This window comes from Prinia subflava, chromosome 9, assembly GCF_021018805.1.
Source record: "Prinia subflava isolate CZ2003 ecotype Zambia chromosome 9, Cam_Psub_1.2, whole genome shotgun sequence".
Taxonomy (NCBI): domain Eukaryota; kingdom Metazoa; phylum Chordata; class Aves; order Passeriformes; family Cisticolidae; genus Prinia; species Prinia subflava.
In genome coordinates, this window is record NC_086255.1 from 17,985,534 (window position 1) to 18,046,481 (window position 60,948).

Genomic DNA, 60,948 nt, shown 5'->3' on the forward strand with positions numbered 1-60,948 from the left:
GTAATAGTGATGCATAAGTACATTAGAAAGATTATTTCTGAAGTAATTTATGATCTTAATATTAAAGTATTTTTTAATTTCCTCTATAAAGAGAAAGGCCTTGTCTTTAGTTTTGTATGGCAATACAAGTTTCGATTATCTCCAAATTTAAATGCATTGTGCAGGGAAATTTTAACATATATATATATATATATATATATATATATATATATGAATTTTTAACCTAGATATGTAATTTTAACATATATATTTTCAAATTATTATACTTCAACCAGTTGGCCAAATAGGAATCCAAAAGTAACAAAACCCATAATTTTTCTATTTTTTCCATGTCTGTTTAAAATTTCAATGGAATTTCTTGGAAAACCTATTTTAGATGGATAGAGCTAGAATTTTAAGTGCTCAGAACACACCTACTCACATAAATTGCTCTCATTCAGACATTCCCAGCATATCACCTGGTGTTTTATAGGCATACCCCCTAATGCCATGTACTGAGTTTTCAGTATAAACTTGCAAATGTATAAAATATTTACAATTGTTTAAAAGTCAAATAGAAAAATTTTATGAATAAAATTAATTATATCTTGAAATTAAAAACCCAGCTTTGCATGACTCTCTATTTGAGTAGCTCTAAAACACCAAGACACTAAACACAAAATTAAGCAAAGTGCCTTGTGATCTAAGCTAACTGAAATTGTCCACAAACTTCACGCAAATTATGTTGAAATGCATCTTTTTGCAGAACAAAGTATAGGTAGAGAACAGAAGGACATGTGTAGTATACATTACAGGCTACATATATATGCTGAAGATAGAAAAAATAATTTAGAAAAATCTATAAAACTTATTGCACAGGGTACAGTATTTCATATAGAATATTTTTCAAAGAATGGTAAAAAGTTGAAACAACACACTGGATAAAAAGATACTTTGTCCCAAGGGCAAGTAGTGTGGTGATCAATTACATCTTGAATTGCAGAAACAAAATTAACTAACTTGATGGAAAGCACTACATTGCAATAAAATATATTATATACAGATGAACAGGAATTGAGAATGCTATTTATTTGAAACAGCAGGTATAATATACTGTACCTCTATACCTCCTGATGGAATATTTCTAAATGGGCTACCCATATTTTGCAACATGACTGCACGTTGATTTATGGAGCCAAAATAAATGATATGCTTTGCCAATAAAAATTCCTTGCAAAGGCAGCTTTTTCCATTTCATTTTAAAGTGAATATGAAAAGAAAGACATACAGAGACTTTTTTTTTCACAAACACTGCTATGCAAAATATGTGATACAGGTATGAAAGTATGTTTGTATATGTGTACAAGAGTATTTTCTATACTGAATCAGGTTTTGATATAGAAAAGATGAGAAATCTTTGTATATATGCAGACAGCACACAGTGTACTTCCTACCTGAGGGGTGGAAATAGTCAATGAAAACAATTCACTGCTTTGCTTTACCAAGTGAATGAAATACCCTCAGCAATTCTGTGTTACTGTGTGCTAACACAGGAATTCAGTGTTGGTGTGTTAATGGAGTGCACAAGCTGTAAGATCCATGGATGTGCAAGCTGCCTGGCATGGGAGGGTGGACTGTAACCAGCTGCTGGATGTAACATACATCCATCATGTTATGCATTACATGTCATGGGAAGATGGCAACACCTGACACACTGATGGTACTGACACTGTCACCATGACAGTTTCATCATGCTCAGCTTCAATTTCACTTTCAGTGCTGCCCTGCAGCCAGTGCATAGCAAGGTGGAATGGTCACTAGCTCTAAACTAAGTTTAGGGAGCTGTAGTTTCCCATCCTTAGGGACATTGGCAGCATCTAGTTTCAGTCATCATACTTAGTTATCTGTGAATCCACCTCACATAATGCTGGACATGTAAAAGCCAGATGCCTCATCTTTCCACTGAACCGTAGCTTTAACCTGTGGGGGTCATCAGCTTCCACAGAAACCCAGATTCCACAGAAATCAGTCTTATTAAAATAATTCCTTGACATGCACAGTGCAACAATAACAATAAGAGGAATTAATGCTTACTCACGTTAGTCCTTTGTTATTAAGCACATGAAGTAAACTGCACCAATTTAATTGGCATAAATTATACTGCATGGAAAATTCTACACCAATTATAGGAAAGGAAAAGATAAAAACTTTTCATGCTACAAATAAGCAGAAGCATTAGATTAATTTAGCTCAACAAAAAACTTTACCCAGATCTAACTGAAGCTTCCACACAGATTCTGATGGAAAAACTGAAAACAATATATGGTGAAAAAGCTGGAAAGAATATACCGTGTAAAAGAAAGAAAAAAAATTGGAGAACAAGATCTCAACAGAACTTCAAATCTCTTCACTTAAAAAATTCAGGTGTTTTAATGGGTTTTCAGGACTTTCAAATCTTTTCTAGGGGAGTTGGAGGCTCAACAACAATGCCACTGTTAGCAGACAACCCTTCCAAGCTATTCATTCTCAACAGGTCTGTAATATCAGTATCATAACATTTCTTCTGCTTCACTTCTGACATCACAGAATAAACACTTTCTCAACCCTTATAGATAAAAGAAATTATTATATTCATTCTAAGCAGCTTCTCTCCCTGCATTGCATCAATGTCATATTGTATCATCCCTTTCATCATTCAATCCCCATGGCATTCTCTACCTCACTTCTTCCTGTATCCCTTATCCCAGCTCCTATTCCCTTATCCCAGCTCCTATTCCTCTTTGCTCTGAAATAAAAGAATAGGCTTCTTTCTCCTCCTCTCCATCAAGCAGAGACACCTTCCTTTGAGAAACCTGCTGCATAATTGGTCCTTCACCTTTCTTCCTAGGGCAGAATCTTTTAAAATCTTCTAGCTGGCATCCTTGACACTTTTGGTTATGTGCCTTCTCGTGACAGGTTAACTACCTTTCTAGAACCTTTGAAAGGCCACATGTCCTGTCACTAGAAGGATTTTCTATGCTCATGGCACTGTTGAACCACTTTTCACTGCAATAAAGCAGGGATTATTTAACAGTCATCTGCAGTATATTTTCACTGATAGTTATTATAACTCCTTTCTGCTGTAAGAGTTCCTGCAGCTTTGGGTAATGAAGCAGAATCACTGAACTTACCAGTTCCCTTGAGATTAGTTTTCTAGAATTCTTATTTCTTCTCTGGGACTAAGGAGAAAAGAATGAGTGGAGTTTCTTTGGCAATGATAAAAAAAAATCCATGATGAACTTGTGTTCTCTGAATCATGAGTGTGAGTGATATTAAAAGCAGACTGTTAGCAGGAAGATGAATGTAGTAACAAAACATCTTTGGGACAAGGGACCACTGACAAGCACTGGAATGCCTAGTGGTAAATATATTCATTCTGAATGCATCATCATCAGAGGATTTATTCCAGGTCTGGGTCATGTTACCATAACCCTGCAGTGGCTTTCAAGAACTTATAAAACATATGAGCAAATTAAGTGAAGGCAGTAAATAATAATAAAATACTTTCCTTCTCCAAAGCTCTTTGATCCTAAAGCTCAAAAGGAACCCAATTAAATCATATTTAGGCACAAAACAATTTTGATTAGTGCCTAGTACAATTTTCTAAAATTCCTAACATAGATACCACTTCCTTCTGAAAATGCCATTAGGTAAATATCTACATCTTAAGTTATCTGAATACATTTTTAAAGAACAATACAAGTACATAGATGCTCCACTAAATATAAATTGTCTTACAGGTTTCATTTAAATGGCATTTAAAATTCCCATATGAGATTTTTAACTGAATTACCATGCTTAGGAGCTTTTTTCATGCAGAAAGAGATTCAAACAAACATCCTTACAGAGCACTCTAACACCCACAAACATGAAAAAGTCAGTGCTGCCCCCCATCTACCCTAAGGAACTGCTTTCCATATTCTTCATCACATTTCCCATTGTCCTTGAAGTACCTGTTCCCTTGTCTAGTTCCATTGTTGAAGTCTCTGTCAGCTGTGGACAGTGCAGTGTCCTACCATGATCTCTGCAACACTGCCATCCTTGGGAGTACTGCCCATCTCAATCTAACAATAGCTGGTGATTTAGTGATTTACAGATCTCATAGCCTGCAGACAGAGCAATTTCTGCTGCCACACTAAACTCCCTTTGGACTGCAGCCTGGATCTACCTTCGTGTTCTTATAATTGAATATCCCACCACTGCCTTTTAAAACTAATAAATCATTCTCCATTCTGTCAAACTTTCAGTGTCGGCAACTAGCCATAGTTGCTTTTTTTACTGTATTCTTTTCTTTACTGCTTCTTTACTAAACTCTTCACCCTACTCTTTAATCCAGTGGTCCTTAGTTTCTATGACAGTGTCATTCAAAGCACATTTTCTAATGATCTCTCATCTGCAGTATTTATTCAAACTACCATCTTCTTTTCCTGTAGAAGTCAACCCATAGGTGTCGATTCCAGTCCAGCCAGTGTTCTGGGAGCTTTGAAGCGGAATAAAACATGTCTCAAATCAAGACTGTGTTTAACTAGAAAGAGGCTGAGATTATTAAAGTGGCTAAGAAAGACATATTAAGATAGTCTTTGTTATTTAATACTTCCTAGGGGCTCATGCTGAAGACAGCAAGGACTTGCTACTGATTGTGGAAATGAGCCATGGCATATTTTTAATGTGCTTTCTTATACTTTAATAGTAAAACCCATTACACTATAAAAATGTAACAATGCTCATAAAAGCTTGACACTCCTCACTAAAGACAGGGCTGCTGGAAGCTGCCTCTGCTCCAAAACAACCCTGCTGAGCCACTTTACTAGGTCTCTGACTCCCAGCTCTGGGACATTGTGGCACCATGGCTGCTTTCAGCTCCTATGGAAGGAGCTTGACCCACCAAAAACACAAAGTAGAAGCTTAGAGCTTTGTTTGACTACAAACTTTTACTGCCTGCTGCAGCCCTTTCCAATTTCAGAATGCATTGCTTCATTGCTTTACCTCTTTCTCTCTGAGCAGAACCACAGAGGTTAGACCTTGGTGAAGCCAGAAGCCTACTGCAGTCTTTGCCCATTTTGATACTTTATTAGCTAATGCCTGTTTCTGTAGGGGGACTTTGGGAGACACTAAGATGTTCATAATAAAGGTCTAGAATATAGCTAACCCATAAAGCATGTTATGCTGTATCACCCTAGGATTGCAATGCCATACAATGGTATACTGAGCAACAGAGTTTAGATATGTCTTCCATTTGTCTTTAAAATACTTTAAAATATTAATTTAAAAGATACATTATTTTTCTGGGTATGGAACCTTCTTATTTGTTTGAAGTTTCTATATAAAAAAAAGAGAAAAACCAACAGGTCACTACATGTGATCTTTTATTTTCACACAAGAAACGGTGCCACATCTTGAAAATGCATCTTGCAAAAGCTGATGAGGGCTTCAGTAGCCCTTCATTAAGCAGAGAGTTCCTTCTACTGTTTGAAATGGCACTGAAGGAACCTCCATCTCCTGAAATCCCCTGAAGGTGATGTGCTGCTGAACAACTGCAGCTAACACTTTATTGAACTGATTTAGAATTAACCAGGCAAATCTTACACCTGTCTGATGGGCAGGTGTGAGGAAAGGGTCCATTGGAGTGTCACTCACAATCAGAAATTACTTATATAATATTTAAACTAAGTATTTAATTTACTTCAGAACTGTTAATAAATTTAGTAGTTTTGCGATCTCTTCTTTTCATGCAAGTAATTTGTTCAGCAGAATCCTTCTGGAGAAGCTCATGATGAAAAATCAAGCCAGATGAAGATCTGAAATCAGATTTAACAACTGATCAGCAGACCTGCTGCTATCTTCCTTAAAGTGACACGTGATAACTCTGCACCAGGAGATACAGATCTTACTGAAAGTCTAGAGTTTACAAAGTACTTAAAGTGATTCTGATGGGCACAATCACACCACACATGAAGTGTCTATACTTGCTACTGCTACCATTTTATTACAGTAAGAAACGCTGAAATGGGAATTTACTTTGGAAAGTCACTTCTTTGCAAACAGCTTTGTCAAGGTTCACTACCCAAACAGGTATGTATCACCTTTTCACTTTATAAATCCAAGGCTGGATGAGACTAATTTTTTCCATTTTCAAATGATACAGAAAAAATAGGGCTCAGCAGAACACCAGGTCATCCACTCCATGTTCCTGTCCCACAGAAGGCTCAATTTTACCTACCCCTTTATCACAGAAGTTTATCTTTCATGCCCATGAAAAGCTCCAGCCTCTAAGAGCACACATCTCTTCTAGCACTTCAGGTCTTTCAGGCAAAAGGTTCCACAAACCTTCTCAGTGACAGGAAATTAGCAGATTTGACACAGCTACTCCATGCTGCTCCCGCAAACCTTGTATTTATGAAATTTCAGAGGCATTATGTTCTTATGAATGTAATAAAATTTGGAATATAGGACCAAAAAACCACACAAAAAAAAGTGCAGAACGGTATTAATGCATGAGGCATTTTCATCCTAGATTCCTCCCTCAAAAAAGTAGTAATTTCAAGTAAAATAACTTGTTCCCTGCATTTCTTATTTTTGGACACTAGAGATTAAAAAAAAAGAAAAACATATAATGGGTTTTATGCCTATACATGTTAGGAATTGAGAGGTTATGCCTTTCTGAAAATCATATTAATATGACTAATATCATATTAGCATGAGTTAAGAAAATATGCCCTACCCATCCCCACCAGGAATGCAGTACTAACTGTTAGCCTACAGAAATTTACTGGTGCTGGTATACAAAGTGGAAATGGATCTTTCATGTGGAAATCACTAGCATGTAAAGAAGCATGAATGTACAGTGCCATTATGGATGAATACATGAATTGGCATTCCCTTAGATCAGTGTCCTTTTAATCCAATACTGACTCACCCACCAATTACTGATGGCAGTATCTGTTCCCTTTTTTCCACTGATGTCCTGATAATCTAAAAAGTTACATTAAAAGAATAACTTTTCAGAGTAGAAATTTACTGAAGTCATATGCAATTATACCTCTCAGTATTAAAAAAAAAATCAGTGTTAGCATTATGATTTTTCTCTAATATTTATCTACAAGTTTTTTCCATTAATTTGCTACAAAGCAATTCCAAGTGAGTCTTATGGAATTTCTAGTATTTTTTCATTCTGTGAAAAAAAAATCTGCATAGAGTTTGGGAGGAAGAGCTGGGCAAGTGTTCTTATTATTTCCTTCCTACAGATAGGATCTCAAATGTGTGTTCAACCCAAAACATCCTATGATTCTACAATAGAGGGTTTTAGATTAATATAAGAAATCTGCCAAGAATAGGCCTTATTTTATTTATATCTATGTACATCTATGATCAATGGGAGTGAAGGGCAATGAAATTTACAACTGAGACTATCATAGATTAGATGCCACAAAATGCCAAGAACTAGTACAATAACTTACTTAAAAAGATATTCCTATTTTTCTCCACTCAGATACTTCAAATTGTTCTAAATGTCATCTTCCTACTAGTTTGAGAGTTATATAATGTTAATGAAAAGTTAGTGTGAGACTGATGAACAAAGCATCTTATTTCAAAGCTTAATTTTTCAATTTACAGGGAATGAGGATTTTGGTGGAGTTTCAGCTGATGATTTCTGTGGTTGCTAGTCTGGCATGCGCCTTTTCTAAGCAAGCTGAGATCAATCATAGCAAGAATTTAACAACTGACAGGGCCAAATTCATCTTGGGTGCAACTCCAAAGTTAATATAGTGACCTTAAATTTTGGTCTACAACTTAGTATAACAGAAAACATCTCCTTAGCATACTTTTACAACAAACAAAATACCCACGTGGACCCAAACTACACAGCAGTGATCTGTGGAGTCAGTTTCACACAGTGTGTGAAATCTGTTTACCATCAGGAATTCTGTCTATGGAACTCAGAATAAAAACCCCAATTTAAGCTCTGGCATACTTTCTGTATTGGTTGTTGGGTTTTTAAAGCATATTGAATATCATAGGGGATGATAAGCTAACTCTCAAATGAGACAGCTAATGGTGTAATTCTTAAGAAGTAGTGTTCTGCACTCATTCACTCATGCACATTTCTTCTGGAGGCTGCAGGATAAAATGGGATTTTCTCAGAAAAAGGTGAGAGGTGTTGGTCACTCCCTTCAAAAATGCTGAACATAAGAAATAAGAAAAAGGTAGATCAAGGAAGTATGAAAAAGGGGATATATCTGGAGAAATAAATTCTTCTGCTTTGTTGAATTACCTGGAGAGGAAGGTAACTGCTTACAAGGGAAACAAGGGAAGAGACTTCATGGATTCAGAAGCAAGGCAGACAGAGAAAATAGCTCTCATTACACCCACAAATATGACTGAAACTTTTTTTAAAAAACACCTTTCAGCCTGCCTATGCTAGTTATCTAATACAAAATACCACCTTCAACCTCAGATCTTGCCTTGATTCAAACCATCATGGCCACTCAGAGCAAAACCACTAAAGTATCCTGTACCCCTGTAAAAATAGTCAGATACACACACACAAAAAAAACCCAAAACCAACCCACACACCAAAAAATCTAAGGGGACTGTTGGAATCATGGTCAAAATAACATGCAGCATTTACTCTTTTGCCGGGAGCTATGTGTTTCCCACAGAAGTTTTCCATTGGTTTTTTTGCTGTTGTTGTTGTTTAGGGGGGCTTTTTTTGTTTGTTTTTTGGTTTGTTTTTTTTCCAGAAGAACACTTGGAAACCTGTCAAACCCTCTCAATCGCTTGTCATCTGTCCTGAAGAAGACATCCTCACATTCCGAACACCTGTCCAAGGAAAGAATACACCCAAGAATATGTGTCTCACAGTATTTGCAGTGTTGAGGGAAAAATTACACCATAGATCTACACAACTACAATAGCAAGAGCACACATTCTCATATGTCTGATGGTGAAACCAAGACAAGTAGAACTAGGCAAGAAAATGTTTTGGCATCTCATATAGACTAGGAAGAGTTTAAAATTCAGATTTAGTGTATCTGGGTCAAACACAGTAAGTTTAATAAGATTTTACAAGGAGGAAATAAAACAACACATCTGTCATTTTTAGTATTACATTCCTTTCTATTAGTAGAATCCTTTCTATTAATAAAACTACAGGATTTTTAGGAACTAGGGTCCTCCAGGAGATCATTTAATTCTTCATACTACCTCTGGCAGGATCAGCTCCACAAAAATATCTGCAGCATCTTCTGTCCCACAGTACTTCATACTTTCCAAATCTTAACCAACATTCAGTCACATCTGTGGAAGGGACACCACTGATCTGAGTCAGGCTTTACTACACTCGTTGCTTTTCTTCACTATTGCAATGTTGCCCCTTATGGGAAGAGAGTGTAAATTACTTATTCTTGCAAAGAAACCATACTGTGGTTCAAAGAAAAAAGGAGCTGAATTTAAAGCTGCAGGGAAACCAAACCAAACCAATTTGACATAAAAATAGCATGTAAACCTTAAATGTTAATGAAAATATAATTCTTGTGAGTTCTCGATTACTTTCAATTCAAAAAGCATGGATCCTTTCTCCAGCTGGTTTAGCTCAAGGGAGACTTGTGAGCCCCAAGGACTCGCTGGGGCAGGTTCTCCCACAAGCGCACGCTGGCAGCAGTTCAAGGCTGAGAAGGCTCTCACTGTTCAAGCTGGTCACACGGAAGCCTCCCGGCAGAGCTGCTGGCTGGGAACACGCCACCGGACCATGGGGCTGTCGCCCCAAGGGCAGGGCAGTGTCCCAGGGGCTGGCCCTGCCTTCGGGACACGCCTGTCCCCTGCTGGCCACCGTGTCCGCGACACCGCCCGGGACCCGGCTCAGCCCGACCACCGTGTGCGCGAACCCCCGGGGGAGCGGCACAGCACATCCTCCTCCCGTCTGCAGACCCAGAAAATCCTGGAAACATCCCAACTCAATCTGCAAGAAGATCTTTGCAAAACCAGCTGTGATCATCGATGGTTCCCAGCTGCTGCTGCCGTTCCCCCACCCTCTTCCACGGCCTTTAAATTCCACTTGTAAACAGCGTCTGAAGATGCAGATCACAGCTGGCCATGCCAGCACCGGTGCAGGGGATGCAAGGGTACGCTGCAGCCCCACCGAGTCTGCCTATTCCACTGCCCATTCCCACTTGTTCTCTTGACAAGCACCAGTGTTTGGAGTGGCTCATCCACTATGGATCCTGCCAGAGTGCATCAGGCAGAACTCTGAACGTGAGTTGAACACTGACCTCAGTGAGAGTCGTTGCTGCCTAGGAAACAAACTGGCTAAAAGGACTGCAAATTCAAAGCCTTAGAGGTTGCAGGCTGCAACTTAAAGACTAGAGCCCAGAGCTGCTTGAATTATTTCCTTAAAATTAGTTTTGAACATGAAAATGGATTTAAACATGACAACCACCACCCCTTTTCCCCCCCGAAGCTGTCTACTTTTGCTTCAGCCACAATCTGAATGGTCTGATTACCTTCTGCTCTCATTCTCCTGCGTGGTCTGTAGCTTCCCTCTCCCGTGGAGGAAAGGTGTCCCAGGCAGCACAATGGCCAGGCACTGGTGATGCACCCTCTCACAGTAAGGAGAGATCTCAAAGGTAACAAGAGCTACTGCAGTTCAGGTGAGCTCGAAGGCAGAATAACCAAACTGGACGAATCAGCTTTTCAACAGACATGAGTTACCACTAGAATTTCTATTGGAGAAGTTTCTTCCCTGAATGGGAAATTTTTTTTTCCTCCTAAATGACTACATGGTGCTGCACGGGCCATTGAAGAGATGAAAGTGCCTGTTGTAAAAAAAAAAAAAAAAAAAAAAAAGGCAAACGTTTTTCATTTCAGGTCAGTATCTAGTAACATCACAGAATTTCTACTTCTGCAAAGCTCATATCTTTGCACTTGGTAACTTTTGCATGGAGAAAATCCTCCCAGAGAGGCTGGTGACTTCTGGGTAGCAACAGAATGGGAAATGCTTGTCTGATAATTGTCCATTACAAGCATAAATGGTGGACCTCAAGATAGAAACATGCATCTTTGGCTCCTGAGACCTGTCAAGAAACATGTTCTGAAAAATCTTCCCAATATGGAAGAAAAAAATCTGAACTGTCAGTGAGATGAAACCAGAAAAGTGATAGACACAACATTTTCATCACTGATAAGGGATTAATACGCCAATGCTCGGTACATGCCAATTGTGTAAAGAGAAACTGAAACTAACCTCAGACTTGTAAAATGCTAATCCTGAGGATGAATAGTGCTACCATTGCCAGTGAAACTGGAACAGGAAGGTGCTCTCTACTTCACACAGCCACCCTCAGGGAGTGAAATTCATGCTCTGCACATCTAGCCAGTCGATAGAGATTTCTTGTAGCCAATGAAAAGCCACAGACACCACTAGACCACAGAGCATGTGAGCAATTTTGGACATCTACAGTAGGGTGAGACAAATTACATTTCATCTGTGCGTCCTAATTCCTTTGTTTCTGTGATGCTTATTGAGAATGTGGCAGGATGTGAATAAAGGCAATTTTTGCTTCTTAGCAAGATAGCCAAATAAACTTTTGTCACTAAGGATGAAGGATGGGGAGCCTCTCAGAGTTTATTCTTGTAACAGACTGGAATATGTGAGATCATGGATCCAGAATGGAAATTCAAGGTGAGAGGGTGTTCTTAAGCTAACGGGATGGACTGAGAAAATAAGTGCAGCTTCTTAAGAGGAAAAGCTTTCCTTGCCAACAATAGGCAAATCTTTCCCTGTCTGATATACCAAATTCTTCTCTCAACATTAAGAGCCTTCCAGAGCTCTGGATCAGCTCTCAGCATTCTGCTTCCTCTAATACCTAAACACCATTATGTCTTTGTTTTTTCTGGGGTATTAAAATAATTTCACTATTGTTTAGGAAAACTGATCTAAACACAAAGGCCCATTTTACTGACCATACATCACTGACCATATAACATAACATCATTGTCACACCATGCCATTTTGGAAGGAATGTGAAAAGGCTTTGTAGAGTTCTGCCACCAAATTCTATGAGAACCTGCAGACCACTGCATTTCCCGCAGTTAACTTCTAATTAATAAGTTATATAGTTAAGGAATGATCTTAGCTAATTGTGCAGCATTATAAATAGTGAGGTATTTTTCTGAGTGAAAAATGAATGAGCTGCCCTATAATAAGTAGTAACCAGAAATTTGGACTGAAGCCCAAATTTAATAATAATTTATGTTTCATTAACTTCCCGAGAGTTTTAAGCTTTATTATTCCTGCTACTGACTTTATTATTAAAAGAGTCAGGCAAAATTATTCTAATATACATAATCATAATCCTAGAGGGAGTTAATAATTTATTTTACCATAGAACAAAAATAATAGATACTACTCTTGATGCTCTATACCTCCTTTTGTATATTTCCTGTGTTATTTCCTACAACAAAACACAAGCACAGGTCACAATAGCTCCTTTGTACAGATATCACTAATTCCATAAGAAAATATTATTTGGTTTCTTTTTCACATATAAGCTGTTATTAAGGGTATGTAACACAATTTATATCAAAATTATTTTAGCAGGAAACTTAGATCTGCAGTTTAAAATCTTGAATGCATTGTTCTAACTATAAGGAGACTTTTTCCAAGTCCTGGCTTGCAAAGCTTTGACTTAAGCTATTTAAGAAGAAGAGAAGAAGAAAAGGAAAGAAAAGAAAAAAAAGAAAAAAAAAAAAAAGAAGAAAAAAAAAAGACTCTACTTGGCAAGAGCTTTAATTAGCAGAAATTTCCACGCTAGGAATATTATTCTGCATGAGCAGAAATTGCATAGCTCTTGCCTCTAGATGCCTTAGAGATGCCATTGATTGGCCATATTCAGAACAGGGGAATTATGTGACCCAGTGCTAATTTGAATTCCTTTACCAAACACATTTTTATTTCATCATCTCAGCTGCATAAAAGAGTCAAAGTACCAGAGCTTTAAAGACTTTGAATTCCTGCTGTTCTGCAATAAAATAAGGCAAGAAATATTAGCCATCCCTGGTTGATTCTTCAATTCTTTCCCAACAATGTCAAAGTATCAGTGTCCTACAGGTTTTAGTGCAGGTTAAAGACTGATACAAAGTGTTTGCCTGAATAGAAGTTTGGAGTGAGTTAAGGAGAGGGAGAACATTTTAATGGGACATTGGTCCAAAATAGCCCAGCTTGTTTCTACCTCCTGCTGCCTCTTCCTCCTTTTCACAGGACCTTGATTGTATAGAAACAGTACAGACAAAAACCACAAACAACAAAAGGTTTGCTCACACCCCCAGTGGAGGTCATGAGCATGCTACCATGGAGAAAAAAAAAAGCATCAAAGGGTAGTTTGGCTTACTTATAAGCAAAGATTAATTAATAGGAGATTTGATACTTTAGCAATGTACATTTGGGCAAATTTGTATTTGCAAATTGTTTGTTTCACATATTCAAAGGGCACAGAGCAATGAGGCCTGGTGCTAATGTTAAAAATGAATCAAACCTTTCTTTGCCATGATCCAAAACCTACAAACTTGTGGTTCAGAGGCTTTCAATAGTATCTGCTCAGACTTGACACTCCAAGGTTAAAAAAAAAAGCACAAAAGAGTTGTGTTATACACAGTAACAGTAGTTTATTCCAAAAATTTTTCAATTATTGCATTGTATACTGTCCAAGAAAAGTAACTGTCTTAGCTACCAGAGAAAAAGCTTTAAAAGAGGAGACAGAATTTTAAAATTCCCGTAAAATATACCCCTCTCCTTATAGGTTGTCTTTAAAACTGCTATTCATTACACCAGCATTTATACCAGCTGGATGACTATGATTCAGAACTACCTGTGTCACATGATGAATAAGTCCAACATGCACCATTCACTTTTAAATCAACCCCCTCCGACCTAAGCCATGTAAATCCTTCAGAAATTCACACCAGTATTCTCCTCCTTCAAATCACACATAGAAATAGTCCAATGACGAAAGTTTACCCATGCACAGCCCCTTTAACCCCGACCATTTAAGTAACTGCTTGGAATTATCAGTGACCCTTGTTGCACTCCTGGCTAACTCACACTGGGTCTTCTTGAGTACAGACCCACGGGGACTTCTCCTTTCTCCGGGGTCCTTGAAATAAACACTATTCATAGCGTCGCCTTTACGAGACAGCACTGTCAGTTCTGCCAGCAAAGACTAAACAGCAAAGGCTCTTCCACTTTCGGCACGTATACGCGCACCCTTCCCTTGTCAAACTGTCCCTGCCATCCATTCACCCTTTCGTCTCCTCACTGCTTGCCCCCTCTGCTTGGCATCTATTGCTTCTATCTTTCAGAAATTATTTTCAAGCCCCCCGCCTCCCGGCTGGCGCAGGCAGCCAAGGTGCCGTCCTGCCGCAGCGCTCGATGCCGCGGCGGTGACATGTGTCTCTCAGCGGCAGCTGAGCGCTAATTAATATAGATCCTTTTCCCGCTACGCTTTAGGGAGCGGGGAAACCTCACGTTGGAGAAATGCAGCGTCCCCTCCCGCAATTCCCCCCGCACCCGGACCCCTGGAGCTGCCCCCGCTCCGCCGCCCCCGGCCCGCAGCTCCTCGCCCCCGGGCCCGGGGATTGGCCCGGCGGAGGCGGCATCAGCGGCGGGGGGGGCCGCCCCCACCCTCCCTCCTCCTCCCTGGCCCCGCCACCCCCTCGCCCCGGTGCGGCAGGGCCAACCGGGAGACCCAGACGCAGGCAGCGACCCGGCCGCCGCCGCTCCGCGCCCGGCCACCCGCCCGCAGCATCCCCCGATGGCCGCCCGCCTGACCTGCTGCCTCCTGCTGTGGGCCCTGGGCCACGGGGGCTGCCGCTCGCCCGCGGGGGAGGGCGCCGGCAGCCCGCCCGCCTGCCCCGTCCGGCCGCCCGCCGACCCGGGCTCGTCCGCCCCCGGCCGCGACCCCCGCGGCGGCTCTTCGCCGCCCCCTGGGCTGGGCAGCATCGCTCAGGACATGGTAGCTGTCCACATGCTTAAGCTCTACGAGAAGTACAACCGGGAAGGGAGCCGGCCCGGCGACGGCAACACGGTCCGCAGCTTCAAAGCCAGGCCGGGTAAGACGGGCCGGGCGCGGGGGCACCGCTGGAGCCCCCTCGCTCCTCGTTCGCTTTAAGGTGACGGGTTTGTGTCGAGGTTGCCATTGACTGCAGGGGGTCACTCTGGGTGGATGCTGGGGGGTCCCTCGCTACCTACACGGACAGGGTGTCGCCCCTCGCTTTGCGGACGGCTTCCCACCTTCCCTGGCTCGCTTCCCTTCCCGGAGAGTACCTCTCTTGGGAAAGCCTCCGTTGCTGTGGATGCAAACCAGCGGCAAAAAGAAGCGCCGTTCCCAGCGCACATCGCACTGGGTCAAAAGATCTTTTCAGAAATACTTGGAGCAGAAACCGAGTAGCGAGTGCTCCAGGCACTGGTCTCTCCCCGGCTCTTCTGGCAGCCTCAGAAGTTCGTGCTAGGAAGAGTGCCGCCTACAGGACCGCCTAAAACTGCTCGGCATCTTAAATTCCTTGCACTGCCCAAACATGAGAACACAGATCTCTGACCTCCCTCTCCCCAGTATTACTTGGCTTGATTATGAGGGTGGAGAAACACATGTATTATGTCAAAACTACGCTTTCTTTATCCCAATATTACGTCAAATAATAAAAAGGAGGTTTGCCTAGTTAATAGTCCATACATTTGTTATCCTTTGCCAAGGAAACGCAAATTCTCTTTTCTAGGAAACACCTTCCTTCTCTGGTTAACACTTACAGACTAACTAGGATCTTAGTTCTTAAAATAAGAACTGTATCAGTTTCCAGAATCTCGCTGTTACTATCTTGTCAGAAATATTCATTATTCTATTTAATGAATTCTATTTATTCAGTCTGATGAATTGAAACTCACAAAAGCAAATTTTGCATTAATCTATTTCTCCTCCACTTAAGTCTCATGTATAGAGTACAGTGCAGCCTACGGTGTTTTAGGGAATGCCTACTATAATATTGCACAATAATTTTTCCTATTCTCTTCTGCACTCCAACTTAATTTCTATCCTATGTCAACTGTAATATTAAAAAGAATCATATTCAAGGAAGGGGAAACTCCATGGAAGAGTAAGTGGCTAATGAAAATGTCTAAAATTCTAGGAGATATGATGTAAAGCAACTGCAGACATTTGGGAGAAAAACAAATTGTCATGCTCTAGATCACTAGCTAGCAGTTGCTGTAATAGGGGTTAGGAAGGAGCTTCCACTGTGGATGGTTTTCCATGACCTCCTGTTAACACTTATATTTTTCTGTGAACTAAGCAGGTAATACTGGCTGTCACCCAAATAAGGCCCTGGACTACAAAAGGGATTTGGGGACAAGGCAAGAATTGCACTATATTCTTTTTCTTAATTTTTCAAATAATCTGAAGCACACACTACTTGCATCAAAGTAGTCTAAGTTGTAATTCTTTTTTAAAACACTAAAATAGCAGCCCACAGGTCGACTGTGCTGACCAAATAGAAATCAGTATTATTCTGCTCATTTGCCTGATCAAGCAACCAAGACAGAGAGGCCCGAAATTAACTTGGCTTTCTCTGCAATGGAAATAAGGCATATCTATGTCCAAAACTCCTGTCTCCTGTGTCTTATCTATGTACCTTCTCTACTGGATCTCATCTTTCCCAAATGACACGGCATGAAAGCAGAAGCTCCTCTGCACTGTTCCTTTGAACGCTGTTCATCAAGCTAGTGATAAACACTCTAAAATGTACCACAGAATGATGCAAGATGAGGGAGGAGAGAAGGACCTTATCTGCCACCATGTTTACCTTCTCTGAGAAATTCTAATGTTTCCTTCTGAAAGAGGAAATTGGCACGTTTTTCTACCAAGACATGTGGAACAACCATTCTTTATAAAACAGGGATAATAATTCCAGTCCTATTGAAATAAGCAAAAAAGACTATAAACACTATAATTTTCATTATCCCAAGCAATGCACTTCTTTCATCACATACTTTTCAGAAAATCTGTAACTGTCTGTTCCTGCAGTGCTGTTTAAAGCTGTTTCTAAGGTGACACTCAAGCATCAGGGTTACTTACAGTTGTCAAGATGAGGCCTCCAGAGATACAAAATGTTGTTCCAGACATTTGTCCTTTGCCATATGCATTATTGAGTTCTCCTCAACCACCTGGTTGTATTGCCATCCTATCTGCTCCTTAGAGGGTATAGATGATGTTGACTGAGCTATGGAATGTGTAATATTTTTCCATATTCAGTGTGAGACACTTGAAATATAAATGCATGTGCTGTTTGCATGTAGCCCAAATACAACTTTTTTTGTTGCTCCTCTAGCAGTACTTGCCCCTTCAGAAAGAGTACTTCAAAAACAACTGATCATCTTCTCTCAGTTCACCTCTACGTGTGTTCACAAGGGTTCATTATGTTTTTTACAAGAAGCTGAGAGATGGTCTAAGAACTAATTTATGAGTTTTCTTATTTCTTTAGGTGCTTTCCAGTTTTCAGGGAACTTTGTAGCTTTAGAAAACAGCACCAACTGGTTGAAGTTAGTCCAGTCATAATTGGTTTGCGACAAAATGCGAAATATTAAGTTATTGTCCAACTTCACCCAAATTGCTCAGGTTGAGGGGAATTAATCTTCAGGACAGCAATTTATTGCCTAACCATGAAACTTCCCTGTAAATTGACTCTTGCAGCCCAGATTCATTCCCTAAACATGATGCATCTTCTGTGCTAAACAAAGCAAAGATATTAATGAAGAGTAGAAAATAGCAGCCATTTAATTAAGATTGTATCATAATGCATATGTGCAAGAAAACCAAATCAAAACTGACAATGTGTGGTTGACAAGTTGGTAAAGCCTGAGTGAACTTAGGCAATATGGAAATATAACTGTGCTCCATCCAAACCCCAAATCTTTTAAATTCCTACCAAGTCTATATTTCCTGGCTTCTGGCTTTTCAGTAGCTGCAGACTCATAGATTCTTATTCAGTTTTACAAATATTTTTGACTTTTGAAGGGTGTATTTTATTCTCGAGTACAGAATTATTTTAGATTAATTCAGTCTCCCTTTCTCTGATCTATCATTGCAAGTTACCTTCCCTTCTGAAACCCTGTGACACTAGTGTTTGAAATGTCTTTATTCCAGCCATGCTTGTGCTTCATAGCAGTAACTACAGAGGTGATGGTGCTTGGAGCATTCTACTACTAAAATAAAATATTTAAAAATTCAACTAGAATAGATAGACTTCTTTTTAGAAACATATGCCTTCTGAAGTGAACATGCAATAGTAAAGACTGGTGTTCTAAAGGAGGTATTATAATTACTCTCTTCCTTGGCCCAAGAAATCATCTAGTAGCTTTGTGAAATTTCTGTGCTTCAAAGACTTGAATAAAATCTAAACCCTTAAGTTTTTTCATAACATGAGCACCTATACTATGAGTAGTGTTGATTAAAAGTTTATTAATAGGAAACCTGTCCTGAACTGACAGAAACAAATAGGTTCTTATCACATCAATGCAAGCTGTTTTACTTCACTGTATCAGGAACAAAATATAGATGGAAAATGCATACTTGAATATATGTACTCTAAGACAGCCCGGGCTTGGGATTAATGATCATGCTGATCTGCTGTTCTTTTAGTCCCAATCATGGTTCTATCCAGCATTAACTGGGAGATAGCAACCCAACCACCAGTTTAGTAAGGTGTAGCACTATTCACTTCCCTCTTTCAGATGAAACTGTGTTTTAAAGGAAGAGTGTTCCAACAGGTGGCAGTTAATGGTACTGCCTTTCTGTTGTTGCCAGAATTTCTGCCAGAGATTTTTCAGGTATGTCAAACAGGGCTGCCAGAGGGTTGGTCCACTCGGGCTAAAGATGCAAATTTACCAACTGCAATCCTTTGATGCATTCTAACTAGTGGTGTGAGCTTGGGAGAAGAGGAATCACTCCCTGGTTCTACCGCCACTTTCCAATATACTGTTGAACTAGTAAAAAAGCAAAGGCAAATTTTCACAATGATAGATTATTAAGGTATTGCCTTTTTATGCTGGGATGAGATTACATTTTAACCCACTAAGAGAGGTTTTTACTGTTTAAATAAACACGGTGTAAGCAGTTATTAAAGTTGCTCGTCTTCCTCAAAAGGAGGGTAAAGATGTAAGCTGAGCACAAACGCTTCAACTAGCTAAAAATAAGCTGTTTCAAATGGAGTTTGAATTTCAAGAGTCAGCTCCTGTTCAATAGCATTTGCCACTAACTTTGTGCAGATCTAAACACAAGCCTTAGAAACCAAGTGTGTTTTACAGTGCTTTAAACAAAGTTCCTACATGATGTGTACTGGAAAGGAGGATTGCTCAGAGGAGTAATGACCCCAAAATGTGTCACACTGCCTACTGCCAGCCCCCTTGTGAAATGTCTCATATGCACTACTTGCAGATGATGAGCTGTTGTCCACAGAGGTAGCACATAGACATCTTTCAGGAATCTCATGTCAGCTTTATATTAAACAATCTTTAATATTAACTGTAAATCTGGTTTCTGCTAGTACTGGTTTCAGCAAGGTATTTCTCTGAGCTCTGCCCCTGGTAAATTTGACAGCTTCCCTGATCCTGACTTTGTTATAAATGAAATACAATCAAGGACTGCTTTTCTTGCCTGCCTAGAATGAAAGGCAGTCTGGAACTAAAAATCTCTGGAAAGAATTTTATCCCTTGTGTGTACAAAAGATGCCCAGTATGTTGGACACTCTCAATATTATTGTAATATTGCTATTAAATAGTTAAGTTTTTTCGTTGTCTTATTCACCATAGTTTTAAGCTGACGTGATAAGCTCACTATACTAAATTATTTGATGCAAATGAAAAGTAAAATTTGTTAATTCCCTTAAATGGAAATAAGATTTGACTACCATTTTTGGTCTCAGGTATATATCCATATTTTCCTTGCTCTCTTGCAGAATTCTTTGCCCAGAAGCCCTTGTACTGCTTCAATCTGACATCCATGCAGGATTCAGAAATGATCCTTGCTGCCACTTTTCACTTCTATGCTGACAAACGCCCTCGGCACCGGGAAGTGTTTTGTAAACGGTCCAAGAACTCATCCTGCCGCCTCCTTCACCTGCCTCCAGTCCTACGGCTCAACCTGGTTTTCCAAAGCATCCACCAGAATTCTGCCTATGGACTAGTGAAAGGGAACATCACCCTGCTTCTTCAAAGGCGAGGGGCTTGGCATGCAAAGGACATTTCACACATTGTAAAAGAATCAAAACGAGCTGGAGAGCTCATTCTCTGTGCCGAGCTGGATTCTGGGGAGAAACACCAGGGCTTCCCCGAACAGGCTGCTAGCCATTTACCTTATATTCTAGTTTATGCCAACGATCTTGCAATCTCTGAACCTAACAGTGTGGCAGGCACCCTACAGCGTTACGATCCATTCCCTCCCAATGACGGGGACCCAAATCTGTCCCCTAATGCTTCTACTGATACTCGAGTTAGGAGGGATACGTACCTTGCTAGCTCTATTCAGAACAACGAGCTGCCAGAAGTAAATTATAACAATAATAAATACAACAAACATGACATATGGGAGAATGCTTACAGATCCTTGAAGCCAAAAGCCTCACGCAAAGATCGAAGGAGGAAAGGGCAAGAAAATACAGAAACACTTAAAAAGTCTCAAGTGCTAAATTTTGATGAGAAAACAATGAAGAAAGCAAGGCGAAAACAATGGAACGAGCCAAGGATTTGTTCAAGAAGATACATGAAAGTTGACTTTGCTGATATTGGCTGGAATGAATGGATCATATCTCCCAAATCATTTGATGCCTACTACTGTGCAGGTGCATGTGAATTTCCAATGCCCAAGGTAGTATGCCTTTTTATTCTTGTCTTGCTTGCAAACAGCAGGCCTACTGTTCTGCTTATCCAACCACTTCTTTAGTTGGCATTTCCTTTAGATTTTTACCCTTTTCATTGTGTTTTGTTGCCTTGACCTAAAGAATTTAAACAATATTTTTTCCATCAACTTAGTCATCAGAGTGCAAAAAGATTCCCAGTTTTCTTCAAATGCAATCTGAAGAATAGGAAAAATATCTCATTTATCTTAAAATTTCCCATCTTATTCTTGAAACCATAGCATAATTACATTTTTAGCTTATGAAAAGATGGTTATACACACTAAATCATCCAAATACTCTATTGCAGTGGCAGAAGTATGAAATATTATATACTAATACTAAAACAAGCTACTCTATCAACATATTTCTGGACTCCACTTGTAATACCTTAGAAGAAAAATGAGGAGTAGTTACACTGAGGTATTTTTAACTCGAGGAAACTGCTTGTCAGTTTTGAAAACAAAAATACTGATTAAGATTTGTGTATCTAAATTCTAAATATGTTAGATAATCCTGCTGGTACAAAAAACTTGATTTACCTTATGTCTAGAAATGTCACAAAACTGGCCCTAGCACCCTAAAGTAAGCATACTGAATTCCTCCTAGAGAAGCAGTGTGAAATTTGCCAGTGGAGAGGCAAACATTTGTCTCACTCTCGCTCTGCTCTATGGCAAGAAGTAGAAAGGCTGGTAATCCTATGTTGGACAAGAATTTTTAGGATTTTATAAGGCTTTCAAGTAATGGCAGAGGGGAGGATCTGAAGCACTGAATAATCTGCATATTTAGAAACTGTAATTATTTTGCAAATCTGCCTACAAATGGCCTGATTATTTGTTCAACTGACATTTTTTGTATGTGGTCATTTGGCACATAAATAAAGGATAGTGCTTTACAGCACAGAGTTTCAAGGCTCTGAAACAGGAATCTGCCCTACTTTACATCCAGGGAGATTGATGTATGTTTGTGTTGAAACAAGTAGTGTAATTTCAGGAAGAGTAGATATGTAGGCTAGTTTTAGGTCTAGGAACAGTGGAAATCCAGACTTCATGGTAGGGTGTACAAATCAGACCACATATTCTAGTACAGCTGGTCAATGCTGAACCAGGTGTACATAAATCAATACATGCTCTGGCAAAAATTAAAGCTTGCACAGACTCACATACAACTTCCCTTTGTTGTTGTAACACAAATTGATCATGCAATATAGTCACCATTTAACTTATCCAAAACAAAACACAGCCTGGGAATATGGGTCCTTTGCCACACACTCACAGTCTAATGCACCATTCACACACAACAACATAAACAAAAAAAAAATTCCCAACCAAACAACAACTCCACCTTTCAAAAAAGATGCATTTAACACATCTGACTTTTTGTGAGCAAAACAACATGACACAAAAGCTGGTAGGGCACGAAGAGAAAGGATCCATTTCCAGCTTGAACAGTTAAATAAGCTTATATTGCTCACCTACCTAATAACTTTTCTAGAAATATAAGCAAATACTTGATATATAATAAGGATTCCCTTTCACTAGTATCTTGATAAAAAAAACAAAATAAGGAAAACAAAAACCCAACTGAAAAAAAACCCCAGAGAAACTAAATCACAGATATATAGGTTTGGGAATTCTGGGTTGGAATCACATTCATTGATTGGGTTTGCTTTGGAAGAGGTCTACTACTTGTTAGCTTTGTATTTTTGAGAGGGGAAAAAAAGAGGCAGATTCAAAGGTGTAACATTTTTAAATGACTGTTTCAAAAGAAAGAGAGGGGACACCAGGATGAATCAAGATTCAGTTCAGAGCATAAGAATTGTTAAATATTACTGAGGGAGAAAATCATTCTTTCACATATACTCTAAGTCAGGAAAGTATCAAAGGCCAGACTAAAGCTATTCGTAAAGATTTGGTCTACACAGTCAGCCTATGATGGACAACAGACACCTTATTTCCAAAGTACCCTTTTAGAACTGTAGAGATGGAATTACATACCTAACATGTTGGGTATCATCACACTGTAGGTTTATTTTCTTTCTTAAGTGTCAGTACATAATTCTGCACATCCACTTTAATAACTGCAAGTCTTGATTTAGATAGACACTGAACAGCTTAGGTACAAATCTTCTCATAATAAGTTCATTTACCCTCCTGCTGAATTTCTTATTCCCTGAACTGTTGAGGAGAAAGACTAAGTTATATGTATGGCTGGCTGCAGTGCTGCATTTGCCAAATAAATTCCAGTCCTGCATATCATAGAACCTGGTATGCTGTATATAACTTAGCAGCCAGCATTTAAAACATTAGCACTTCCTTAGTGCCATTATTACTGGGCATTCAACTAATTATTTCAAGCTTTCTACTTTAGCACATTGGGACAAAGTCGAATGTGAAGCCAAGCCCATGATCACTGAACACTGATGCCAGGTTTCCAGAAGGGCTGGAAAAAATCAGAGCCTGGCTGGACGTGGGATGGGTGTGCTGTCTGGCACTGCTGTGGATATAGGGCTCAGGCAGCCAGATTCCATACAGAGTACCGGTCTAGCATAAGCATTTTCCTTTCCAAGCACTTTTGTGCACAGTGTATCCACTTTTAGGCATTAGAAACATAATCAGTTGTTCTTGGGAGACAGCTGCTCAGTCTAGATAGACGTTGTTCACATGTCTTTGTTCCTTACAGATATTAGAGACTGCACAGTGGGAGAAGATCCTTGCAGGATCTTCTGCAGCTTCATAGCCAAGAATCCTGTAAGTCAGTAACTGGCTGTGAGGGCAATGTAGGCTATCCACTGCATGGAGTCAATAAATGTTGTTTCAGTAGCACACGGTTATCTGTGACTATTTCAAATAACACCATGAAATGCCACAGGTGCTAGGAACAGTTCAGAACATTATTCATAAAGGCTAAATTAAGAGCTTGATTCTAGAAGCTCTAATTCTTTGAATATCTATACTTTGCAGTGGCTTAAAAACACAAAAACTCCTGTCCCTCTTGCTGTCCACATATTCTGACATGACCAACATGTGCAGAAACTGGTTTTTACTTCACACAGCAGCTGAGACTACCTCACTGCTGCTTGTCTGTGGGCAGTTTTGAAATCCAAACATGAACGAGGGCAAGAAAGCACAAGCTGTTGCTAATTATGCCAACATATGCTTAATACAGAAAGGCACTGTGCAGGATTTGCCACTTGTTGGGACTTGGCTATAGGGATGATGTCTTGAAGGGTCAAGGACAGATTTCACAGTTACTCCTTATAATGGCTTAGTTAAGGAAGACCTGAAAGCCATAATGGCAGTTAAGGTTTGAATCTGATTTGTTGATGTGTTACACTTAATGCAAATGTTTCAAAACTACATTATCCTAAAAACAGCTCCTTTGTTCTATCCCTGGACTACTTTTCATATTGAGATGGAAAACCATGGGTTCTGTGGCTCAATACCCTGAACAGGTTATAGGTGTAAAGTTGCTATGAATCCTCACTTCATACTTTTCTCCAGCCTCACCTTTTTCCTTCTCCCAATTTGAGGCTAGCCCATGGGAAGGGAAAAAAAAAAAAAGGCCTGGTGATGAAGGCAGAAGGAAGCAAAGACCACAGATATGAACAATTTGTCAAACAGTTATGATCAGAAAGGCTCTGTCAGGGTGTTTGACTATTCTATACTAATTCTCTCCTGTGGACGCTACTTCTGGAGTACTCTGCTCTTTTAAAAGAGAGTGATTATTCCAGGAAAAAGTAACTAATTCCAGGTTAGCATACATGAGGAAAAACTCTATTGGAACATAGGGATACTTGTTTTGGAAATATTTGCAGTAGCAAATTTTCTAAGTCAGACAAGCGGTGAAGATAACAAAATATAGCATCTAGCAACTGAGAACTATGTATGTAGCAGGTACATTCAGGGATATTTTCCTTCAGGCCTCTGGCTGCTGGCTGTGCCACCAGTGCCCTCCTCTGGTATTTATGAAGGTAGCCTAAGGAACACAAAATATCTGTTGGATACATCCAGCTCAGGAAAGCTGGAAGTGTGAGGGACTGGTGTGCTGCATGGCCCTGGGACTCAAACAATGACATATTTGTTTTATTGTGAAATGAAAAACTGCATAATTGTTGTCATTTTCCAAGTTCACCTAGGAAAGTGACTGCTTATACCAAGCCCACCTAGGAAAGTGACTGCTCATAAATTAAGCTATAACTATTTCCTTCTCTGTTCTAGGTTGTCCGGCCATCAAATCATGCTACAATTCAGAGCATTGTAAAAGCAGTAGGAATCATTCCTGGCATCCCAGAACCCTGCTGTGTTCCTGACAAAATGAGCTCGCTCAGTGTCCTGTTCTTAGATGAGAACAAAAATGTTGTTTTAAAGGTATATCCCAATATGTCAGTTGAAACTTGTGCCTGCCGATAAGTTCATACAAACACACCTTTAACAAGGCCCACAGATCCTGCCTGACTGCTCTGGGAAGTTGTAAAGGAGAAATGAATCCACTTGTGTTGATGAAGCAATGCAAGTCTCCAATTCCTCTACAGAAAACATGAAGAGAGAATAAAACAATGCCCATGCTTGCCTCAAAGGATAGGTCGTACTGTCATCATCTGTCTTTCATATTCATCTTCCAGGAATTCAGTACTTTACAGATACCTTCCTAACCCACCTAGCCAGGACACCTGGTGTTTAGAGAGAAATTTAAGTGTAAAGTTTCCCATAATCAAAGGACTAAAATATGTTTTTATATGTTATTTTCTGACTATTTTATCTCTTGAGTTAACCAAGAAGATGGGAAGTGAACTTGCAGAGGCAGGCTTATTTTAGAATATCACTTTTGTACACAAATCAAAAATTTTTGCCTAAAACACTCATACTCTTAATATGCATATTTATACTGAAAAATGCTGTAATAAAGGGCTTAAAATGTATATTTTCTTCAGGATGCAAGTATAGTTCACTGCATAAGTTTTCATATAAACAATATGTTAATATAGTCATTTTTGGTTACCCTTCCTTAATATATAATTTGTTCTACAAAACACATGTAATATCACACATTTTTGGTTTGCTGGATAATTTCAGGTTGTTAAACATATTCTCTGAATAATACATACAATATAGTAATATGTTGAAATACTAAAAATAAAATAACCAAGATTTATATTTTTGTAAATTATGCTTTATATCCTCTAGATTGTTACATGCTTTTAACAAAAGCTAATAAATTAAAGGTACAGTAGTATCTAAAAATATTTGATTGTCATATTTCTGTAAGTGCACTCCCCTGCCTTCTGTTAATTAGATGGAAACTTGTAAATACATGTTAAGCTTGTCATAATGCGCTTCAATAGATTAAAGACAGAAGGAAATACTGTGATCATCCAGACCGACCTCCTGCATAGCAGAGATCAAAGAACCTTGCTCAGCAGTTCCTGCACCATGCATTATGGAACTTCTGTTTTAAGCTTGGGAATATCTTTGAAAAACATGCATAAATTTGGCTTTAAAGATTTCATGTGATAGACTATCTCTACTGGACTACAAGTCGTTGTTCCAAAAGTTAGTGCTCTTTGTTCATATGCAGTGGCTTAATCCTAGACTGAATTTGATGAGCTTTAGCTTCAATTCAATGGATCTTACTGTAACCTATTTCATTAGATCCCTTTTATCTATTATCCAAAATACTTTCACTGTGTATTTTTAGTATACAGAGTAGGGTCAAGTTACATTTTGGCTAAGATTTAAATAGATTGATTTCTTATTCTAAGCCTTAAATCAATTTCTCACAGCTCTCTTCTGAACTCTTTCCAGAACTTTCATTAACTTTCTTTTCAAACAATGAACATCAAAATGGGAAACATTTGGCAGTGGTTCCATTGGAAGTCTTTATAGAAATAAAGTCTCTGCATCCCTCTAACTCTTACACCATCCCCTGTTGATACATTTATGGTAGTCTTTTAACAGCAGCAGTCTTTTAAGAGCTGGTGTTCCCATCATGGTGTCTGTCAATCCTCTTAGTGTCCCCGTGTTCTAGGACACACTTGTCACATACTTCATTTTCACCCCCCTGCTGTACAATAGCATAAAGAGACCAAGAGTGGAACAAACATCTGAAGTCCGTAAAGTAGCACAGATTATAAGATACGGTGTGCTTCCTCCTCAAGAAACAATCTACTCTTAGGCACTACCTTATCCTATTAAGAGTTGCTTTGTTTAAGGGAAGGATACTACACACACTTTGTTCTTATAACAAGCAACTGGAAGGTTCCTATCCTGCTAGGGTTCTAGGCATCTTCTGCCATCCATTTTCGATGCTCAGGTGGTGCAGATTCTCAGGCAACAGAGGTGTGTAAGTGTGGTACTTCCTGCTAATGTACATAAAAGCAAGATTCAGCAAGCATGGGGAGCTTTGCAAGGTTACTCTCACAGCAGTTCTTGTTAATTCCTCCTAGAAAGCTCTGACTAAGAAGTGAATAGTTCTATGGTGCCCTGTAATGACTGCCAGCTATGCCTGACAAAAGATCACTGATCAAGTTTCCAGTTCTCCCAAAGTACCTTCATAGTTTGTAAATTACTACAGTAATTTGCACTAGAACTACTGGGGAAAACCTTTGTATAGCATTGCTTCTAGAGTTCTCCCTTAAAAATTTTACAGTCTTTTTATATTTTTATATAAAAGTCTTTTTGCATTTTTATAAATCATGAGAAACTCAACTACAATTGACAGAGTAATACTAATGTATAAAGAAAAATTTAAGTCAGAAAGTCATCATTCCTACAGAACAGTCATAAGCATGATGTTTTTCAAAGTATCTTAAATCCATGTTATTTCTGCTTCTATGCAAATCTACCTTTTCATGTAGGTCTAGTCTTGCTACTATTTATCACTAGCTCTGAACAGCCTGACATATTAACTTAGTGTGCTTATATTCTCCTCTATAGCATTTTGTTTTCCTTAAGGAATATGTGCTGTATCTTGAATTAGTCCTTGGATAAAAACATTCTTTCCAAGATGTGCTGATGTAAGCTATTATGGCAAGAGATACCACACTGTGATATAAGGACTATAGGACATAAGGAAAAATGCTACTACTACACTCATAAGGACCCCTACAAAACTCTAAGAGGTTAAGACTGTATTTAAATGTCTGTTGGCAAAACTATATATATTATACCTATAAGTGTGATCGCTCTCAAGCATACCCTTTCTACATAAGTCATATACACATCTTATTAGTAAAGCTTATTTCATTTGGAGTTAGCTGTACTGGTCAATTCTTCAACGTAAAAAAGGCTTTCAGCCACTTTTAGTGGTTTAAGTGACTCCTTTCTGGATCTTTGGAACTTGGATGTCTAATCTTCCTCTGGAAAGAGAAACTTTGCATTTGACATGGCACAAATGCAGACAGCTGCTGCCAGAGGACACTGACACTCTCACTATCTTGGTTCCAACAGATCTTTTTATTTCTTTGAACATCCTATAAAGCATTCTGCTCAATGCTTGAGTTTCTAGAGAAACTAGTGATAAACATAGGTCAAGATAATTCCACCAACTAAGCCTAAAAGAAAATGGATTCTTTTATCTATGAGTAAAGACAGATAAAACATGAAAACAGCTGATAACTGGACAGCAAAATGTTAAAACCCTTTTTTTCTAAAACAAATCCAATTTCATTCTTTCAGGTCACTGTTTAATTGCCAGAGGTAACAGTGACAGCTACAACGTACCTAGGTTTTTGTAGAGTATTCAATTCACTTGCATAAGGCTGCATAATTAAAATAAACCACTGGATAATATTAATGTGTTTGTTTATCATATTAATTAAAAACTGTCTCACTGCCAAACCTCAAAGAACAGCCTTCAAAAGGAATTTCCACTGAGTTACACTGTTCATTGTAAAGTTTCTGCAAAGCTGACACTTGGCCTGACAGTATTTGACACCTTTATGTATTAACTTAAAGTCTGTATATAGCAACCCCTACAGCATTTGCAGAAGGAGAGAGGTATTTATATAGATCGCTTGATCTAGCTGCACTTTATGTAATTAAAATTAATTTTAAAGTAGACAGATACAGAACTTCAGGTACCTAGCATAAGGAATGGAGGCTGCTCCAACCGAGTACAAGACTGCACCCTTGAAAGTCGTAGCTTAGCAAAAATTTTGTGGCTGTCACAAAATGAAATGGCTTTGTGATGCAGTTTGAGCATCCAGCATGATGCTACATAATGGCAGTGAAAATTTTGGAAAGATACACACTGGAGCAGTGAACCACATAAAGAAAGGATATTTTATTTCTGCATGTGGATTTCTGATGGACTGCCACTAGAAAACTTTGTATAGTCCTAGGGTTTACCTTTTCAAAAAGACATTCAGATTCTGAAAGAGAGACAAAAAAGAAAGAAAATGGGGAAAGCAGGGAGAGAAATAGGGAGAGAAAATGTGTTTTGTTACTTAAAAGAACAACCTCTTTATCAGAAAGAAAACTGAGAAGTAACTTGATTACACTGTGCAAGCACTTTGAGAGGGAAAAAATATCAGTGCTATGGGACTCCTTAAACTAGCCAGAAAGTTACAAGAATTCCTGCCTAGAAGGTAAAGTCAGGTAAAAGGAAATAATGAATGTGGCATGAAGAAGGTTTTAGCTGTAGGTGATAATCTTCTAGCTACAAAAATTGAAGAAATTTTTGATTCTTTGGCATGGTCAGATAAAGTCTGTTGGCACTTAAATTATGTTTAGCCAAACACAAGCAATTGGACCCTGCATGTAGGTAGAAGCACAAAGGCCCTAAGGAAACTTAAGTCTTGCTGTGCGAGAGACCAGGATCAATGCCAAGCAATCCTTTTTGACTTTATGTCATAGGAACATAATTAACCAGGATCTTGGATCCAAGCTATCACTTGAACAGACAATAAGCAAGCATTGCAGAGGTCTCGGATCACTTGAAATGCTATGTATCCACTGCTAAAAAAAACAAGAGGAATGGCCAAAAAAAGGCAAAATCTTAACCACATGTTTGCAATGAGATTTTTGTTAATGTAAAAGCTCATAATACTCTTCAGATTTTTGTCACATCTACAGTATGAATTGAGTTGTTCTTTGAAAAAATTATGCATTAATAGTACAGAAAAGGCAATTATGCATCATGAGATTAAATCATAATACATTCATTAAAATAAATAAACCCGGTTTTTCTTCTGCATCACGGGAAATTCATTTGCCTTGACCTGTTCTTCTCATGCACACAATAGCTTCAGCGATAACCTTCTGTATCTTCAAAAGGACTTTTTACTTTACATGTGGCCTTGGAAGGCCTAGTTCTGTCATCATTTTGAGGTTGCTGAAAAAATGACTGGTTGTCCTTGTACTGGATTGACCATCATGAATCTATGAAATATATTACATAAGATACTACAAAGCCTAAATTCCCATACACCAAAGGAACCAAACTGAAAATGGATAAGCATGCAAACAACATGAAGCAAACTTGACACAAAACAGATATTTCACTGTGTACAAACGATAGCCCTTGGCTGATAAATGGAAAGAAGTTTTAAAGTTGTTTGTAATGTCATGAGATCATGTCTTGCAGAATCACAGGTCTCCATCAAACTAATGGGCGTTTTCGGATTATATGTGAAGGCATTGTATAAAAGATTTGTGAGATGTTATTTGCTAACAGCTAATATAGTGTGTTTGTTCTAGATCTGTATTTTCTAGTTTTGCTGAAAACAGTGTAAACTTCTGCGTCCCTAAGAAAGCTTCTCTCTGTGTTGGCAAGGAAATGATAGAAGAATGTAATTAAGCAAAGATGACCCTAAAGTGAAATGTGAATTCTTTACAATATACAATGTCCTTCCCACCAGCCACATGTGTTTGTCAGATGTTTACAGAATCTTCATTAACTAAGAGCTTTGCTAGATAACAGAAGCTGAAGCATGGCATCAATGACTCTGATAAGGACAAGTGTATGACCAATCTGCTTGACAACTGACAAGAGGCTGGGGTTTGAAGCAGACTGCAAAAAGAACACAAGAAAGTGATTTGCAAGGGGCATTCCAGTAGTTTGCCTTACATCTTTCCTCTGTATTGAAACAAGACTGGCAATCTGCTGAAATACTGTTGTCTTCTTGTCTCTCCACCAGAAGGTAAATACAGAAAAAATGCATTGTTTTAGAGTATTAGCTGCACTGTCTGTTTTCAACATCATTGCTTGTTTGACAAGAGGCAAGCCTTTGGAAGACTGGGACAGGCTATCAGCTATGGGAAAGTCTGATGCACACTTTCATGATCCTGGGGAAGTAGAAGATGAGACCCATTTCAACTTTAAATCTTTCTTGGAGAATATGAAGACGGATTTACTAAGGAGTTTGAATTTGTCAAGAGTCCCCTCACAAGTGAAGACCAAAGAAGAACCACCACAGTTCATGCTTGATTTATACAACAGATATGCTGCAGACAAGTCCTCCATCCCTGCATCCAATATCGTAAGGAGCTTCAGTACTGAAGGTAGGAAAAGTCCCCAATATGTGGACTACAATTTTTAAAGAAGTACATGAATAGTAAATAGTCAGATTCTTTTGTAATTCAGAAGAAACTGATATACTAACTTCCACAGATTCTTGAGAAATGAAACATTAAAATTTTGGATTGTATTCTTACTCTATAGTTTCTTTCAATCTTTAAAAAATGCAGTTACCTTTAGTTTTCTTCCTTGATATTTTCACTGTCCAATATTCTCTTCTCAAATGCTTGAACTAAGATGATGCACCAAATAACAAGGTTTATGTGAAGCATGTTTCTCAATCCTAGATATTTGGAACTGAGTTTTTATGTTAGCATGCAAACTTTTGATCACCTATAGTTGAGACTTATGCTAGAGAGCTTTTCTTCCTGGTGACCTCTGTACATATTTAAAAACTACAGCAACCAACTGAGAAATTTGTCAGTGGATCCAAGCAAGGAGCACAGCTCCTCCAAAATTCTGGGTTAGACAAAGATTTATATGGAAATGGTTAGTCATGCTTATGTCAACAGAAAAAATTCAAGATCCCTGTCTATGTAACATTAAACAGACTTTTAAAAGATCCATCAGGCAGTAAAAAATTTAGAACTGCAATCCTTCTTATAAAAATGGAACAGGGAAAAATGAAGTTCCTGTTCATTTGAAAAACAGACATACACAGGTAACAGCACTACAGAGAACTCCAAATTCCCAATTAGTGCCTCTAGTCCTGAAATAGAAAGAAATCTCAACAATAGGACCTAGATTATAGTTTCCATATCTCACTCTCCCCTCTGACTACTTCAGAGGGTAAATGATCTGAAAAAATGGTAGCAACAACCAATTAAAATTGTCCTAAAACCCTGTCATGATTAAGCAGTTAGTTTACATTGAGCATTAAATAGACATCAGGAATGACTTTTAAACACTACCAATTTGATCTCCCAGCCAAATATCTGCCCCTCCCAAGGCAGAGTTGCTGATACTGCACACAGATTTGGAGGCAACAAACAAATGTGAACAAATCCACACAAACTCAGTGGAACAGTCTGGGACCTGGGCATGAAAGGCTGTTTATCACCAAGTCCCAGTTCAGATAGACACTGGAGCTTCAAGTCAGGATTTTAGAAACATTTCCATTTACCCAAACTGCAGTCTAAGCTGCTTTCAAACTCAGCCGAAGACAACAAAAAAGCCTCAGCACAGACAGTTCTTGAAGACACTTAAATATGTATATTGAGCAGTTCATCCCATGCGTGATTATAAGAGTAGGAAATCATTGGGATTTTTTATAAATTCATTGTGTAAAAATATCTTCCGCAAACTGGTAAATCTGAAAACTCTGCACATGCCTTATTTATGTACTTAATACCGCCCAGCATCATCCACAGTTTGTTCTAGGCAGCCTCTTTATGCTTCCCTCCACATACTCACCTGGCTATGCAATCACAGTAAAATACTACCAACATCAGGGACTTCCATTTCCTCTTTTCACTCTCTGCCCTTGAAACTTGGCCAGAAGACAGGAATTTTTTTTATTCTGTGTTACCATGCTTTTATTTTATCCCCAAAATATAACCTGAGTCTTGTAAAATCAAGTTATTTGAACAGTCAGAAGCACTGTAACCACGTTTTAATTTCCTATTGCAGATGTTGTTTCTTTAGATTCACCAGAAGAAAACCCATTTCAGAAACACATTCTGTTCTTCAACATCTCCATTCCACAATATGAGGAAATCACCAGAGCTGAACTGAGAATTTATATCTCCTGCCACAGGGAAGTTGGGTCTCTCTCTAGGCTGGAAGGCAAGATGGTAATTTATGATGTTCTAGATGATGGCCACTGGGAAAACCCAGAAAGTACCAAATCTTCCCTTGTCTCCCACAATATCCAGGAATGTGGTTGGAAGATGTTTGAAGTGTCTAGAGCTGTAAAAAGATGGGTCAGGGCAGACAAACTGGAGACTAAAAATAAGCTAGAGGTTGTTACAGAGACAAAAGCTCTGAGTGGTTTTTCTTGTGGGAAGCTGGATGTCAGTGTTACCCCTGACACTAAAAATCTGCCCCTGTTAATTGTCTTCTCCAACAACCGCAGCAATGGGACAAAAGAGACCAAAGTGGAGCTCCGCGAGATGATTGTTCATGAACAAGAAAGTGTGCTGAAGAAACTAGGGAAGAACAACACTTCATCTGAAGAGGAACAGCAGGGAGAGGAAAAGGCCATCTCTGGATCCCACCTGCATTCCTCCAGAAGCAAGAGAAGCGTTGGAGCCAACCACTGCAGGAGAACTTCCCTCCATGTGAACTTTAAAGAGATTGGCTGGGATTCCTGGATCCTGGCACCAAAAGATTATGAGGCTTTTGAGTGTAAAGGAGGTTGCTTCTTCCCTCTGACAGATAACGTCACCCCAACTAAACATGCTATTGTCCAAACTCTGGTGCATCTCCAAAATCCCAAAAAAGCCTCCAAGGCCTGTTGTGTTCCAACCAAACTGGATTCAATCTCCATTCTTTATAAGGATGATGCTGGTGTGACCACTTTGATATATAACTATGAAGGGATGAAAGTGGCAGAATGTGGCTGCAGGTAGTAAATAAGGCAGAATCTCAAAGAATAGGAACATCCCCTTTTCCTGTCCTGTGTAAATCTGCACAATACTGATGCAAATGAAGACCATTGCAAACAATGTTTGGAGCAGGGTGTGGGGCTGGTTGTTGCTGCTTCTTTTAAGGGAAAATTGGCATTTAAAGAATGGCAATCATTGTAAATAGCCTGCATTATATATCATGGCAAAGAGAATACTGGATTAAAATATTGTGAGATTGAATGAACTATGCATTATCTGGTGACAATGATACAATGTCAATGCCTTATTTCAAACTTTCTGTTTAATCGACTGTATTTAGGTCACAAACTAGAGGATTTTCAAGGGGGGTTTAGGATGTCCTGCAAATGTTTAACAGCTCTTGAAATCTAATTCTTTCAGTCAACTCTGACATTTTCAGCTTTGGTAAAACTCAGTAAATGGAATGTTGTCTGCATGATAAAGTCAGGAATCTAAATCCAGGAAGCCTTTTCTCATATCAGTAATCTCAGAGGCTTTTACAGGCAAATTATTTGTTCCTGTAAGTGAAGATTTGCAGTATTCAAAACAGAAGAGACTCTCACTTATTTCATTCCCAAGTTTCCTTCTGTGGGTAGCAGGTGCCTTAGTTTCAGCTTTCTTATCCTCAATGTCCCTATTTTTACCCCTTTATGGCACATACTTGAATGATAAGAAGTGCAGCCTTCCGCTTCTAAGACACTGTTTCCTAGGAGGAGCAGCAGCCCTTATCGCCGCACAAAGATAAGGAGCCATTTTGACCTACTGCATATTCTTAGTATTTCTTTGCAAGAACATGTGGTCAAATGATGTCCAGCCTTAGAAGCTGTATCCTAAGAGCAGTGGGGGTTGGCAGAGCTCAACACATTTGAAACACCCAGGCTGCTTATATAGGGGCCTAAATTTGTTGTTCACAGTCTGGAATAAGGTTCTGATTTTTTAAGAATTTCTTCTTAGGAGAAACTCTATTTTACATAAAAAAAATTCTTTCATCCCTTAGAAGTCGGGGAAAATGGAAAACTTCTGTGTCCTATTGCATTGCTGTATGAGAAATACACTATCATACTATCATTCTTCTGACTTCAGTTGTATTTTCACTAAACAAGGACCCCATCTTTCCTGCAATTAAACTTCCTTTGATGCTAATGGAGGTTGTGCCTGTACAACATCACCATAGTGCACCTCACCTCTACTCCTTCACCACCTCACACATCTACCTGAGAAACCTTTTGAACCAAATCCATAACAAAATATGCATCAGTTCAAAAAGGTGAAGAATACTGATGAGGCAAAAATCTAAACAGTACCCTAATGTATGGAAGCAACGGCATTTAAATCAATAACATATGTTTTGAATTAGGATAGCCTGTGGGCAAGACGAATTCATTTGGCATGAACAGGTCAGCTTGAAATCCAATACATGGTTTATTTACTATTGTTAACCTAATACAGAGCAAGTAGCAGGTGAGTGGGAGCAGGGCAGTTGTAATTCCATCAAGAACTGCTGGTTAGATCACAAACCCTGAGCACAAAGCACGATTCACTAGAATTCTTGAACTGATTTATAGTCTTTTCCTTTAGAACTGGTCTGCAATTGGATCAGATCTGCGATCTGGGTCCATGCAAACTCTATACATCTCTAGCTACATGCCATTAACCTCTTAAGTTTCCCACAGCAGAAATCATTTTACCACTGACTTCTGTCATCTCACAGTCATCATTGTCTTCCTCCTACCAGAGCCCCCTGTATTCTCTCCCTATTTTGTTCCTCTCTTGTAAGCTCCTGATATTTTGCAAAACTTCTCTTAAGTGACAGAAACAACCAAACATGCACTTGGTGTAATCACATTAGAAGACTTATTCACCCTCGTGTCAATGTAATTGTAGCTAAGTGCCCTCCAGTCATCTAAATACAAGGTCCTAGTTATATTTTGACTTTCACTGAATACAGGACTTTGTCCATAATTAAATGAAAAAAAATGGGGAAGGAGAAAAACCTTCACAGAGAGAAATCCTCAAGAATCAGCGGGGGGGTGGGGAGGTGTTACATTCTGAAGTCAAACATTGATCTTAATATAGCTGGGGGAAAAAAAAATGAAACCATATTTTGGCTCAAAACCTCAGCTCTTAGCTATGCTATCAGAATTCCAGAGAAGACCTACAGATCCCATCACAAATCTAGACCAGAAGTTGATTTTATATTTCAGTGAAAAAAATCAATTGAGCTTCCAGCCAGCTTTAACGATCATATACCCATTGCCTTAACATTTTGGTTGGCATGGCAGTGAAATGAAACATGAATCTTTCCACAGGGTAATGAACAAGGTCAAGAAGAAATGAGAACTCAGTAGTGACTACAGCTGCTGCTACCTTCAGCATGGCTGAAGTGCATGTCAAATTGATGCTTGGCTTTACATTTAGCAGCTTGATTTATGTTTTGCCCATTTCATTTTAAATAATTGTTTGAGATCGCTCAGGTTTCAAATGCTTTGGGATGCAAGAAGTCAGCCAGGTGGTCATGATGGTTCTACAGAGTCCACAGGCTGTGAAGAACAAGTAAGCATCTTGCCCCTGCTTCAAGCTGGGGCACACTGGACACTGAGAAACCCCTCTCTCATCACTGGATTATGAATGTTGACCAGCAGCATGCTGTTACTGAGGAGCAGGCTGGGGCTTGTGCAGCGTGTTGCAGCGTGTTCAGCAGATGCACAGTTAAAATTAAAACTTACTTGTTTAATATAAACACAAGGCTGATGTATGTTCTCCTTCTCAGGCCTGTTATCTATCCATGTAACAGCCCTGTAACATCAGACTCACCAGCTGACTCCACAGCCGATGTTAAGGCTAACCCATAGCACTTCAGTCTGAATAGATAAACATGGTGCTATTTTTACATAGCTTCCCACCTTGTCTGTGTACACAGCAGACACAATGTCCTCTGACCTCACCCACTCCTCCATGCCATGTCCCAACACAGAAGAGCAGCTGATGCAACTTAACAATACAGAACCAGCAGTCACTAAAATCAAAAATGTCTCCATCTTCACTATTCTTTTCTACAGGTGAAGAGGCAATAGCCTTATGGGAATCTGGAGGTGTTTGGCTAGTATCTGCTCAGATGCCTTTATACTGTAGAGATCTTGTCAATATAGAAACGTTAAGCTAATTTAACAATTCCAGATGCTCAGAATAAAATGTTTTAGATGGACTCTCAAGGAAACCCATCATTTCAGACACAGCTATGCTCTACATGGTTAACACTGCTCCCAGCACAGGTGATTTCAGCCTCCTCAGAGGCCTTTACCACACAGGTAATGCACACAGGTGTGTGGCCACACACCACGGAGGTGCCCATCACCACACACTGTGAACTCCCGGAAATATCAGTACCTTGCTGTCATTCCTCACAGGCAGCACTGAATCGGATTGTTACTGCAAAGAGTTGCAAGGTATAGGCAGAAACACATGCTAAACTGGCAAAGCCAACGTGGGATGTGAGCAACATCTGTGACACAAGACCCTGTCCTCGGACTGCGGGACTGCTCCGCATCCTCTCTGGCTGCTCTGAACAGCTAGCGGGACATTGCCTGTGACTGCCACGTCCCTTGTCCCCGGTTAACTTCCAGCGTACCATTTGCTGTGTGTTCAGCAGTCAGAAACAGGGCAGGTCCCTCGGCAGTCCCGAGGGCTCGGAGCTCTGCCAGGTGGGATGCTCTGCCTGCCTGAGGCGCCTGCCCCGGCCGCCCTGGCTCTCTCCGGAGCCCACCGGCGGCCGCAGAGCCATCCTTGGCCGGCCCTCGGCCATCGGTGCTTTCTGCAAGCGCTGCCTCGGAGCCCCGGCCGGGCCGGGCTGTGTGCGGGCCGTGTTCCCCCGGCCATCTCCGGGCTGCGCGGCTGCTGCGACCCCCTTCCCCACACCACTGCCGCTCCCACACATTTTCTCACTGTCCCTCCCACTGTACCTTAAAGCCTCTCAGCATACAGCTGTCACCTGCCATCTCCCTCTGGACTGCCCGCAGCTTCTTTCGCTCTCTCCGTGCCTCCAAGCTGGCCCACTGTCCTGTCGTCCCTGGCTTCTGCCACCTGGCACCCTCAGAAACACGTCGTCCTTCTAAGCTGCACCTGTTTCTTCTCTATCATCCTCCTTAAAGCTTCTGCTGGACCATCAGTCATAATTCAGCTGAAAGCCTGTCAGGAGGATCGCTTCAGGGCAGCCCTGGCACAGGGCACTGCTGTGCTCATCCCCTGCTGAGGTGTTTGAGAGAGCACTGATGGCTGAGGGCCGGCCCAGGCTGGCTCGGAGGTGTTTGGCCGGAGCCTGGCGCAGAAGCCCTCACAGGAGCCTCGACACTCCCAGCGCACCGAAGGAGCTGAGGGAGCGGCAGCCTGGCCCTCGTACCGGGCAACCAAAGCCCTTCACAGCCAAAGGGGCCATACCTCAGCAAGGCGGGCAGCAGCGCCAGGACGGCTCATCAGGGGCGTCAGCTGAACCATCCGCAGGAATCAGACCGGTTTGGTGGCAGCCATCCGTGGAGACCACTAAACAAAGCATGCTGTGGGTGACTGGACCTCTCGCTGTTTCAAATATAACCCCAGGATAGGAGGGCTTGATAGAGTATTTAATAATCAGCATTTATGATTGGCTAACTCTGCTTGGTGTACCATGCTGCACAAACATGTAAAGCTATCCAAAATGCAGGATGTAGAGAATACAGACAATGTAATGCAAACACATAATACACCAATTCTTCAGGGACTGTACATTCAAAAGTATGTTTCTGAACTAGGCCAGGTTGCATATTTGAAATGCATTTTCTTGATGACTTCCTGAATCTTTTACTTATCTAGAATATAGTAGTTCATCTGTTCAGCAGGGGCTGGTCAATGTGAGTTTATCACAGCTGTGCTCTGTAAACTGTGATGACTGTCCACCTGCTCCTGGCTGAAATTAGAGAGATTTCAAAATGGGAATACACTTTTTCTACCGTCACTCAATCTTACATCAAAAATATTAAAAATCCTCTCATTATATTTTTTTTCTTCAGCACTGTAAAAAGAGAGGGAAGGGAAGGGAAGGGAAGGGAAGGGAAGGGAAGGGAAGGGAAGGGAAGGGAAGGGAAGGGAAGGGAAGGGAAGGGAAGGGAAGGGAAGGGAAGGGAAGGGAAGGGAAGGGAAGGGAAGGGAAGGGAAGGGAAGGGAAGGGAAGGGAAGGGAAGGGAAGGGAAGGGAAGGGAAGGGAAGGGAAGGGAAGGGAAGGGAAGGGAAGGGAAGGGAAGGGAAGGGAAGGGAAGGGAAGGGAAGGGAAGGGAAGGGAAGGGAAGGGAATATTAACAGAAAATCAAAATCTAACATCAAGGATTTAAGGTTCTCTTATTACAAATGTAATCATTAAGCAACTTAGAATACTATTTCCATTTTCATAAAATGTAAATATTTCAATATTAAAATAATGTGAAAGAAAACTTACAAATTTAATTTTAATCTATACAGGTTGGTACAGCATGAGAACTGAAAAACCTTGGGACAAAAATCTAACATTACTTCTTTTGGCATGGGAATTAGAAAGGAATATAAAGGTGATATTATAAATTATTTTTATTTCTCAGGGGCCTAGAAAGCCTGCTCAGGTACAAAGGTTTCCTTTGTACCAAGTAGTACAAGAACAGAACAGAATAGACAGTCTTAGACCATATATATGCAATCCAGTCATGCCTGTCACAGACAGCTATGAAGTAGTACTGACCCAGACTTGTACATCTATAAAAGGCAGTGGAGGTTTGTCTAGAAATACTTATTGAAGTCCTGGAAGCATTAAATATTTCATTAGCATAGTCCTGTGCTTGAGCTAATAAACTCTGCCTCTTGGTACTTGGAGGCCAGCTATCACCTTTAAATTTATTCTAATTCATACATATAATTTAAAATATGTCTGTATTAGAAGGCTTTACTAAAACCAAAAGCAGTTTATTCGAACTTTCACCTTTATCCTGTTGGCATCTCTGCCAGTGAAAACGGTGCTCTTGCTGCCACCTTCAGATGAGCCTCCTGCTACTGCGGCTTGTCAGTGACCAAATATCTACACGAGTCTGATGAGGAAATGATGGGATCAGCTGCACGTGAGAACAGGGGAATATTGGAGCAGAATATAGAAAGTAAATAATGTACAGAAAAATATTTAATCTTGTGCCTGTGGAAGACTTTTAGCATGTGATCTGAGTAGTGCAGACTCTGCATGCAGACTGGTCTGGGGCAGATAAAAAAATACCTCTTCTCAGAGTATGTGGGAAGTTCATACGCACAGGAAGTCAGAAAATGAAATACTTGTGGACAGATTTTAAAGGATTATAAAGTTTTATGAGTTATAAAATCGAAAACTAGGCCTTAGCTATTTAGGTCTGCTCAAAGCTAAAATCAAAATAAGAATTTGGCATGAGTTTTACTGTAAATTAAAATAGATGGCATAGTTATATTTTGGATCTGGTTATTCAGAGTTCAGTGAACAGACTTGCATTAAACAACATGTTTGATAAAAATTTAAGCTATGTGTGCTTCAAAAGGAGTAGCTATAGTTAATAGTCATTCTCCAAATCTTAAGCAAGTCACTCCACACAGAAAGGATTTTTCCTTTCTAACGCCATCTATAAAGAATTACCAAGGTAGCAGTGAATGTTACATGTCATATTGAATTCAGAAGTACATACTGAATATTCATATTGAATTTCAATAGAAATAGATTACTGAACAGATCCAGTAACAAAAAATAGTTTTTCCACTGTCCTAGCATTTTAAATTGTGTGTGTTGGAAAAAATCATTAATTTTACATTTACATTGGTTTTGTTCCTATGTGGCAATGACATGAGAATGAATGTGCATAACTTGAGAAATAAATTGACATGTGGGGTTTTGCCTTATCTAATCACAATCCTATTTATATTTCTCAGTATCTTTGCTTCATAAGAAGCTCAGCTACAGTTTCCAGCACTTCTGATATGAAAATCTTCATAGACTGTGATAAAAGACAAAACAAATATCAGGAAATAGAGAAAAGGTTTTTTCCTAATATTATTATTAAATAACAATCACAGGCAGAAAGTGCCATTTTGTGACTTTTAGCCTCTAGATAAGGCCTCACTGAAGACGAATATTGTTCAACTGTGGAAAAACTTCATTAAATGCTATGGAAAAAAAGATGTAAAGACTTTATCAGGGATAGATAGACCTCATTTAGGTATAGAAGGCACAGCTGATATCTGGCACTCTGATTAAAAATACTCAGTTGCTGTGTTCTTATCTCCTTTCTGACTATTGTCTTCATGGCAATTGATCTATGTCTGTTACATTCTGAGTAAGATGAGGTGACTTTTAGTACCTTGTATTTAACATCTCTAACACCCTTTGCACAGTAAGCTGGAAGTTGTGAGTGGCAGGCTTCATTCAGGACACTCACACATGAACCAACAGAGTGCATCCAGACAGGCTTAGACCATCTTTAGACTCTTCCCTCCACATGGAGCAACATTTTGACAGGAGTACAAAAACATGCTCCTCCTAGATTTTAGAGTCTATTCTTGTAGCTACCTCCAGCAAACAGAGAGGCTGAGGTAGCAATTAATTTCAAACTTGAAGCCAGGAGTCTGTTCTTGTATATCTTTGGCATGTCATACTGGAGCTCAGAGTGGGTACAGCCTGCATCCCGCATATTCTGATCCTCTTTCAAACTCTTAATACAATAGGGTCTCAAATACATTGTGAGCAGAAGAAAACAACCCCCTCACATTCTATTTTGGTATGTTGAGCCTGAAGTCTATTGGCTGGGAGCTGTCATCAGACATGACCATATGTTACCCAACAGTATTACAAGTAAATCCTAATTGAGTGCAAATTGTGAAGATTAAAGTCATCTCAGATTTAGCTGTATTATGTTGAGGCAAATGGGTTTCAAAGTCCTGTTTAAAATGCTGGCAATTCTCAGCACAGAAATTAAAAGGCTGTCATTACCTTGGATTTTATGAGCTGTGCTAAACGTCTGGAGTTCCTTGTTTGGAGCCCTTAGTGATGGAATGTAAGAACAGTCCTTTGCAGCTCAGACTAAAAAACACCAAAGACAATGTATTGTCAACAACTTCTGAAAGAATATTAAATATTGATACAACTTAGTCACTTGAAGAATCTCCTCGTATAAGCACTTTATAAATATTGGTAAAAGGCAGGATGATTGCTTTTCTAACTGTGGTTAAAATCAGTACTGCATTTAAGCGACCTACTTTCAGGATAAGCCAGGACCAGTGTGCAACAGGCAATGCATTACCTTTTGGAAGCAGTTAAATGCTAGAAAGATCTTCCTTGATGGTTAAAGTTTATTACTGTTTCATAAGAGGCCTGTGAAGTAGTAAGGAGCTGAACTTCATCTATTGGTGCACTTTGGATGATGCACTCCATTTTAATGAGATTAAAGGTTTAATGCAGATAAAAGATCTGTTCAGTGCACCTGGATTCAACACAGGGATTTCAGTGCAATTCAGAGTCATTTGAGAGCTATGTTCATGATTGATAAGAGCATCTGACTTCTTTTCTATTCCATACAAAGACAAAATGATCAGGACACATTTCTTGCTGTTTTCAGCACTGATCGTGTGCAGCATATCTGCCGAGGAAATCTTTCAGCCAACTCTAGTGCTGGACATGGCTAAAGTCCTTCTGGACAATTACTGCTATCCTGAAAACCTAGTGGGAATGCAAGAAGCCATTGAACAAGCAATCAAGAGCGGAGAGATCCTGGACATCTCAGATCCAAAAATGCTGGCCAGTGTCTTGACAGCTGGAGTGCAGGGCGCTCTGAATGACCCAAGACTGGTGATTTCCTATGAGCCATTACCACCTGCAGTTCCCAAGGAAGAAGCTGAGGGTTCCCCTACCCGTGAGCAACTCCTGAGTCTTATTGAGCATGTGATCATGTATGACAAGCTGGAGGGCAATGTTGGCTACCTGAGGATTGATTATATCATAGGAGAGGAAGTTGTGCAGAAAGTTGGAGCTTTTCTGGTGGACAAGGTCTGGAAGACACTGATAGACACATCTGCCCTGGTGATAGATCTTCGTCACAGCACTGGGGGACAGATTTCTGGCCTCCCTTTTATCATCTCATACTTGCATGAACAAGACAAGAGGCTGCATGTTGAGACTGTATACAACCGTCCCTCCAACACCACCACAGAGATATGGACACTGCCAAAGGTGTTGGGACAGAGGTATGGCAAAGACAAGGATGTCATTGTTCTGATCAGTCATCACACCACAGGGGTGGCTGAAGATGTGGCTTACATCCTCAAGCACATGAACAGAGCTATCACTGTTGGAGAGAAGACAGCCGGGGGTTCACTGGACATCCAGAAGCTGCGTATTGGTCCTTCCAATTTCTATATGATGGTTCCTGTGTCACGATCTGTGAGCCCCTTGAGTGGGGGTGGACAGAGCTGGGAAGTGAGTGGGGTGATGCCATGTGTGGCTACTGAGGCAGAGCAAGCCTTGCAGAAATCCTTGGACATCCTGGCAGTGCGCAGAGCAGTGCCTGGCACCATTAGCCACCTCAAAAACATATTAAAGGACTACTACAGCTTAGTGGAAAGAGTACCTGCGCTACTGCGGCACCTTGCCACCTCTGACTTCTCTTCTGTGCAGTCATCTGAGGACTTGGCCACCAAACTCAACGCTGAGTTGCAGGCCTTATCTGAAGACCCCCGCCTGATGGTCCGAGTAATGATGCCAGGTGAAGCTGCTGATGCCCCAGCTGAGAAGCCAGTTGGAATGGCAGCTGACTTACCTGACAATGAGGAGCTGCTGCATGCCTTGGTGGATACTGTCTTCAAGGTGTCAGTGTTGCCAGGCAATGTTGGCTACATGCGCTTTGATGAGTTTGCAGATGCCTCTGTGCTTGCAAAGCTGGGGCCTTACATTGTACACAAAGTGTGGAAGCCCCTTCAAAATACAGAGAACTTGATCATGGACCTGCGTTACAACCCTGGAGGCCCTTCCTCCTCTGCTGTGCCTGTGCTACTCTCCTATTTTCAAGATCCCGCTGCTGGTCCTGTCCATCTCTTCACAACTTATGACAGATGCACCAACCATACACAGGAGCACAACAGCCAGGCAGAATTGCTGGGACAGTCCTATGGGGCTAAGCGTGGCATCTACCTGCTCACCAGCCACCACACTGCTACAGCTGCTGAGGAGTTTGCTTATCTCATGCAGTCCCTGGGCCGTGCCACACTGATCGGTGAGATCACAGCAGGAAGCCTCTCACACACCCGTACCTTCCCTCTGCTGCAGCCTGGGCCAGGAATAAGCCGTGGCCTGACTATCACGGTTCCTGTTATCACCTTCATTGACAACCACGGGGAAAGCTGGATGGGTGGAGGAGTTGTTCCTGATGCCATAGTGTTGGCTGAGGATGCAATGGAGAAGGCTGAAGAAGTGCTAGCCTTCCACAAGAACATGGGAGTACTGCTGGAGGGTACCGGGCAGCTCCTGGAGGCTCACTATGCCATCCCAGAAGTGGCTGGTAAGGCCAGTGCCATGCTCAGCTCCAAACGGGCCCAGGGAGGTTATCGATCCGCTATAGACGCTGAGACTCTGGCTTCCCAGCTCACCAGTGACCTGCAGGAGGCCTCTGGAGACCATCGGCTTCATGTCTTCCACAGCCATGTGGAACCAACGCCAGAGGAGCAGGTTCCCAATGTGATTCCCAGCCCTGAAGAGCTAAGCTACATCATTGAGGCACTCTTCAAAATTGAGGTATTGCCAGGGAACCTGGGTTACCTTCGCTTTGATATGATGGCTGAGGCAGAAACGGTGAAGGCCATTGGGCCACAGCTGTTGCAGATGGTATGGAACAAGCTGGTGGACACGGATGCCATGATTATTGACATGAGGTACAACACAGGTGGCTACTCCACTGCCATCCCAATACTTTGTTCCTACTTCTTTGAGCCTGAGCCTCGGAAACACCTCTACACTGTTTTCGATCGTAGTACCTCCCGCAGCACAGAGGTGTGGACTCTCCCCCAGCTCACTGGCAAGAGATACGGCTCCCTCAAGGACATCTACATCCTGACAAGCCATATGAGTGGCTCAGCAGCTGAAGCTTTCACTCGCTCTATGAAGGACCTACACCGGGCCACAGTTATTGGTGAGCCCACAGTCGGTGGATCCCTCTCAGTGGGCATTTATCGTGTTGGTAACAGTTCCCTCTATGCCTCCATCCCCAGCCAAGTGGTGCTCAGCCCAGTCACTGGAAAAGTATGGAGTGTGTCTGGCGTGGAGCCACACATCACCATCCAGGCCAGTGAAGCCATGGCTGTAGCTCAGCACATTGCGAACCTGCGTGCCCAGGTGCCACAGATACTGCAAACTGTAGGCAAGCTTGTGGCAGATAATTATGCCTTTGTGGACATTGGGACTGTTATAGCATCCAACCTCACAAAGAACAAAGACAATTGTAAAAGGATCCATACAGAGGAAGAACTCGCTGGGAAGGTGACTGCCATCTTACAAGCTCTTTCTGATGATGAACACCTGAAATTACTCTACATCCCTGAACATGCCAAGGACAGCATCCCAGGGATTATGCCAAAACAGGTACAGTTCTCTCATACTCAGCTATAGAGATGCCAGCTGGAATGGGAGCACTAAGTCAGATACCTTATCTTTTTTCTAGCCCATGCCATAAACCCACCCTGATTTACCCATACCTAGAGGAGAGGCCAATGCCTGAGTAGGTTTTGTGGGCTGAGCTGTCTCTGACACTAAAGGCAGTAGCTTGTGGAATTAGATGGTAATTCTGGATGCATAGAATTTGGAACCGACCTTCAGGCTGTGATCCTCAGTTGCCATATGCCAAAAGCAAAAATGCAGGGCTTCAGGGTTAGAGGGAAGATATCTCATTGTTTCTGTGATCCCTCCTCTTTCAATGCTGCAGCTTTTCCAGCTGTAATATGTTTCAAAGCCAGGTTGTAATTTGATCAAAGTTTGGTTGGACTAGAGTAAATGCATACAATTCACTAATCATGCAACCATGTGCTCTTTGATGGACTTTTCTATATAAAATTGTAGCAACTGACATATATTACACTAGAATAATCAGCAAATCCTTTGGTAGTGGCAGTGGAAAGTTGTTCTAATTGTATCTCATACTTAGTATCAGTTAGTTTCCCAGTGACCTAGAAATACTTTGGAAGAAGTATCTGGGTGGAAGTTAGGGGACCCAAGGGAGAAATTGATTTTTAATAATCTACTTTTGTCCTTGCTGTGTGGTTTGCATAACAGTCTGTGCTTTGTTCTGAGCCTGAGTGTTTATACACTGGTCTGCCTTGGCAATCTTTCTTGTTCATTGTTGTGCTGGAGAGAGCTCCCAGGAGCACTTGTTAAAATTCCATCTTTAAATTAAATAAAGGGTTAGGATAACCTGATCCCTTTCTTGGATGGGGTTAGCTGCTTTCTGGCTACTGCACTAGCTTGCCTATCAGGACGTATTTTCTCCAGGGACTCATAAAATTACTTTTTGAAGAGAATGCATTTGCTTTGCAATGAACCAGAGTAGACCAAGTGTCAGGTAACTATTAAATGTTTCCTGGGGGAGGAAATCCGTGGACTTCCACACTCTGAAATTTTGGCATGCATGATTTAAAGTGGCCATGACCTTTGTGGTATTATCACAAATAATAAGGTCAAGGACAAAGTCTAAGCATTGTCAGGGGCAGATTTTTTTTTTCAAGTCTGTTAACCAAGAGATACTGGCCCATTCTTGCATCTAAGATTAAATTAAAATAATTAATTAAAGGAGTTTTATATTCCAACACTCTCCCTCTTAACTTGGTTGAGTGTAGAAAACTTCACTCTAAAGATATTTCAAATACATTCTTTGGACAGAATTCTGTGCTCAGTTATTATCAACATACCAGTAGTGACACATCATATTTTCTCTCCATTCTACAGAATGGAAAAATCTTGTAAATTTGTCACTGTGTTCATTGAAGGCTGTTAATGAATATTGTTGGTGGGTTTTACGTGTTCAAATCTTACTTTATTCAGACCTCAAATGTCAAGAACAGAACAGAGGACAAGTATCTTATTTGTCACATGACATAAAATTCTGACCCTGATAGTGCTGGTGAAGAAATGCCATTATATTATTCAATACCTCTGTTTTACCATAGTTCTTTGTCAAGCACAATGACTGGAAAAGGTCAGGGATACATCCATAAGACGGAAATCACATCAACGTGGATGAAAATCCGGACAAATGTGAGATTTCTGCAAGGTGAAATAATGTATAAAGAGCAGAGAATCATGTCTCTTATGAGACTATTATGGTTTCCAGAGGCAGAAATATTCCCTCATATTGCTGGAGGAAATCGGGAGTCAGATAAGAGAGCATTAAGATGTTAAGGAAGACATTGAAGTAATTAAAGGATTTTCCTTGAGATGAAGGTAAAGGAAAATTCACCCATTGTGCAGAGCTCTGGGCAGCAAGAGTGCCTTCATCTGTTTTGCTTTTGCAACTATAAGATGAATGCTTTCTGTGAAACATTTCAGTATATCCTAGAGAGCAAACACCTTTAGAGTACAGTGAAGCATATATGATGGCACTAGCTGTGTTTGTAAATTAAAAAAAAATTAAAATTCAGCAGCCCGATATATGGTCATAGGGCTCTCTTGATCTATATCACATTTATTCTTTAAAAACCTAAGAGCTAGTTTTTCTCTTGTGCTACCTACCTTCCAAACCACCCTCTCCCTTGACAGTAGAATTTTACTGTTAATGACCTTGATGGTGAAGCAGATCCAACACAATTAACTGAAAGTGATGATGAATAACTACAAGTTATGGGATGGGACACAGGAGACAGACAAGTGAAATGCGTGCAGACCTTTGTATCTGCTGCACTCTGCTGCACCAGAAAAGCTGCTGAAGCATTGTACAGGGGAGTGAATGTGTCTCCTCTGAGCAGCAGCGAGGCCACTGCTGGTCAGACTTGTCAGCTGCATGAATGTCACTTTCTAAAGTCAGACTTCCTTGAGTCAAATTTTGTCTATATTTTTTGTGAACCAGAAAATAACATTTTGCTCATATGCCAGAGCTCTGTAAACTTGCTGATCTGCAGTTTAATAATCCCTGCTCACTATTCTTCTACCTCTCTCTCCCTCTCCCGTCAAACCTTCCTCTAGAAACTGAAACATTTGTGTTTGTGACTGTCCACCTATGGAAGAACGGCTGCCTGATTTGGCATAAGTGTTATGCCTATTTTAAATGATGAGGGATCTCCCTGAGTGATTATTTTGGCCCCTTCTTAATGACCAAATACTTTTAATGCAGTCTTTACACCTAAGAGAATTTTTGTAATGACGGTTTAGATAAGCAACTGAAAATAATGATCAGAATAAAAGGCAAAAACTGATCCGTTATAAAGAGAAATTGTTCCTGCTTTTCAAGTCCTTCTGTTTCCAGATGAATAATATGTATATATAGGAAAGTAATTTGCCTGCTGGAGGAGACAATCATTAGATGTTTCACCAAAAGTAAGTACAGTTTGCTTATATCCCTTCATTAATGAGTGAAATCAAAATTCTCAGCCTCAAAGTGTCAAGATACATAACCAAATTGCTACATCTATTGCTAACAGGTGGAAAAACAGTCGTTGTAGGCCCCTGTGATGTTGATTTATATCAACATAACCACTGTAAAGTCAGTGATACTACGCAAGTTTATGCAAGAGAAAAATGTCTCATGTTTAACTCTCGTTGGCTCTTCACCTTTTGCAACTTTTGCTTCTTTGTTTCTAGGGTGATAGTGTTTACTGCACAACTCTGGGAGGGAAGTAGCTTATTTAGGGGGAGTCCTGTAAAAATGTAAATGGGTTCTGCAGAGTTCATAAGCTGAGCACAAGTCAATAAGGTCAAGCTATTGCAGTAAATACTCATCATCGTCAAACTGGAATGGATAAGGAAGAATATAATCTGGAAGACATGAAATCTTCTGCTACATATAGCTCTAAAAAAAATCATCTAGAGTGTAATATGCACAGTCTTGGGCAATGGTTTTCTGCAAAGATGTAGCTCAAGTATGGAGAGAGCAGAAAAGAGGGACAGGAGCAAAGAGAACACTGAATAAAAGTAGTCTTCAAAAAGTTTAAAGTATTTGAGTTGTTTATCCCAGAGAGAAGAAAACTGAGAAGAGACATGAAAACAGTCTTCAGATACGTAAGAGACAGTTTCAAATATGAAAAGAATAATCTCTTCCCTTGCCCATAGTAAATAGGCCAAGAAGTAATGCACTTAAACAGCACAAAGTAGTGAACTTTGACTGTTTACACTGGATCTTAAAAACATCTTTCTAATAGTAAGGCTGGTGACGTACTAGCGTGGATTGCCTGGAAATCACCCAGTAAAATGTGTGTTGTTAAGAGCAAGTGAGAATGAGCTATCAGGGCTATAGCTAGTCCTGCTCAGTCCTTGAGCTGAGGGCCCTGCTAGGATGAACAGTTCCACTCCAGCCTGAGAGGATACACAAGGAACCCAAATGCTCTAAGAAAAATGCAACCCTGCCACTCAGCCCTCAAGATCTCATGGTTCTTAAACTAATCTCAGCATTTACAATGGTACTGCAAGAGTATTGGCTGATAGTATTTTAACAACCAGCAGTTGACAGCACTAGCAACCTTAATGGGAATCAGTTATCTTTCAACGGTCAGCACAAAAATAGCTATGAAAAAACAGGTTCCATCAAAACAGACAAAACAGCTTAAGGGAGAGATGAAAGGAAAGAATAAAGGTAGGAGAGGCACATTTAGAAAAGTGGTTTGCCCAAGGCTGAGGTTTGTGTCAATAACAGAATCAGGGATCAAACTCCATGCACAAGTCCCAAGGCAGCATTCTAAGGTCCTATTTTGTGTGACATCGTGTATTTTATTTAGGCCACTCACCTGTGCAAAACAGGACTGCAGACCCTATATGGTTAATGAAAAAACCTTCCTTGGCTTAAAGTGGAGTTAGCTTGGAGGTCCTTTAGTGTAGCACATTGCTTATAGTGTGCACCTGAGGGTTTATATTTAACAACAAGCCATTTGTATGTAAACATTGTCTGACTGAGCAGCAGCTCTTACTTTCAGCTGCATCCTGTCCCAGCTTGTCCTTGGCCAGCAAACAGGGCTCTGCCTTCCAAAGAACAGCGTGTGATTGCCTCCTGAAGCTTGACTTACCTCCCTAGGCACCCGCAGCACACGGCCCACGTGCCAGGGTCATGAACCTGCAGTTCTTGCAGGGCAGTAACTCTCTAATGTCAGTCACAGGCTCCTCACCTCTTTTGCTGAAAGGTTCAGACACTTTCTCTGGCACCCCAAAATTACATTCTGAGTGCTTTTCATCTGATTTCCAGTCTTAGAATTTTTAGAATAGATACATTTTCATACCTTTTCCTGCAGCCATGAAGAGCTTTCATTTATATCCTTGCACATTTATTTCATCCCATGATGTTGTTATCATAACAACACCATGAGACCTGGGGCTTTAAGAGCAACCTGCCCACCTTGAAATTTACAATGAATTTTCAAGACTTAGCACAACTGAAGTCCTCAGGGAACAAAAATGTGATGCATCACAGTAAAAGAACAAGTCGAGAAAAAATTTATCAGTTGTTATTATTCTTAGCACATTTATGGGTATGCATTTAGCAGTTATCACTGGAGACAGAGATAAGATATCTGTGTCTTCAGTTAAAATATCATTAGTAAATGGCTGAGAATAACACATCAGTTTTATTTTTAAATGTTACTAATGAGTGATGTTTTTATTTTTCTCCTGGGGGGGACCAATATCTCTGAACTAGACATAAGTTCTGTCAGAAAAATCAATCCATGCTGGATATATTTTTCAAAACTGTGATTTGTTAGTCAAAGTACAGCGGGCAGATCAAGTAGCATTGCTGTCACTGGGAAGTGGATTGGAAATGACAAACTCAGCAGTGCTGGACTGATGTGTTTACAGTCCAGATACAATGGTTGTTTTCACAAGGTATAGTGGTAAAGAAGGGTACAGAAGAGTTTGCTCTTACCATCAGGCCAACAACAACTGGCCAACAGGGCTTTTAAACTAGTGTTTGAAATTTTGGTAATTTTGGCATACATCAGGGAATGAATGATGAAGTGTCATATGGTGGGTAATTTTCCCCTGGGTAACCTTGAGCTGTGTCAAACACTGCTGCATTCACACACCTTGGAAAAAACTCTTTCTGCTGTGGCAGACCTGCTTTTGGCAGGAGCACAGCTCCAGGCCAGAGCACTACATAGAGGTCAGGAGATTACCTGACTGCTCTGTAGTTGCAGAAAGCCCAAGTGCCTGCCCAATTCTGTGGCATGTTGTAGACTGGAAGAGCACCTCTAGCCCATGGCTCACTGCTGACTCCTTGTTCTTTTGAGTGTAAAAGCATGGATTGTCCAGGGATGAGCTTTGGCAAAGGGCAACTGATTAAAAAAAGGATATCACTCCATTTTCACAGCAATCCTGAGGAGAAAAAACCAAATGGCTGAAGGTCATATAAGTCATATGTATTCTAAATTTTTATCTCAAGCTGAAAGAGACTATTCCGTTTTCAGATACTGCATATAAAATAGAAGTTTGGCAATAGGAGCTGGCTGTGTCCCAATGCATACAGGGGTTACTAGGATAACTTCATTATTTGGCCACACATTGCTACTAAAAAATCTCTGCTGTTTAATAACATAAGCTAAGCAAAATTAAATAAATCTCAACCTGACACGTGAGGCTGCAGGCACATGGCCACCATATAGGAGATTTAGCATATCTACTTCATGAGTATCCTAGCACATGCCCAACACATCAGGTTCCTCACTGTCACAGGGACTGGGTCATTAAGAGGGGCCGGGGCCACCTCTTAATGACCCACCTGCACCAGCAGCCAGCAGCTGCAGTCCAATGAGGCCAAGCAAGAGATTATGAAAGTCCCGGGTGCTGTATTTAGAAACAACCCATAAAGGCAACATGTGGGCTTGGGTGGCAGGCCTGGGATCTATGCTGCAGGCTGGGATTGGTCTTCTAGCCTCTTTGCTTCAAGGAAATTCTTGTCTTTTTGAAAAATGAACTGAGCTCTGGTGCTTGATGGGGATTCCAGCCGTGTTATTGATGCACCTTATACTGCACAAAGCACATCAGGCAATGCTAACCTCTGTTTAGTGTGAAAAATATTGTAAAATTAATTATGTTTTTCAAACTTGGTCACATTTCTCACACGTGTCCCACCTGGATTACACACGACCCACATAATTTTGTGTCAAGCTACCAGTGCCAGCAAATGATTTGTTTTGTTTTTCCATATTCTTTCAGATCCCTCCACCAGAAGTATTTGAAGATTTGATTAAATTTTCATTCCACACAAATGTATTTGAAAACAACATCGGCTATCTGAGATTTGATATGTTTGGAGACAGTGAACTTCTAACCCAGGTGTCCGACCTAATAATAGAGCATGTTTGGAAGAAAATTGTTCACACAGATGCATTAATCATAGACATGAGGTAAACCTTTGAATGGCAAATAACCAAATCTCTTTCAAAACAGCATTTTATTTGTAGCAGTGAATTAGCTTTACATGGCTTGCTGTCCTGTTTACAGGCTAACATTGCTAGGATTAATTGAGAAAAGGAAAACAACCAAGGAAAATAATAACAGTCTGAAAGTATATCTCAAGATAAATTGTATCATCACTTGAGATGTTTAGAACTAAATAGGCGAATTTAGGGAATAGTTTGCAGAATGCAATTCTGGATGTTACACATGTTTTATTTCTCAAATTTCTTCCTATTCTAACTCTCCATGTCCCACATATATATATATAAATAAATCTTTTACATCATGTAGTGGCCAAGATTCAACAGTCAAAAAGACAAACTGTGTTTAAGGCTGTGTTACAACATTTAATTTGCCATATCTGCAGTGCTAAATAATTCCGGGCAGTCAGGTCTGTACAGAATGGGCCCTGTGCACAGAGCACAGAGGTATTTAGAGGTACTGTAGCACTCTTGGGCCCTGCTGCACCAAGCTGCAGCATCACACATACACCTGCTCTCTGCTTAGAATTCTGTTGGACACTCCAGTGTGTCAACAGTGCTCCAAGTCCTATGAGCCATAAGATGTCATCCATTTATCATCAGCTATCAAAGCAGATTAATATAAAAAATGTACATTTTCTACACAATATTTAAGGAAGTAATGCCCTTGTTGTGGACCAGAGCTAATGTGTGTGATCCCAGAACATTACAAATATAAACCAAAGAAAAGAAGGACTTTTTAAGAACTTGGTTTTAATGTTAGAACCACTTGCATATCTTGTTATCATGGGGCCCTTAATATTTGCTAATCTTCTTAATATTCTTGTGGGATTTTCTGCTTAAGGAGGAAAAGCTGAGCACAGTGATGAGAGCAGAGACAGAGATCTCACTGTGTGAGCTCAGAAGAGGCAAGGCAGCGACCGACACAACACACCCATGACTGAATTTGAATTCAGCTAAAGCACCACCATCTTCCAGTAGACTTGAGATAGGATTGGGACTTCCCTCTTTCTTGCCCCAGTTTTCTCCTGAAGTAAGAACTTCAGGGCTGGGGGCACCGAAACAGAAAGGATGAAATTATCTCTCAGGTACCAAATGGTACCATTGTAGCTCTTTTCATGTGTTGTTTGGTTTTGGTTTATCCTCTTTTTTTTTTTTTTTTTTTTTTTTACATTTAATTTATTTAAAGTCTTTTCAGTGCACAACAAAGACCCAGTCTCTCAAGGCATATAAAACAGAACCCCAGACAAATCTTTTGAAATTCTCTGTTAGCCAATCTTATCATTTTAAGACTGATGATTTAAAGTTTGCATGGGATTAACTGTAATGAATAATGTTTCTCATTTTACAAGTTTTCCTCCCTGAAACAGCTGGGCCACTCATGAACTTCATATCTGGATAATTTCAATTTTGCATGGGATTAATCATAATGCATAATGTCTCCCACCTTAATAGTTCCCCTTCATAGAACAGCTGTGCTACTCATGAACTTCATATTTTTAACTCTCACAGCATTGACAGGAGACACTGATAAACCAAAAGGCCTCTCTGAGGTCACATAAGACATCTGTAAGAAGAAGTACTAGCATCCAAAAGTTAGGTTAAAACTCTGGCAACTGCTCAGTCATTATTACTGACTGAAGTTACTGCAGTTTCACTGTCTGCAAGAGAGTCCCAGGAAGAGTGTTCCAGCATTGCCCTTCCTGCCACCAACTTCAGCCGTGATGGCACCAGTGGGAACCAGGGCTGAGCTGTGCTGCAGCACCCCCTATCAGCAGCACAGCACTATCAGGGACATGTTGAAGATGGTCATTTAACTCCTAGCCACTCACAGTGTCCATGATACAGCTCCCAAAGGCTAAAGAATAAAGACAGAGCTTCACTCTTCAGAACAGAGCCCTCCGGATTGTCGGATCCTTTTCTGGAGGTGAAAAATCTTAGCTATAGACTGAACTGAATAAATTCATTTTCCAGCAGGTTTTTGCTGGAATGCCTGTGCTAGGTACTCCTAAAATCACCTCCAGAACATACTGAATCCTCACTCTTAGTAAGTAAAGTACAAACATTTCTAGAGCTGTATGTACTCCAGTATTAGTGAAAAGTGACAGCAAAAATATTTTAGCAGTTAATTGTATGTATTCATAGCAGGGGTTCTCCAATGACAGGCTCTCCAGTAAAATTAATCTTTAGAGTGCTATGAAATTAAACTGCAATCAAAGTTTTCAATTACAACTGTGCTAAATGAAGTAACTAACACAATCTTTAGGCACCAAAAAAATTACCTCATTTAAACCACTAAGTTTTCTCATTTTGTATAAAAAAAATAAGAACACAACGGTTCTACAAACATATGTTGCTTTAATTGGAATCTACTTTTATGCATTAGGGTTTACGTATTCACTTCTTTCTGGCTGTGTCAGGAACAGAATGGATTACTCAGAGGAGAGTAAGAATGTGATGTTTCTCTGCGGATTCAGTCTCTGTTTACTTTCTGATTTTTTTATAGGTAACATCAAGAAAAAAAAATACTTTTAAGTTTTGTGTTTGCTTTTGAAGTTAGTTATGGTCAAGAACAGTCCAACACTCTTAGACAGGATTTTGTTTATCTGATAGATGTGCAAGTGCTGGTAGGGGAGTATGAATGTAAAGATAACAAAACATGGAAGGAAGATTAGCTGCCTGACACAAATTTTCACTTGTTTCCTTAATATTTTTAATTTTTGAAAAGGTACAATATTGGAGGCTCCACTACACCCATAGCAATCCTATGCTCATATTTCTTTGATGAAGGACACCCAATTCTCTTGGACAAAGTTTATGACAGACCCAGTGACTCAGTAAAGGAGATATGGACCCAGCCACAGCTCAAAGGTAAATGACAATTTTTCAGAGTAGCTTTTCATTTCAGATGTCTCTCCTTGTCCTTTTAAAGTGATCCATTAAATCCTGTAACTCATTTGGTGAAAACACCTGCCATGATCATCTCAAGCTCTGTGGAGAATGTAGAAACAAAAAAAAAGTGCATTTCAGCCACATCACTCAATGCCATCTACAAATAACAGTTTATTACTCCTAGAAATGGGGTATGTTAGGCACAGAGGTCTGTAAATTGGTCCCCAGAAGTTTAGCCAACTACTGTGTTCAGTTGCTTTTAAAAACTGCCAAAATTAAAAATTAATCCAGTGTTGCCTGGACCTCTAGTGATGTCTCTTCCATACACTCCCTATAGTTTTTAGTTCCCTACGACCTACCTGTGTAATGCTCTATATCAGTAGACGAAAACTCTGTAACACTCCAGTTTGTCCAGAAAAGAGTAAGACAAACACTAAATTTTGTACATCTGGGTGAGTTTGAAGCATTTGGCAATGTCTCACACACCCCCCACATACCCTGCCCCACTTTGTGGAAGTCCAAAGGATGCTGTAACATGAAAAAACAGAGCTCTTCAGTGTTCATAAACTGCAGTTAGAGTGCTAAGAAGCCTTAAACAAGGGATTTAATTATTTTAATTAATTAATTAATTAATTAATTTCCCCTCTTAAGCTAAGACAGTAGCAAAAAAGTTAATGTTGTCTGCAGTTGTTGGCCTGGATCATGCTGAAATGGTTAAAATTTGTCCCAGTCTGCAGGGCCCATCTATTTTCCCAGGCAGTCAGAGGTGGGTGGTGTTGGGGATATGATTTCTATGGACACATTCCAGTTCCCATCAAAGAGAACAGGCAGACTCATTAACATCAAAGCAGCTGGATCTGGTCCTGTATTATATATATATCTACTGAGAAAAGTCTTCTAATGGTTATTATGTTTATAGTGAAATGAGATGACCAAAGATGGTGTGAAAATTAATTACCATGCTATTGGGCCCCTCTCTTGGAATTTAGCATGAGAATTATATGTCGTACTATTGCTTACTTATAGATTGACATTTTTAGAGCTTTAGTTTTCAAGTTATCAAGTCCTAGTTATTACCCACTGGTCACTTTTTTAAAGAAACTAAACTCTCAAACAGTATCTAGCATGTTCAGATATATTGAAAATAAGGTTCAAAGCCCTTCCTATTCCTGTCAGCTGTTTTATGTAAGAAAATGAGATATTTGGCTCAGATCCTAATAATAAAGGGGTATTTGTTGAAGGGTTTGGGACAAAGGCCATGTATAGCTTCCATTTACAAACTACAAAAAAGCTGGGGGAAACCACTATAACTGTAATTTCACAAAATAACGCCTGCACAGTTGCAGGCCAAGCTCTATGACAGCCATGTTCCTACAGCAGGGGTGAGGGTGGAACTGAAGATGCTTCTGGATGAGTTTTGACTAGTCCTCCTGCAATGGTGAAAAATGGCATTTTTCTCACCTGTCTATTCCACTATTCTGATGAGATCTGGAGCTCCCATAAAAGGCAAAGCCACAGAAGAGCTGAGAGTAGTAATCATGAGCTGGCTTCTCTCCTTATGGAGCTCATAACCAGAAACTGATGGCACAAGACCACCACACTGGGAGACAGCCTTTTGGGGTTTTTTACAGCATAAAGTCTGGGCTAGTGTTAAAAGTACTTAAGTACTATCATAGGCACAAAGTATATTTCCAAACTTCTTGGGTGGTTAGTACCAGGCAGGGAGCAAAGCCTCTATCTTGGCTTCTCTTTGCTCTATTATAAAAATAAATCTCTGAAAATGGATTCATTTCTGATGGGTTTTTTCCTACCTTACAGGGGAGAGATATGGCTCTCAGAAGGGGCTGGTGATCCTCACCAGTGCTGTGACAGCTGGGGCTGCTGAAGAGTTTGTATACATAATGAAGAGACTGGGTAGAGCTCTCATCATTGGGGAGAAGACCAGCGGTGGCTGCCATTCCCCACAGACATATCAGGTGGATGAAACCAACTTCTACATGGTCATCCCCACCTCCAGATCAGTCATCTCTGCAGACAGCACCTCTTGGGAAGGGAAAGGAGTCCCTCCTCACATGGAAACACCAGCTGAAACTGCACTCATCAAAGCAAAGGAGATGCTCAATACTCACCTGCACAGCTCTAGATAGGTCAGTGGAGGAACACAGCCCTAGTTCTCATGAAAAGCTAGCTAGCTACCCAGATATAAACCCTAGAAAGAAATGGGAGCTTCACTCCAATCTCTATGGTCTGGGATGGGGTCCCTGTACATAGCTCAGAGTGACTCCTGTCCAACATGCTTTCATTTTTCCCACTCTGTGCACCCCACTCTTTCTGTGCGTGATTGAAATACTTCAGCAATTCACTGGGGTTTCTGAATTCCTGTCCTGTAATCGAACATAAATGTTCAGTGTGTCAGTTTTTTAAAGTGTAGCTACCAATCACAGATTTCCTTTCATCCCATAGAAAATCCCAGTTGTCAGTATTGAAAGCATGTGAACAACTTTAAAGACAGAAAAGGCTCTTCTTTGGAAATCATGTACATTCCTATTTGTAGATCTTTAAAAATTAAGATTGGTTGGAAGAGTCTGTTTTCCAAACTGCAAGAGATAAATTAAGTCTCTTCTCCATTTCATCATTTAGATGTACCAAAAATAACCATTCCCAGTCTGTCAGGGTTGCTGAGACTCCTGGTATTTGAAAGGAACCTGCCTGCTTCTCTCAGTGTCTGCCAGAGGGGAGGAAGAGCAAGACAAAGGCAGTACATTGACTCTTCTACCTAGTGCCCGGATCAACTGACTCAAGAAAAGAATTGTATGTTTTTACTTATGGCTAAAATTAGATTGCTCTGTTCTTACCCCAAGACAGAAAAAAAAAAAAAAGAAGCTGAAAAATATCCTTTGCACCCTGCTATCAGGCTACACATGAAGTGATAGTATGTTCCAGGAAAACTCACAGAGATATTGACCTGAGCTGAATGCACTGCATTCTTTCCTACAATTCTTAGTTAAACATATATCTTCATAATTATTTACACAAATGTGTAACTTTAATCTAGATCTCAGATTTTCTCATCTCTACAAAATGCCAGCTGTAAGGTAATTAAATTAGGGAAGCGGTCCCCCAAAATTCAGTTAGAGTTTACAGCAGCTACACATTGGTGTTCATTTGCTCCTTTGTAAGTTCCTGCCTTTTTTATATATATATAAATTGTGTTAAACCATTGACTTCAAGTTTTTACAGGAAGAAAATTTTAAGAACTAAACAGATTTTCCATCTTTTTTATTACTTGTCATATCAACTACATTCAGTGTGATTGCTAACCTGAACTCTTTTGAGACATTTTCATGTTCTGATTTTTATTCACTAGCTTGTTGTTAAACTTCTCAGTGTTGTGGAAAATACTTTAATGAATCAAAACCCATACAGAATGTCATGTAAAGGGATATATGTATGAAGAATATTAAATATTCTTAATGTGGAAAAAAATGGAGAAGTCAATGAATGAGTAAACAATACTAATGTATTTCTTTTAATGTCTTTTAAGCCTCTTTAATATCTAAATGATCCAGATAAACTGCTTTGTTTTCCTAAAAACAATCTGTTGTGCTGCCATATGCAAACAATGTTAATTGTTAAGCCAAATATTTAGAAACTTTAGCCATCCATTCAAGGACAAAAAGCTGCACCATGTGGACACAAATAACAAATAAATTCTTCCCAGAGTAATATGGGACATACATATGTATAATAAATATGTCTAGAAATCGGAATCCAGTTGGAAAAACAAACAAAGATGCAATTGCTGGTGAGTCCATTTTAAATCAATAATGTTGTTAATTCACTAAAGTGATCGATTTCAGTGGAAAACTATTGTGCAACCTTGAGAAATTTTATTACTTGACAAAATATTATTTGCTATTTCATAGTACTGGTTAATTAATATTGAAACTGCCAGGCTTAACAAAGGCCAGTGTGTTAAAGGCAATTTTTCCTGTCTTCAGAAACTGCTGTGTCATAGTTATGCTCGTCTCAATGAGTTCAGACCTCACGGAACTACAGTCAGTAATTGTGTAGAAAATTACACTGCATTGAAAGGTCTGAAAATCACAAAAGCACGAATGCAAATTAGTTATGGAAAGTCCATGGTTTGTGGTTTGAATGAGAAAGTTAGAAGGCTTTAAGGAGGGAGAAGCAATTTGAAAAGTGCCCTTCCAGAACACAACGGGAAACATGATGAAACTGCCAACCTCTCTCTAATCTGGTTCCAGAGCTGACATGGACATTCTGCAACTCATAGCACTATTTTCTTATCATCCCACCTAGAATAACTTCCTGAATTTTTATCCTAATCATGTTCCTCTTAAAGGCAGGAAGAAAGGAGTTATTGTATCAGACTACCTAGCAGTATCATCTTTCTCCTTCCAGCATTCATAGAACTCTAACCAAGAAATGACAGCCAGCTTTTATTTCTTTTGTGCTGCCTTAGACCAGTGATTTCCAAACTGTGCTCTGTAGATTCAAGGAAGCTTACAGACTGCCTTGATTAGTGAAAAATTACCTCATAAAAAACAAGTAAATATATATTTCTCAAAAGCATATCTAAGTGTCATTTCGCTGGAAAAACACAACTTCATCAGAAAAAATTCAGGGCTCAACGATCAGTGAGTGAACAAATACCATAATCTGGCATTTCCTATCGGTAAACTCATTATCCATTGCAGAAACACAGCCTGCACAACTAGGCTTAACAGCCCCGTGTTGTGTCCCTTTTCACTGATCCAGAAACCCATGTCATGGAAAACAGTTGTTTGAGCAAAATGAACAGGTAGCTGCTAGCAAAGACAGGAAAAGAACCAGTCGGCTCACTGCAAATTGTCTCCTCTTGTTTTAAAAATAAAATTATTTTTACCCCTTCCCTAGCATTTCTACTTGTAGAAAAGAGAGAGATCCTTGCTGTAAAATCACAGTATTTCACAGGGATAGAATGCAGTCCTTCATTTCTTCACAAATGCCCTGTTCTAGTGGAGTGCTTTCCTTCCAGCAGGATTTCATCTGCACCAATTTAAATTTTCAGACTTCTAGACATAAGGGGAAATAAGCTTCCAGCATGACTCAATTATAGGAAGTTTGTTTTTCTTTGTCTCGTTAGGCTTCCTTCTGCCTGTTTAATATTTGGTTCGCTCAGATTTAATACGAGTATTTTCATTTAAAGAAATAAAACCTGCAAAAATTTTGGATAAGCCCCCTGGTTTATGTAACACAGTTTAGATGAGACCCTCAGTTAAATTTGAGACACATAAAAGATTTTCACTGTGCCTGCACATAGAGAATCAAGTTCTGGTTCTGTTGGCATCTGTGTGTTTTGCACTGATACTAGCAAAGATGCAGC

The 60,948-nt window shown here is 40.1% G+C and overlaps 3 protein-coding genes across 3 annotated transcripts; all 3 read left to right on the forward strand.

The window, feature by feature from the left end:
- The first annotated feature begins 14,691 nt into the window (after positions 1-14,691).
- GDF10 (growth differentiation factor 10) lies at positions 14,692-26,161 on the forward strand. Its single transcript, XM_063405716.1, has 3 exons — positions 14,692-15,120; positions 20,014-20,921; positions 25,170-26,161. The coding sequence occupies exons 1-3, from the start codon at positions 14,823-14,825 to the stop codon at positions 25,359-25,361; spliced, it is 1,398 nt and encodes a 465-aa protein (XP_063261786.1). The 5' UTR covers positions 14,692-14,822; the 3' UTR covers positions 25,362-26,161.
- A 3,912-nt stretch (positions 26,162-30,073) lies between these two features.
- GDF2 (growth differentiation factor 2) lies at positions 30,074-34,158 on the forward strand. Its single transcript, XM_063406470.1, has 2 exons — positions 30,074-31,451; positions 33,097-34,158. Exons 1-2 carry the CDS (start codon positions 31,106-31,108, stop codon positions 34,035-34,037), a joined length of 1,287 nt encoding a protein of 428 aa, XP_063262540.1. The 5' UTR covers positions 30,074-31,105; the 3' UTR covers positions 34,038-34,158.
- Positions 34,159-42,642: 8,484 nt separating this feature from the next.
- Positions 42,643-58,737, forward strand: RBP3 (retinol binding protein 3). Its single transcript, XM_063406471.1, has 4 exons — positions 42,643-45,684; positions 52,444-52,634; positions 55,396-55,538; positions 57,378-58,737. The coding sequence occupies exons 1-4, from the start codon at positions 42,643-42,645 to the stop codon at positions 57,704-57,706; spliced, it is 3,705 nt and encodes a 1,234-aa protein (XP_063262541.1). The 3' UTR covers positions 57,707-58,737.
- Positions 58,738-60,948: the final 2,211 nt, after the last annotated feature.

Coding starts and splice junctions, on each gene's coding strand:
- GDF10 (XM_063405716.1), top strand. CDS start 14,823: ATGGCCGCCCGCCTGACCTGCTGCCTCCTGCTGTGGGCCCTGGGCCAC. Junction 15,121..20,013: donor CAGCTTCAAAGCCAGGCCGG/GTAAGACGGGCC, acceptor GCTCTCTTGCAG/AATTCTTTGCCCAGAAGCCC. Junction 20,922..25,169: donor GTGAATTTCCAATGCCCAAG/GTAGTATGCCTT, acceptor TCTCTGTTCTAG/GTTGTCCGGCCATCAAATCA.
- GDF2 (XM_063406470.1), top strand. CDS start 31,106: ATGCATTGTTTTAGAGTATTAGCTGCACTGTCTGTTTTCAACATCATT. Junction 31,452..33,096: donor AAGGAGCTTCAGTACTGAAG/GTAGGAAAAGTC, acceptor TTCCTATTGCAG/ATGTTGTTTCTTTAGATTCA.
- RBP3 (XM_063406471.1), top strand. CDS start 42,643: ATGATCAGGACACATTTCTTGCTGTTTTCAGCACTGATCGTGTGCAGC. Junction 52,635..55,395: donor GCATTAATCATAGACATGAG/GTAAACCTTTGA, acceptor ATTTTTGAAAAG/GTACAATATTGGAGGCTCCA. Junction 55,539..57,377: donor GACCCAGCCACAGCTCAAAG/GTAAATGACAAT, acceptor CCTACCTTACAG/GGGAGAGATATGGCTCTCAG.